This window comes from Vipera berus (genome assembly GCF_964194415.1).
Source record: "Vipera berus genome assembly, chromosome: 2".
NCBI classification, from domain to species: Eukaryota; Metazoa; Chordata; class Lepidosauria; order Squamata; family Viperidae; genus Vipera; species Vipera berus.
Genome location: NC_138203.1, coordinates 177,245,583 through 177,317,671, shown reverse-complemented (window position 1 = coordinate 177,317,671; position 72,089 = coordinate 177,245,583). Strand labels below are relative to the sequence as shown.

The window sequence follows — 72,089 nt, the reverse complement described above, 5'->3', positions numbered from 1 at the left end:
AGAGATGAGCACCGGCCCCTAGAGTCGGAAACGACTAGCACGAATGTGTGGGGGAACCTTTACCTTTACCTTTTTAGCCTCTTTCAACTATGATTGAAACAAAGATTTGAAAAAGGAAAGTGCCTGATATATTGTATCTAAACATGCTCTTCCACAAAAGCTGAGAATTGACCAACATTATGATCCTTTTGGTGTCTTTTGTTTCAGGATTTGGTACAAATGATACGAAGAAATTGAGGGAGCTGCGACGGTTCACACTGTCCACCTTGCGAGATTTTGGGATGGGGAAGAAAAGAATGTCTGAGAGGGTGCAGGAGGAAGCCCTTTGTCTGGTGGAGGAAATAGCTGCCAAAAAAGGTCCTCTAAAGAAACTGAGACCTATTCTCCAACACAAGAATCATGTCAGGATGACTATTATCTTTTAAAACATGAAACTGTTTGTTGTATTATGTGAAGTTACAGGAAAATTCTAAACTGAAACTCAAGTCCTCTCTGCTTTACATAAAATAAAGAAAAACTTACATACACACACACAGACACACGTGTATGTGTGTGTGTGTGTGTGTGTGTGTGTGTAAACTAAATGAGGTAAGGAAAATATGAATAAGAATCAACTGCATGAGTGATGGAGATCTGTGCGGTGACATGGATTTGAATTATGGCTATTGTAGGAGATGACCAGGCTGGCCCCAAGGGAGGGATCAAACAAATAATCAGTCATGAGTCCCTTCGTGCCCATAAGAGATCTATGCCCAGCCTACCTTGAATCCTTCTACTCTTATCTCCTGATAATTTCCTTTGACCATTAGTAGTTCGGATTCTTGTAGAGAGCTTAAGCTTACAATAAATCTTTATACCCATTTGAAATGCCTGGATCATTTGAACATGATTATATATCAGGCAAATTCAACAGCCAGCAAAAGAAGTTATGGATGAATGAAATAGATAATCTAAGGCTAGAAAGGAAATATGGATAACATCTTGCTTTTATAGGTATGACGAGAGAATAGGCAGTTTGCATGAGGGTGGAGATCTGAAAGCCACTGTGGATCTGGACTGAATCGTCATAAATAGCATTCCTCTAAGATTTGTGCCTCTTTTGAATATAATCATTAATGGACAAATCTCTGGAATCAGAAGGGAAAAGAAATGGAAAGAAAAGAATAGGATTATTTTTTAATAAAGAAAGAATATAGAGAGAAAAATGAAATTAGAAGAGACAGTCGGGAGAGTTAAAACTGGAAGTAGAAACTTCTAAGGGAAGGGACAGGGAGGAAAAAACCCCCACCATGAACAGAAAATGGCAGAGAAAGGAGTGAGAGAACAATTATTGACAGAAGACAGCAAGATTTTGAAGAAACTCTAGTGGTAATAAGGTTTATGTTTTCATTTAATTATGTATAGGCTCTTCTATTTAATATTATTTATTAAAAAATACCAATAAAATCTTTGAATATCTTTTTTGACCCAAATCATTTTTTGTTGCAGTTCTGTGGTGAGAATTGTGGAAGGGAAGATCCCATTCTTTGATCCCTCCCATAAATGTCTGTGGCCTTTGTTGCAGGGCAGCCATTTGACCCAAGAAGAAATTTTGCAAGTGCTATTTCTAATGTGATCTGTGCAGTTGTCTTTGGCAATCGATTTGATTACAAAGATCAAATCTTCATAGAGAATCAACAAATTGTGGAGTCTCACTTAAGAATTCCGACTGGTTTCCTAGGACTGGTATGTTTTTCCTCTCTGATGCTCTTCCTACCATAAACACTCATTTTTATTTATTTTTATTTTATTTATTTTATTGGATTTATATACTGCCCTTTCCCGAAGGACTCAGGGCAGTTTACAGGGTACTTAAAACATTGATACAAAAATTAAAAAGAATTAAAAAGAATTAAATTTAATCCCTGAAAAAATATAAAAACCCCAATTAAAAACTCTCAGCCTGGGCCGGAGAGCTCGAAGAGCCAGGTCTTCAGGTCCCAGCGAAATGAACGAAGGTCGGGGGCGGTCCTAAGCTCCGCGGGCAGCTGGTTCCAGAGGGCAGGCGCACCCACAGAGAAGGCCCTCCCCCTGGGTGTTACCCGCCGTCAATCTTTAACCGGCGGCACCCTGAGAAGGCCCTCACTGTGGGAGCGCACTGGACGAAAGGAACTTGATGCCCGCAGCAGGTGTACTAGTGGATCTTTCACATCCCAAATAAGGAACGTGAAAATTACTGTAGATGTGATGAGCTACTAAGCTGGAGAAGTCAAATGTATACATCCAGCAAGACTGAGCCATCAAAATATAAATTGGTTTTCAGCAAACCTTCTTTTCTGGCTGGGCTTATTTCCCATGGGATCATTTCATTCTCTTATAACTGCTTTGGTCTCTGACCTGCTTATTTCTAGGACTTGCCCATTTCTTAACTAGTCAGGGAGGGTCAAACATGGAATTTCACTGGAGGGGTTGATTCCGCCTAATTGTAATGTTTCACTTAATTTTTTCATCTCTTGACTGAAAAGTTAACTTTAGTTCTCAAGCGTATTTCCATTACAATAGCATTACCCCCCAAGCCATTAGGTTTGTGATATAAGAGGAATATCAATATTATGATCAAACTGAAAGGTATATTATTATAATATTTTTAAAATTACAATGTTACATATTTAACTATAAATAATATTAGCAGTACTAATCATCATATCAAATTATGCACAGGCGCCTCTCTTCTAATCATGGTATTTTTAGACATTTCCTCTATTCTTATGTCCTTCTTTCCTCCCTGCTTCAAGAACTATCACCATTTTCATCATTATTCCTTCGTGGAATAGCTGGGGTGAGGCTAGAAAAATGGTGGGCAAGTCCCTTGACAGAATATATCCTGTGTGGAAATCAGCCTAGGTGAGGAAAGATCTGGGGAAAAGACTTTTCAAAAATACTCCTTTTTAATCAATTTATTATAAATAAAAATTCCTACCATGCAGTAGTTCCCAAGACACTGTATTTACTCAACACTAAAATTAAAGATAGCTTACTGAAATTCTTGTGGAACTTGTCTTCTTGGTTTTGGCACCTAGCTGAGCTTTGATAATTAGCAATGTCCAAGTAAAAGCTACTCTCTGAATATTTGGGGCATTAAGCCTTCACCATTATGGTCCAAAAACATATATTGATTAATGTCAACTCTGCGCAGGTGTACAATTCTTTTCCAAATACAATGGGATACTTTTTTGGACGACATGTCAAGTCTTTTGGTGAGACTGAAAAAGTCTGTGATTATATCCGTGAGAAGGTGGAATTTCACAAGGAGACACTGGATCCCCAGAACCCACGTGACTATATTGATTGCTTCCTTCATAGAATGGAAAAAGTAGGCATAGATACCATTTCTGCATAACTGTCTGAATATCTCCAATATGTATCTAAGATGAAACTAGTTCACCTCGTATGAAAGAATATGAAAATATTTATTCCCCCTTCTTTAATTTCTTACTTTAATTTGCCATTTGTTAACATGTACTCCTATGCACAACATAATTAAAATAAATAAGTATAGACATTTGCTTTACATGCTAATTTACATATCTTATACACTCTTAATAGGTGATATAAAGATAATCATTCATCTTCCAGAAGCAATTTCTATTAGAATTAGTCTCTCAGATATAACATTCAAGCTTCTATGCTCAGATCTAATCCTGTTTTCCCACCATACAGCTTAACAGTTGCTTTTGTCCAGCTCTAAATAACAACCTTAGTCAAAGGTTGACACTTTAATTCTGGTAATTTCTTGTGGTAAATATTTGATAGGTACATCAGACAGACAAGTTGTTTCCTCTTTGCATCAAATGGTGATTGCATAAATGCTTTACAATTGAAAAATTCTCCTATGTATTCTAAAGTTAGTCAGGTCTAATTAAGTTTCCTTTAACTGAGAGACACTATGAAGAGTTTCATGAATTACTTTAAATCAACCCCATTTTCATCCTTCTGTTTTCCTTTCTATTTTCTTTTCAGGAGCAGAACTCATCTGAGGGAATCTACACTCTTGAAGATCTTGTGATTACTGTGCTTGGTCTCTTTACTGCTGGGACAATAACCACAAGCCATGCTTTGCTCTCCAGCCTCCTAGCAATGGCTAAATTGCCACACATTCAAGGTACAGAAATAACCACAAATATATAAAGATGTCAACTCTTTAGGGCAGGGCTCTTCAAAGTTGGCCCATTTATGACTTGTAGACTTCAACTCCCAGAATTCCTCAGCCAGGCATGCTGGCTGAGGAATGGAATTGAAGTCCACAAGTCATAAAAGGGCCATGTTTGAAGACCCCTGCTTTAGGGCTTCCAGTATTAATCCTGGAAAAAATAAAGTAAGGATGCTGTTGAGTAAAGTAAACTCATTGCAGCTGCATTTCTGCAGTTTTCCTGGGAAGTTTTGGGAAGTGTTTGCCAAGATCTTCTTACAGAATGTTTTGGTTTTTTTATTTCCCAGCTAAACTAACAAGCCCTTGGAACACCTGGGCTTCCATCAAATCTTGAGATTACATGAAGAGAATTCTAGTAAAATAATATCCACTAGATCAAGGGTCCCCAATGCTGACTCCTTGGACTAGTATTGTTGGGAACCAGGCCGTGCAAGCAGGGTGTGAGTGCTTGAGGCTTCACTTGAGCAAGTGTGGGAGTTAAGCTACACATGCAGAACCAAACCCTCCCTCCTGCTGTCCCTACTGCTGTTGGTCCATGGAGCCAGAGAGGTTGGGGACCACTGCATTAGATCATGAAGAGGCAAGATGTGACTGAATGCTTTAACAACAGCAGTCTTTTCCCTCATACAGCCTTAAGGAGGATCAATTAATTAACTGAGTACTTACTTTATAGAGTCCTAGTATGAATGATTAATTTAATATCATATAGTTTTTCTTAAGGATCATTTTTGTATCAGTATAAATCCACATCCTTTTAACTCAAGATAGCATCCTTAACATTTGAACCATACTGCTATAAGCTGTGACAATATATTAATCTTAATCTACAATACCCCCGTAAAATATATTGACAGCTATATCCTGAAGCATTCCTTCTTTGGAAATGAACCTTGAGGTTTTTGAAGGAATAAATTGTTTGTACTCTGCTGGCACATAATATTCATTCTCATCATCATTTTTACCATTCTCTATCCACTGCAGGATGAAGTTCAAGTTTATTACAGTCAAACACCCATACAGTCCTGCCAATTGGGCCCACAAAACTTGCTGATGTTGTTGATCCGTCTTGTTTTAGGTCTCTTTCATGGACACTTTTTATCAAGCAGGATCCATTCTGTGACTGCCTTGGTCCACCTGCCATCAGTTCTTTTTGCTATGTGACTGGCCCATTTCCATTTCAATTCTTTTACTCTTCTTGATGATATCATATACTTTTGTTTGTTCTCTAATCCACATGCAGGTCTTTCTATCTTGTCTTATAATGCTGAGCATGTATCTTTCCATGGCTCCTTGCACCACTTGTAGCTTTTGTATCAATTGTGAGGTTAGTGTTCATGTTTCACTAGCGTATGTTAGAGCAGGTAGTACATATTGATCAAAAACTGTTCTCTTCAGGCATAGGTGGAGGTTGTTCTTGAAAATTATACTTAGCTTGCTGAATGCCTACCAACCACATTTAACATGTCGATCAATTTCCTTTATTGTATCACTGTCCATTGACATCCATTGGCCAAGGTATATGCAATGGTCTACTATATCTAGTTCTTCATCAGATGTGTATGTGTATGTGTGTGTGTGTGTGTGTGTGTGTGTGTGTGTGTGTGTGTGTGTGTATCCAAATGCTTCTCCTGCTTTGTGCAGCTCTCATATGTCTCTTTGTAGCTCTTCTGGATCTTGTGAGAAGAGAACAATATCATTTGCAAATCTTAAGTGATTTAAATAAGCACCACTGATTTTTATTCCATTTTTTGCCCAGTCTAGTTTGCAAAATACTTCTTAAAGGCAGGCTGAGACAAGAATAGGGATTTTGTATCGCCTTGTCCTACACCTTGTTCTATGTTGATTTCCACTTTAAGATCGTTAAGACAAATTGTTGCCATTGTTTTTCATATATCGATTGTAGTAATTTATGTAAGAGGTATCTATGCCTTGGTTGAGCAATGCCCTAATTATTGACTTCTGGAATTCTGAGTTGCAGTCAATGAAATTGTAATCAATGAAAGCCATGCACAGAGGCATGGTGTATTTGTTGTACCTTTCATTGACTTGATGATCAACTTGGATGTGATCCATTGTGCTGTAACCACTTCTGAATCCTGCATGCTGCACATCACTTAATGTGCTCAATATTCTTTTTGCTATTATCTTGGTGAAAACCTTGTCAATGAGTGAAAGAAGGCTTATTGGGCAAGTTCTTTAAATCATCTTGGGCCCTTTTCCTGTGTATAAGAATCACTTCAGCATTTTTCCATGCATAGGTTATTTTTTCTTTTCTGAGGCATCTCAAGTATAGTTTTGCTAGTATTTTGTGTAAACTGTGATCACCAGTTTATCACAATACAATAAAAGGTTGTCAATCTCATCTCAATATGTTTTTTCTCACAGCTAAGGTGCAACAAGAGATTGATGAGGTAGTGGGTACAAATCACACTCCAAGCATGGAAGACCGGTTGAAGATGCCTTTCACAAATGCTGTGATCTATGAGGTTCAACGTATTCAGACTGGGAGCCTTGAAAGTCTTCCACGGGCAACAACTTGTGATGTAAAATTCCATGGTTAGAACATTCCCAAGGTGTGGCAATAATAATTACTGGTAAAGATATTCTGCAGAAGAAGAAAAAATAGGTGGCTGTATATAGTCAAAGATCCTTCATATTCAAGACAGTTTGAATAAGTATGTATTAATATGCATTATTTATGGCATTGTGAATAGCCTAGAGTCACCTTGGATACTGACATGGGAAGTATACAAATTTAATAAATTAATTAATTAAACCAAATCTCTCTCCCTTTATTCCATTTCAGAATGTTTTCAGATTGCTCCCTGCTGGGCTATTTTATTTGACACAAGTGAGGCTCTTTATTCTCTGGATGAAGTAGCACCAATTAATGTCATTTTTTTGTTTACCGCCTTATTCTAGAACATGGCTGTTGTCCCAGTCCTCTGCTCAGTACACTGTGATCTTCTCCATTGGGAGACTCCAGAGAAGTTCAACCCAGATCATTTTTTGAATGAAAAGGGCCAGTTCAGGAAAAGAGATGCTTTCATGCCATTCTCAGCAGGTATAGTCCTCTGGGACAGATAGTATTACCAATTCATATGCTTGCCTGATCCATGTTATCCTTTGATCAGCTTTGAATAAGCTTTGTTTTCTTGTTTGCTATTTCAGGGATGAGGGCTTGTCCAGGAGAGGCTCTGGCTAGGACGGAGTTCTTCCTGTTCTTCACCACTTTGCTCCAGAAGTTCACCTTCTATTTGGTTGAGGACTCCAAAGACACAGATGTAATGTCTTCTTTTAAGGACTTCCAAAATAAGAATCAATACCCCCTCATACGAGCTGTTAAACGTTCAGTGGACACTTGTGTTCAATAATTAAGACGAGGAAAGAAGCCAAGATCACGATGAGTGACAACTCCTTTCTGTCTCTTTTTCTTTCTTTTTCTTTCTCTTTCTTCTTTCTTTCTTTCTTTCTTTCTTTCTTTCTTTCTTTCTTTCTTTCTTTCTTTCTTTCTTTCTTTCTTTCTTTCTTCCTTCCTTCCTTCCTTCCTTCCTTCCTTCCTTCCTTCCTTCCTTCCTTCCTTCCTTCCTTCCTTTCTTTCTTTCTTTCTTTCTTTCTTTCTTTCTTTCTTTCTTTCTTTCTTTCTCTTTCTCCCCCCCCCCATTTTCATCTTCCCCCTCCCCTTCTTTCCTGGCACTTATTGTATCCTATAAATTGTTCCTACAGATTAGATTTGCTGATCTATATTAATAAATAAATAAAGCTTATGAGACCCTGGACTCCAGCTATTGCTGCTGATTGCCAAGTCAGTCTGCAATATATCTGTCTTCGTCCAAAATTTGAGTGTGGATGTGGCAACAGAGTTGGCTGGCCTTAGGGGAGGGGAAAAAAGGCTGGCCGGTATCATCTGTAAATTGTTGAGGGTTTGGAGGCCTGTGGTGCAAACTGGATGTGAGGTTCTTGGTGTTGTGATTCAGGGTCAGCCTGTGGGTTCGGCAGTTGGGTCGGATGACTCAGAGGAGGAGGAGGGGGGTGTTGAAGAGCTTGCTGATGATGGCTTTGAGGCTCCGCAGAGCCCTCAGCCAGGCCCCTCCCACCTGGTCATGATGGAGACCCAGCTGTGTGAGCCTGACAGCGTGGATGAAGATGACCCACAGCTGGCCCTGTTCAAGAACGCCCAACGCAGGAGGCAGTCAATCAGGAGTAAACAGAGGAAGGCAATGGGGCACCTCGGAAGGAGGCAGAGAGAGGCCACGCCATGAACTGTATTTAAGGGGAATGTGTGGGAGGGCTGGTTTGCTGAAGGCAACCGCTTGGATAGTTCCTGTTTCATAGCTCCTGTTTCATGGTTGGTGTCTTGTCTTGCTCTGTTTTATGTTAATAAATTTGGCAGGCTTTATTCCAGCCTCTTGCCGTTTGTAAAGGGGTTGTCCCTGCTTTTGCTGCAGGGCCGGTAGCAGGCTGGTACAGAACACTTGGTTAAATTTGGGCTGTAGGGAACAATTGTGATTGCTGCTTGTATATTTTCTGTTGTCCAGCATCAGGGCTTTTTTTCTCATAGAACGCTCAGAACGGCGTTCCGGAACCGTGTTTTTTTTTTGCAAACCCCCCCCCAAAACCCTCCCTTTATTATTGGCTTTCAAAAGCCTATTGGAGGGGTAAATCTTGGCTCTTTTTTATGACTCGTGGACTTCAGCTCCTAGAAATTCTGAGCCAGCCATGCTGAGGGGAAAGAGAGAGGTTTCCAAGATGAGCCATGCTGGCTCAGGAATTCTGGGAGTTGAAGTCCTTGAATCATAAAAGAGCCAAGGTTGCCTACCCTGCACTAGAGGATGACATTAAAATTATTTACAAGGTTACTTCTTTAGGAACTAAACTTTTAGAATCTAAAACAGTTAATTCAAAAAAGCCAACAGGAAAGACCCTCACATTTTTCATCTGCTTCTGTCTTTTGGAAGGTAAAATTAGATAACAAAATAATCTATTTCTTATGTTAACATCTCTGCAATGAAATCAATAAAGGTAAAAGGAAAGAAATGAGAAACATTTGTCTCAATGTAATATGTCTAATGTAGCTGATGCTAGAAAAAATAGTATCTTTTGTACACTCTTGAAAACTATTTTGAATCTATAACCATCTATTACAACTAAACCACTTTAAATTAAACAATTCTTAAGAATGAAATATTCTTAATTTGAACTTTACTTTTACTGTTTGGACTGTTGTGTGTTTTGAAAGATTATTTAGAATCTAGTTATGTTGCGCTTCAGTCTTTAAATAATTAACCTAGTATATACATAACAATATATGATGTTTTCCATGGTGAGCTTAACATCAATAACAACATTTATTAAAAAGGGTAAAACAATTTCTGGTGGTATTATCTGTACATTAAAATTTTGTTTAGTCACAAGTAAGTAAGTAAGATATTATTTGCAAATAGGATGGCAATAAACAATTTAGGCTGCATTTACATTAGGGCTTTTCAACCTTTTCAGAAATTGTACCACTTTTAGGACATGACAATATTCAAGCACCACCAGTGCTTAACAAGGTGTCAAAAACTTGACTAAAAAAAGGGGGGGGGGTATTTTGGCTTTCATTGGTTAGATTCATTTATTGTTATAGAAATGGCTAGTTTATAATATTATAGAAAAGCAAAAGGTTGAGGTTCAATGTTAATGCTTCCTTCTACTGCTGTAACAGAGGAAGTCAGAAGTCAGTGCCTTTTCTTTTTCCCTTCTCCCCCTCACTTTTCCCTTTTTCTCTCACCCTTCGCTCGCAAAAGCCCCCCATTCACTCACACTTTGCTCACAAAAGCCTCCAGTCGCTCTCACTCACTCCTCCATCTCTTTCAAAGGCACCTCATTCAGTCTCTCCCCCACTCACTCCATCTCTTTCAAAGGCCTCTTGCTCGCTCACTCACTTACTGCCCCATCGCTTCCAAATGCCATTTGCTCATTCACTCACTCACTTACTGCCCCATCACTTCCAAACGCTTCCAAATGCCACTTGCTGGCTCACTCACTTACTGCATTTGGAAGCAATGGGGCAGTAAGTGAATGAGTGCCGGTGCCGGAGGCCATCAATTGTTTGGTGCCAGAGACCACTGCCATGAGGAACAGAGCTCTGGGTCAGGGTTCGGAGCAGCTCTGGGTGGGGGCTCAGCACGGGCCATGGCATGGCAACTGCGGGGAATCCCCACAGAGGCTGTGGGGAGGGGAATCCCCACGGCATGTGGCTCCGAGCTGCAGGGGTGGGGGTGCAAAGGACGGGCGGTGACGCCATAGCAAGACACCGGCATCACTCCCAGTGACAGCACCTCTGAGTTCCAGCACTTTTTTTTTTTAGAAAAAAAGCACTGTCCAGCATCATACCTGCTTGAGGAGCTGAATATGTTGTTGTGCTGACAATAGAGACCTGAGGCTGTTGTTACTTTGAGATTTCAACTTCACTTCTGGTAGCCTTGAGTCTAAGGTAGTAGAGGAGTTTATGTCAACCATGGACATCTCCCAAATCGCTTACACCCAATGCATATCAGGGACCACACTTTAGTTTTTGTTTTTGCAGTAGCAGCATACCTAGTTTTGGAGAACATCATTATTAGTCCATTGCCATGATGAAATCATTCTCTGGATGTTTTCTGGTTTGCTGGTGTCACCTGACTTCATGGGGAGGTAAGGCCTGTTAGACCAAGCCACCCAAGATTCCTGATAGATCTTGCTGGGTTCAGAGCAGCTTGGGTTTTTCATTTAGGAATTAGTGGGCCATCTGGCTGAGGCCTTAGTTGCAGCTTGGAATGCACAATGGCTATGCCCCTTCTATGGTGTGAGTGCGTTCATATACAGTGCTCATCAAATATATGCAGAAGTAAATAAAAGTCAAACACAATATTAAATTACCCCAGTAACAACAACAACAACAACAACAACAACAACAACAACAACAACAACAACAACAATAATAATAATAATAATAATAATAATAATAATAATAATAATAATATTTAGGTTCCATAAAATTCTGGCTTCACAAAGGTTCCTCCCCAAGCTGGCCACTTTGACTGAACTGAAGCAGTATGGGTTGCGAGATGCCACCACAATACAGTACCAGAGTTTAGCAGAACAGCCTAAGGGCATATTCTGTTGCCCATGACAGCAGGCAGGTAGATCTTTCTTGGCCCTGCAGTTGTAGCCAATCAGCTTCAGTGAAAGTCATGGCAGGTATTACCCCAGAGCTTTTGCTCCCTTCAAAAAATGTTTAATTATTTTATTTTTTATTTGGGGCCAGACAGGATCCATGATAGTTGTCAACTTTATAACAAATTTTCAAATTTTCATTGTTCTGATATTTCTCTCTCAAAATTATATGTCTGATTTAAAAACTGCAAAACATTATTTTGCTATCAAATTATTAAAAGTATCATGCATTTTAGCTGAAAAGCTTTTAGATATTTTTTAAAAATTTGAATGAAAAGATCTTCCCTGATTAAAATGTAAATATATCAAATTCCAGGCAATTTTGAATGAAAACAGAAAAACTCAGTTTTTTATCACTGAACTTTTTGATCTTTACAAAGTAAATAAAAGAGTTTGAAACAAAAGTAGCAGTTTTAGTAAAGAAGATATTCCTGCAGTAATTGCTGCAGTCTTGCCCCATCATGTTTGGTATAACTGTTTCCAAAGAGAATCATAATTAGTTTCACAACATTCATATACTTTGTAATCTATGCATCTAAATAAGGAAATCTTATATCTAATGAGGAAGGGACACGGTGGCTCACGGTGGGTTAGGACGCTGAACTTGTCGATCAGAAGGTCGGCAGTTTGGCGGGTCGTCATTTTAATATTTCACATTAGTCCCTTTGTTCACTGTATGTTTTGATTTTAAAAATTAGAGCTTTTTAAAATTTGGAATGTGGATTGCCTTTTTCGACTTGGTTGGCTGCTGGGTTGTTTTCCAGGTTTGCTTGGTAAGAATGTTGACTGGTTTTTCTTCCAAGGCTTGGCATATTTCAGTGGGTATGCCAACAGTTTTTGTAGCCATCTTAGTTGGTAATGATCGTAGGTGCTGATCTAATTTCATCTTCTGCTACTTGACATTCTTTTAAGTAGAGAATGTCTTTTCTAAAGTATCTTGGATGTTGACATCTCCACTGTATAGCTTTCAATATACTCTTTCCACCTTCTTTTTTCTTTTCAATCAGTTACTTTCTATCCATTGGCATCCTTAAAATACTAATTTGAGGTTGGAATATTCTTCAGAAATCTTTTGTATGACTTCCCTTGCTTTTCCATTTCTATTTCTTTCCTTGATGTCTTTACAGATGTTTCAGTAATTCTGCTTCTTGTCTCTTCTGACAGTTTTCTGAAATCCAATAGAGCAGAATGTATGTAGCTCAGGGTTGAGCTGTGGAGTTCTTGGCACTCTCTAATTCTGGTTTTTGGTTGCAGATGTTTCATTATACAACTAGAAAACATTATCAATGCAAGTGCTCCCTGTTTACACACAGTATGGCTCCGTATTTATACAGTATTTTCTGAGACAGGTTTTGTTATCCCTTTGAGATAGTCCACAGGAAAAAAACAAAAACCATGAGCATTAATGCTACCTTTATTGTAACAGAATCTTGCAAATCTGAAAGCCTCCCTTCCTCAAACTTCCCTTTCCAGAGAACTAGGGATGGTCCCGTCTCAGATGCTGTCCATGCCCTCATTTCTTCTATTGGCTGACATATCTTTTGGCTGACCATTGTCTAGGCTGCAGCACTCCTTCCTGTCTCATAGATCATTACAGTTTGATTGCACTTGTAAATGTGGTGGAGCTGGGATGGAAGTGGTGCATTCATTCTTGTTTCTCAGTGGCTTTTGATATTGTCAACCAGAATATCCTTCTGAGCCAGCTCCATGGGGGGGGGGCTTAGGCATCATTTTACTGTGAATGTCTTCCTTTCTACAGCAATGCTTCCAGGTCACCCTCCTTTATTGGATGCCCCTCCTTTCAATATCTACATAAAACCATTAGATTAAATAATTCTCATTCTGTACTAATGAGACTCAGTATCATCAGTATACTGATGATATGTAATTTTATCTTTCAACCCTGGGTTCACAGTTCATAGCTACTGCTCAATGAGCAAATGGCAACAAAGGTTCAGGAAGGCCTTTGCACAGCTTCTTCAGGTGTAACTACATTACAGACCAATCATTCTGTAGTAATGTCACAGATTACCACTATTGGAATGTGGTCTACATGGGGCTATTGTTGAAGAACTCCTGGAAGCTTCAAATAATACAGAATGGAGTGGCATGGTGGGGAAAATGGTTATAATATCCAAATTCAATGATGGGAATAGATGTGGATGAAAGTACAGTATTAAAATTTACATTATATTATAACCTTAAGGAGAATTTTTACAAATGTTTCATTGGGTTTCTTTGTCACTGGAAAGTTTTTCTAAAATACTTCATACAGCAAATTTTAACTTTTTTCATGCTTGGTAGACATGTAAAAAAGCTAAAAGAGTTTGGATCCTAATATTTATATTAATTCAGAAAATTTTAAAGATGAATACACAATTGAAGCCAGAGGTGTTTCTTGTGGACTGATTGACAAAAAAAACCCCTGAAAAAAATGGAACTTTGTTTCTACATATAACAACCGCAGCAAGACTTTTATATATACAACAATGGAAAGATCTGACATTGCCCACAATGGAGTACTATCTGGTGAAGATGATGGATCTTGCAGAGATGTCTAAACTGACAGCCTTCACTAATTAAGTTTAAAACCACTGGAAGCCACTTTAGGATATTTTTCATGAAACAAAAAAATGAAATTATGATATGTGAATTTGATGGCTAGAAAAAATAGTACATGATAGCAAAATTGAAGGTATATTATAATTGTAGAGTAAGAATTTAATGTAAATTTGTATCTATAACTCTTGTAAAGCAAAATCAGAAGTTATTTATATTTCTTTTTTTCTTTTTGCTGTAATTTTGGCTTTGATATTTTCTACTTTTTTCTTTGTCCTAAATATTACTTTCTGTAAGTTTTTATCTTTCTTGTTTAAAAATCTAATCAAGAGTGACATCACAAATCCTGTTGATTCACACCTTTGATGGATTTTTTTCCTCAGTTCAGTAAAAACTATGGTCCAGTTTATACTATCTGGCTAGGGCCAAAGCCAATGGTTGTGATTTGTGGAATTGAGGCAGTGAAAGATGTCTTAGTAACTCATAGTGAAGAATTTGGTGGACGACCTCCAGTACCTATCCTTGATCAAGTAACCAAGGGCTATGGTGAGTTCACAGATTATTTTCACTTTGATTTGAGTTGTAGTTTCCAATTTCTAGAGAAAATATAAAAACATTAACTTTTCCAGGAAAATGATGGTGGCCAATGTTTGTTTCAAGAAATAATAATAATAAAAAAAGAAATTGCTAAATCTCTTACAAGTATTTGAAAACCTGTTCAGTCAATACTCTAGTTATAAGACAGAGTATCAAAAGAAGAAACAGTAGGGCACTGAAATCGCTTGTCCTATATTCAGCAGGTTGGCATGATGGTCCAATAAATATAGTGGTCAGTTAGGTGATCAGGGGGAAATTGTAACCTCTGTCCAATATTCTCTGATGAACAACAGATTTCAGAACAACCATCTCTTCAGTCATGTTTTAGCCAAATTTAAATTAAAACTAGCCCATATCTAAAATTTAAAAATGAAGAACTTTCAATCAGAAACACCTAGCAAAATAAGATAAGATAACCTTTATTGTCATTTTTTTACTGTGGGCATAACGACACAAATAAAAAATGAAATTTAGTTGCCCGCTCTCATAGTGGAACACATACATGACACACACCTAACCATACTATATACACATATGTATAGACCCACACCCTTACATATACATAACAAATAAATATTAAATACTGTCCATCTTGAATATACAATGGAAGGAGGAAGCTTGAGAGTTCACAAGGTTAATGCTGTATGGAATGAAACTATGGCTGAATTTGGATGTTCTGCTGCGGATACCATGAAGCCTCCTACCAAAAGGTAACAAGGAAAACAGGTCGTGAAGAAAATGTGTAGTGTCCCAGATAATCTTATGGACCCTTCTCAAGCAACGCTTCTGTGCTATGTCCTGGATGGAAGGGAGGGAACTGCCAATTATCTTTTTGGCCATCCTCACCACTCTCTGCACTGCCTTCCTGTCTGAAGCAGTGATGCTTCCAAACCAGACTGTGATGCTGTATTACAGGATGCTCTCGATTATCCCCCTGTAGAAAGTGGTCAGAACAGGGGAAGGAAGATAAGCTTTTCTCATGTGATGCAGAAAATGTATTGTAGACAATATTTCAAAGTGCCATATACAAAGCTAACTATATTTGTCTCTAGAAGAAATTTCATAGACATTAACTATCAAATTTCAGCTAGTGCCTTCACAGAATTTATTTCCAATCAGTTTAAATGGTAAGTGTTAAATACTGGTTTCGTTGCTTCAATGACAAGACAAGGCGAGTGAGTTCAGCAAAGATATGGCTTACTACTGGTACTGGGTATGCATGCTATTTGAGTGCATGGTTAATTGTGCATTTATAATCTGCACAGATTCTGACCTCCCCATTGGCTTTTAGTAGTGTTACGATTGGGGTGTCCCACTCACCCCCATCTACTGGCTGCAGTAAACCCTGTTCAACAAGTTTATCTAGTTCAGCGTCTATCTTGTGTTTAAGAGCAAATGGAACCCTACGAGGTTTAATCCTGACTGGAACTACATTTGGATCTAGTTTAAATACTATTGGCGGGCCTGTGTATGTCCCGAGCTGAATCAAACACATCTGCGAATTCCTCACAAACTGTCGCTAGACTTGCGACTTGTGTCTGGTTGATCCCAGTTACTTGGATGCCTAGTGCATCAAACCAATCGAGTCCGATCAGCCTCGTTCGCTGACTCCCTACTACAACAACATCGAGGTGCCCTTAAAGCCCCTTAAATTTAACGGCTAGTGTGGCCTCACCCTTGACTGCGACTCTGGCATTCTGAAAATCAGTTAGTACAATATCAGAAGGCCTCAGCTTGGCCCATCTCTTACTGTGACTACAAACAAAATTAAATTTTTCAAGGGAAATAATAGAAACAGTGGGGCCCGTGTCCAGCTCCATCTTGCAGGGGACCTCTTGCAGCTCCACCTGAAGTCTATATTTTGGCTTAATCAGGAAGTGAGCCCCGGTACGGCAAATGCTTCTGCAGTTGGAGCAAAACCCCACACTATACTGTCCCGGGGCCCCGGTAGCTCTCCTGGTCAGATCTTCTGATTGGCAATTCGATGGATGGTTCCTCTGGTGACCTATGCAGACGGACGCAATGTGGCCCATCTTTCCGCAGGCCCGGCATGTGGCCATCCGGAACCTACAGTCCAAGCATTGGTGGTGGTCGCCACAACCTGGGCATCTAAGAAAAGGATCTGCCTTGTAAGTGGCCTTATGTTGCTTGTCACTGTGATGCTGCTGGTTGTGGTTTCTGTGTAGCTTGTCGACTTCTGTGTCATCTTCGGGGTCTTCTGTGTATTCGGCATCCTTGCAGTGGACAGCTTCTTCACGTTGTGCAATTTTGGTGGGCCACATGGCTTGTACGGCCCCGCCGGTGGATTTGTCCACCATGACTTCCTTCAGTGCATCTGGGAACAACAGTCTCTTTGGCAAAGAGCTTTTGCTGTAGCTCTCGGTTGTGGAGACCGCAGACAAGCCAGTCTTGTAGCCTCTCCTCAATGTTGGAGAACTAGCACAGGCGTGCGGCCTGCCTCAAGGCTGTGATAAAGTCGTACACGGTTTCACCTGGTTGCTGGACTCTTTGCTCAAATGCATAGCACCAAGTGATTACCGACAGCTTGGGCTGGAAGTGGTCTCCGAGCTTCTTCTTCAAGTCCGCGAATGATACAGACTCCAATGGCGGTGCAAACCGGTTCTCTGCTATGTCAAACGTTGCTGGGCTGTACACACAGAGGAGCATGGCAGCCTTCAGTCCGTCCTCGGTGACCTGGTTCGCTCGAAGGTAGTTCTTGACCCTGGACAGCTACGAGGACCACCCTTCTGGCTGAGTTATGTTGAATTCTTCCAGCTTTCCGACCTTGGCCATTTCTGCTGGTCTTCATGGTTGGTGCTCGGCGTCTTCGAATCCTGCTCCTCCGTTGCCCAGGGACTGGTCCTCTGGGCGCATGGTCGCTAGCGTGGCTGTGCTAGCCGACCATAGGGGGGTGGAATTGCTTTTCCCGCCAGGTGTACGCTGCCTCTCCTCTAGTGACTTTTCAGCTCAGTTGGAGGAGCAGGATCCCACCCTTGTCACCAGTGTTAAATACTGGGTTCGTTGCTTCAATGACGAGGAGAGTGAGTTTAGCAAAGATAATTGTTTATTGCTTGCAGGATCTGAACTGAGAAACAGGGCTGCGAATGCAGCAATTTATACCATGGCCTCTAGGTGGCGGTCAATAGGTTTAAAGCAACCTATTGCCGCCCTAGAGGCAACCAATGGTGGCGCTGGAGACGGGTTGTCTGAGGACCTGGGAGCCATTAGCCAGCTTCCCTGCTTAATCAACCTTCCAGCAATTAACCCACGTGGTGTTCCCTTAACAAGACAAAGCCCAATACAAGAAAGAAAGAAAGAAAGAAAGAAAGAAAGAAAGAAAGAAAGAAAGAAAGAAAGAAAGAAAGATACTTTACCATTTTTAGAGTATATTTCAATACCAAAGTTGCAACATTGTGTAATACTGAAGCTCTCAAAACTTTAAATCTTTCAAAAGGCTACAAAACACTTTGAAGCCATGAGATATTATTGGCTGGTTGGTGTCAGGACCCCCTTTTCAGGTGCCCTACCATTCTGCTGGAGGTGGGAGCAGGCGTCTCTTTCGGGGAAGCATTCTTTGCATACTTTCACTTGCTGTAACGCTATAGCTGCTTGGGAATTAGGGAGGAGAAGCGTCTTCGGAGATGGAACAGACCTCTTCCCAGCCGGTTCCAGCCTGATTCGAAGGTCGCTGTACACCAAAGTTGAACTGTTATCTACTGTATACTGAACTTCAGTGTTCTCAAAACAACCTTGTGGCACTTCATTGGCTGCTGGTGGACTGGTCAGGGGGGTTGGATTTCAATGTGGGAAGAATAGTGTTGCTTTGTGTGGGAATTTTAGATTCCATTTGGCTCTACTGCAACCACTACCTCTCAGTAAAAGTTCTTTTGATTAACCAGATGGTGTCAGGAGCCGTACTTTCCTGAGGGAAAGGTACTTACAGTTGGAATGTTCAATTTGCTAATCTGCAAATCTACTTTGAGGGGATAAATTAATTGAAAACACATTGAACTGAAGCACTCTTTCAAAGCTGGGCATAGCCTTACAAGTTAGACTTAATTTTTTAAAGCTAAAAGTTTGGAAGTATGTGATGCAGTCAGGTGACCTTTTCAAAACTTTATCCAGTAATCCAATTGTCATCAAGTTCCAAAACTGAAGATGTCAAATTACAGGAAATAGTGAAGCAATGGAGAATAACAAGATTTTTTCCAAGTATGTGCGTGGGAAGCAAGGTGAATAGAAATCTTGAAAAAAAATGAAAGCTCTTCTATCTTTTCAAAATGTTCGTATACTTTGCAACTTTACCTAAGATATAATCTAAATAAGAAGAATCTAAACTCAGAAATAAATTGAGTTTCTTCCCCTTTTGCCAAACTATCAATTACTTCTGAAAGAAGAAATGTAAATTTATTTGAGAAGGGGAGATGCCTTTGGGATGGGGGGAGACAATTGGGCAAGTTTATTTATTTATTTTATTCATTTTATTTATTTTATTACATTTATATACTGCCCTTTCCCGAAGGACTCAGGGCGGTTTACAGGGTGATTAAAAACAAAAATACAAAAGTTAAAAACAATTAAAAAATTATATCCGTCCCTGAACAAATAACCCCAGTTAAAATTAAAATTAAAATTAAAATTCTCAGCCTGGGCCAGAGAGCTCGAAGAGCCAGGTCTTCAGGTCCCAGCGGAATGAACGGAGGTCGGGGGCAGTCCTAAGCTCCACTGGCAGCTGGTTCCAAAGGGCAGGCGCACCCACTGAGAAGGCCCTATCCCTGGGTGTCTTATGCTGGCAATCTCTTACCGGTGGCACCCTGAGAAGACCCTCCCTGTGGGAGCGCACTGGACGAAGGAAGCTTGATGCCGGCAGCAGGTGTTCCCTCAGATATCCCGGACCCAAGCCATTTAGGGCTTTATAGGTCATCACCAGCACCTTGAATTTCACCCGGAGGGCAACCGGGAGCCAATGCAGCTCACGGAGTAGAGGTGTTACATGGGAGTATCGGGAAACCCCCATCACAACTCGTGCGGCCGCATTCTGCACCAGCTGAAGCCTCCGAGTGGTCCTCAAGGGCAGCCCCATGTAGAGAGCGTTGCAGTAGTCTAAACGGGAGGTCACAAGCGCGTGGGTGACTGTGTGTAGGGCATCTCGGTCCAGATAGGGTCGCAACTGGCGCACCAGGCGAACCTGGGCAAAAGCCCCCCTGGTCACGGCTCCTATATGGTCTTCAAAATTGAGTCATGAATCCAGGAGGATGCCCAAGTTGCGAGCCCTATCAACGGGGGGGTAACACCTCAAGTTGCTTTTTTATTCTGTAAAAAATGCTGCATTGTCTGTTCTGCCAACTTCTATCCTTCCAGGGCTTATTAGCAAACATGAGAAATTGAAGATTGTGCGTCGCTTTACTATTTCCACTCTACGGAACTTTGGAATGGGAAAAAAGTTAATGTCTAAGCGGATATCGGAAGAGGCTCACTATTTGGTAGAGAAGATAGCAAGCTTTGAAGGTGATATGTTGCAGGAGATGTTATTTTTATATTTATTAATTTATACAACTATATGCCATCTTTATATGTGCAACACAAGGCAGTGTACAATGTGTTCTTGCCTCCACTTCACCACAACAACTCTATGAGATAGTTTATTTATAAGTTCAAAAACAAATACTTGGTTTTTGTTGAATTAATATTATAATTCATCGCAATTGAAAAGTGGCCTGAAACCTACCTGCATGGTTCATTCTGTGCCTTGAATCCAAACTTCTAGAGTCAGCTCACTAGGCTGAAAAATGATCTATCTGCACTTTCATTGTCTTTCAGAGATGAAAAGATTATGACCATAATATGATTTAGTAGAATCAAGCTGCACAATGGGAACTTTTCCTGGCAGACGTTATTTGAACCACGAAGTTCCATAAGTGTTAAACTCCCAACAGAATGTAGTGCAGGTAGCCCTTGATCCCCTATATGACTTTAACGGAGCTTGCCCATTATGGTCATATGTTGTGATGATCATAAAACGGACCAGTAACAAGGCCAACCTGATTTTACAACCATTTTTGTGGTGATGAAGTGAATGCAGTGATGATTGTTTGCTGTGGCAGTTTTGCCAACAACTGGAGGTAATTTCCAGTTGTTGGCAAAGCCATTATAAAACACAGTCAAGGGACATTACAAATGGCCATTTATGTAGCCATGTTGCTGAGTGCTTGAAGTACAGTGATATAATGGTGTGTGGGGGGGAGGCAACTTCAAATAGTCACTAGGTGACTAGTTGTTAGTTAAAGGTTACCTGTATAAAGAAAATTTATGAAGTCATTACAGAAAAAGATTTGGAAATGCAAAACTTGGTCAAATTGGGAATCGATTCTCTTATGAAGATAAAAAGTTCACCGAACTATTGGAAATCTTGGAGGCATTCATAGATTTATTTCTGAGCATTCCTGGAGTGGTAAGTCAACTTTATGTGCTTCTACAATAAGATTTTCTCTGTTCAGTTCCCTTCAACCTAAAAAAAAACTTTTTGAAGTGGCCTCTCTACTACTTCTACTTCTAAAAGGTGAGTTTGTGAGAATCACATGGCATCTCTTGATCAAGTGACTGTTCCTCTTTCTCTTGGTTAGTTCAGATGTTGCTACTTAGGAGTGATTATTTCCAGAGTTATCAAAGATGTAAACAGCTTCAGCCCTGCTTCTTCCCAGCTAAATATTCTAACTACTGCCCATTTCACAGAGGCATAGATAAATAAGTGCTTTTTAAGTATCCCATAACAGATCAGCTTTCATTCTATTACTTAGCATAGTAGCAACTGAGGAAATATAATCAAAGAGAAAAAAATCATAACTAAATAAACTTGGTGTCTATGAGTTTATATTTTATATGTATTTGGTCTGAAGGCATTGCAGAATAAAATGAAAATGTCTCTATTTGATCTTGCATGCAGTTTTTTAAAAAATAGAAATAAGAGGGCACTTTATAAGAGAACTAGTTTTTCTATGCACCCCTGAGTGAAAGCAAAAGGTGTAAATTGGCAATGCCTAACTTTTGCTATCACCATGTTTCAGGTATACAGTGCTTTGCCAAATATCATGAACTTCCTTCCTGGACCTCATAATAAAGTCTTCTCTGATTGTAAAAAGGTTTGTAACTTCATTAGGAATGAAGTGGATGCTCACAAGAACACCCTGGATCCAGACAATCCTCGAGATTTTATTGACTCCTTCCTCCTTAAATTAGAAAAGGTACTGTTATGTATGTAGTGATGCCAGGCTGATGTAGACACCATACACCAGGTGGCATCAGTCAGCTGGCCTGATTGGTCAACCTGTCCGGCGGGAAAGATACAACACCAGCTTGGGTGTTACCTGGCCAGCGGGAAAACAGAGCAACCGGGTTGGCTGATTTCAGGGGCATCAGTAGCATAAAAGGGGTTGGGCTAGGCCTTTTTCCATCTTGTAATCAATAAACAACATCACGTATGATGCTGGCTCGTTACTGTTGCCATGTTGTTTATTACTGGCTTAGAATTGGACCCTGATGAAGACTTTTCCTTCAACAATTAGAACATCAATGTAAACAGAAATTTGAAGACAGTTCTCCTGCTTTGAAAATGGTTAATAAAAAGGACTCGTGTGTGAGAGACTAATTGTGGATTATTTACATGAAAAACTAAAAGGTGGGAAAAAACCATAATGATAATTTTATTAGATATAAAAATAAAGGTGCTTATTCTTAAAAGCATCCAGATACATAATAGATGTCTAGAGGAAAGCTGAAGCAGAACATTTATCATAGATAACGTAAAGCCATAACATATTAATATTTGACTTTTATTGGTAGGAGTTTTAAATGTGACCCATTGTTTTCTGAATGATGTCAGAGATGAAAAACTGGCATTCTAGTGATGGATGGATTTCTGGTTGAATTTTACTTGTGCCCTCCCCTACCAAACACAACTTTTCATAAACTGATACTAGATAGGCTGCTTAGAGTTGAGTTTTTAAGTTAGAATACACCTGTGTGAGCATATTTTACAATCTGTTTCAAAATGATATAAATGTCAAATTTGCGACGTCACGTAACGTCGCACGATGTATCAGAGCTTTTTCCCCATTGCCAGCAATGGGGTGGGCACGGTTTCGTTGTGACGCGTCCAGCCCACGGGCCGGCAGTTTGACACCCCTGGAGATGTCAGATCAAAAGTGATGGTCAACATGTGGGAGAGAGAGCAGATCCCCAGTTAATTACTGGCATATTTAAGAGGAAGAAAGGGAAGCAAAAGACAAACTGAGTTAAAATATTGAGAGGCTGATTGTGGGAAAGAAAGCAGGAAGCAAGAAAAGTGTGGATTAAGAACTTGGAAAGAAAGACACTACTACAGCAAGCTCAGTACTATAAACTGTTGGGATGTAGCATGACCTGTTTCTCAGTACCTGATCAAAACTGTGTCAGTTCCAAGAAGGAAGCCTGTCTCTCATTCAGCCAATACTTGCTGCCAGCCAGATTCTCCAAAGGAAAACATCCTTAATTTAACAAAGGATACTCTTAAATGGCCTTGACTTTTCTAATTCATATAATTTTAATGGCTGTATCTTGAATCATTGGCACTATCAAACTAAGTTTGAGACAATTCTGTTTTGTTTCCGATTTGCCCTGGAGGAGACATGAAATTAATCTGACAAAGGGAGAAAAAAATGACTGCCTTCCATTCATTTATAAAAAATGAATCAATGAATATTACTGACTTTCTAAGACTTCTCCAGCTAGGATTTCAGGATTTCCAAGATAACATTAATCCCAGTTATCTAACATCCAGCTTTTTAGATTGTCAACATCTAACTGATATTTAACAGATAATAAATATTTAACAGATAATCTGACGGTGTTAAATTCTGAAGCTGATCGTTAATTCCATTTCCTGCTTTCTATTAAATCCTTGATGCGCTTTGTCTAATGGAATTTACATGGTACGCTTACTGCAAAAGTTTCCACTCAGGCACATTTTACGAGAATTACGGTAGCAACTGGGTCTCCTAGGCGTTTTAAAAAAAAACACGTTCCAACAACAGAAACTACCCGCGATTTCTATCAACAGTCTTGACCTGTTGCCGCTAGGCATCGTGTTAGAGTTAGGCAAGGGAGATTAAGAGGCTAGTTGCATTTTACTAGTTGCTCCAACTATTGACTTCCTTTGTGAATCAGAGATTGCTGTCATGAAGACCCCGTCAGTTGCGGAGGTTGAGCCAGAATATAAATTAAAATATACCCCAGAGCTAAGATGCGAGAAGCCAACAGACTTGGTTCCGGTTTGCTATAGCTGCAAATCCTGCATCCTGTCCTGGAAGATTTTTTCCACCCGGGAGTGGTTTGTGCGTGCCAGCCAGGTAACTCAGAGGACGTTCGTGGTGGGGATCATCAACCGATTCGAAAGTCACGACCTCCTGAAATACTCCTGGAACTTCCTACAGGCTATCGATACCAAGGATTTTACCTATTCCCGTTCCTGCGTCAGCTCCATCTTCAGAGCTTCTTCTGCTCTGGATCGGGCTATGGATCCACAGAAACTGGCGCAATCCATGGCGGATCTTTGGCAATGGTTCTTAGGCGCCTCTTTCTGGATCAAAGCAAACTACACACTTCTTTTGCTGCAAATGTGCGACCCGCAGTTGCTGCTGACGGCTGCTACTTTGATTCGTATCCTCTTAACTGAACACGAGATTGCCACGTCTGAAAACACGGGAGAAGGTAAATTTCACTACCTGCCAGAACTGCAGGAGCTATTTTGGGTATCCACCGAGGGGGGGGGGAAGGGGGCGAAATGGCCAATGTTTTACCTGTTGATCTTCCACCATCAAGTCTAGTAGTTAAAGCAGCAGGCTAAAAAAAACTGGGAGACTGAGTTCTAATCCTGCTTTAGGCTGCAGCTGCAAGCCTAAGGGGATGACTGTGTCAGCCACTTTCTCTGGGCTCACCTCACCTAGTCGTTGTTGTAGGGAAAATAGGAGAAGGAAAGAGTATTAGGTACGGTATGTTTGCTGCCTTGAACTACTTATAAAAATAATAAAGATGGTATTAAAATCTAATAAAATAACAAAGTTAACCCAAGGCGTTATCCCATTTTCATCACTGACAATATCCAATGATCATCAGTTAGCAGGCAGCATTGCAATGTATAATACTTATAATACAATCATATATCTGCTATTCAGGGAAAAATACACTGAGCTGAAAAGGAATGTTTCCATGGTAAGTAAGTATTTACTGTATATATAATGTGATTGCAGCATAAATTGATATTCAAAAAATAAATTATAGTATGGATTGTAGTTACCTGTAATAATTTATGTTCTTAATTTTTGCAGCACCACACTCCCACCAGACTCCTCATGATAGATTGCAAAGCATAAAACACAACATAAAAATTAAAATAAAATTGAGTGCGATCAAGTTATTTTTTTTTTACTCCTAGCGACCACATAGATGTATGTGGTCAGGATCTATCCCAAACCTGTTCTTTCAAGTTTTCCAACGATACACTCCTGGAACTGAGTCCATCCACCTTGTTGCTATTTCTCCTCTCTTTTTCCTTCCATTTTCCCTAACGTTACAGCCTTTTATTCTGTGTTATGATGATTTATCAAAATTATACTAATACTAGGATCTCTTATTGATAACTTCTAACCCTTACAAGCTCTCCAGAACTTCATTTTTGTCACCTTCCTAACCTGGATTTCCTGGAGGGAGGCTGTTCATATGTTGTCTACTTACAAGTTTTAAAAATAATGTTCAATATTGTTTACACATTTACATTTAGAAGAGAATATTTGCAGCTCAGGTTGAACTGTGGGGTCCTTGGCGCTCTCTGAGGTTGCTGTCGGGTAATGAAATGTCTACAAGAAAACAGCCAAGTTCAGAGAGTGTCAAGGACCCACAATAAAACACATTTGTTGTATGTTACCCAGAGTGACTTGTTTTGTGAGACAAACAGCTATATAATTTTTTAAAAAATAAATGAATAAATAAAACATATTTTCACGATTTTATTTCCTTATTTTGTATATGTTTTATGTTCAGCATTCCTTAAGGTATACACCAAATATAACTTTTTTCTCAGAATATGCATTCTGTCATGTCACTGTTCCAAACATATGTATTCTTGTGTATATAATTTTTGAGCCCAGAAATATTGTGAGATCAAGGGTAGTAAACTAAACAAATTACTTTGTTGAAACTCCTGTGAGGGGAACTTGTGCCAGACTGTTCTGTGGTGAGCTCAACCTTATTTCTATTTTCTGCCAAATGTCCAATCATAACTAGAAGCCTTTATCTGGCTGTTCCCAAGAGAATTCAACTAGTCTAGGAGATTCTTGTAAATAAGTTAGCAACAATAAAAAAGCAATTCTTTACGATGTCACACTCATTCCTTGCACCTGACATGCTGTCTGGGACTGAAACTTGGGGTCTGGAATATCTGAAGGATATCAGATTATTTTTTCCTATTCAAGTGCTGTAAAGCAATATAGCATGGTATATAAGTCTAAGCGCTATGCTTTTACTAAGTGCCCCAATCTCAGTGGGAGAGCTGAAGAACAAGAAGTTGGTTTCTCTTGTCTCACCTGGAATCATATTTGTGAAATTGTTCTGCTTTCATTTTCATTTAGTTCTTGCTCAATTATTTTCATCTTTCAATCTGACAGAAGAAGAATATGTAAAGCGGAGCAAATCTGACATGCGTCCTCTTGCCCCCATGAAATCTGCTGCACTTTCCCAAATGGCTGAAAACCAGTTAGCAAGCAATGCAATTGGTATGGTTTGATTTTTATGTATAATATATACAATATGTAATGTAAGCCACTTTTAATATGCAGGTTTCTTCATGTCATCACATTTATATGGATAACAACACTATTATTTTCATTGAATGCCCAGTGCAGTATGGTCAATCTATGCCCACATCTGGATTTGTTCTATTTGTCAGCATGAGTTTTCCATAAGGAAATAGAAATTTTATTTTGGATTAGATTGAAGACTTGTATATAACTTGGTCCCACAATGGCTAATTACTGCACGTGTACAAGTGAAGCCTGTGCAGAGGAAATGAATTATGTAGCGTATTTCTCCCCGCACACATACCTCTTACGTTCCCTTAACATAGATTTGACATATAATGATAATAAGCATTAGCAAGTGAAGCGATAAATACTATGGATCTGGATAGTTTATGAGTGACTTGTGTGGCTAGGACGTTAGCTTGACAAGCAGCAAGCTTGTGTTTGAGACCCCAGTGCTGCCATGGAACGGGGTGAGCTCCTGTCCTTTGCTCCAGCTCCTTCAGAGACATGAAAAAAAAACCAATTAGCGTGCACCAGCAATGATGATTTCACCGGCTAACCCTTTCAACTCAGAAGTGCCTTAGTACTTCTGACACAAGTGCAATATGATAGCTTATTGCAATGTTTTTCAAACTTGGCAATTTAAGATGTGTGGACTGGCTGAGGGCTAGAAGGTTGGCTGGGGAATTCTGGAGTAGAAGTCCCTGCATCTTAAAGTTGTCAAGACTGAAAAAAATGCTGGTTTATTGGCAGAAGGCTAACAGGACACTAGCTTACTTGCCTCCTCAACCTCTCTTCTAAGAGGGGTAGGCCTATGTCACTTTACTGCACCTGGTTAACAATGTGGGATCCAGTAGTCCATCTATGAATCACTCAGGTTTTGCATTTGGGTTCATTAATGTCTTATTGCCCTTGCACATTATAGCTTGTACCTTGTTTTGTTTTTGTTTTTTTCCTTTTTACTCTTACCACAGGTAGTATCCGTGTACAAAAGATTTGGTCCAAACAGTCAGATAGTATCTTCAGAAAAGCATTGTGTGACCTGGAAAGTGAGACTAATTATTTTGCAACACTGACTTTGCACCCAACCACTGCACCTGCTTTTCCTCAGCAGTCCCCCAACAAATTCAGAGATTTCATCCGGTATCTGCCTGTCCACTTATCAAAATCCATTTTGAGTAAGGATCTTTTATCTCCTCAACCTTTCTAGGGCTTCTCTTCAATAGATTGTGGCTCTTCAATGGGATGCTTTGCTTTTAGGAGCCCATTCAATCAACTCAGCTTCCTAGCTGACTGCAACAGTGCTAAATAGTTCTAAATGCTCCATGTTCCTCAGAAGTTAACAAGTATGCAAGTAGATAAACAAAGCAATCAAAGGGGGCAAGGAGAGGGAAAAGCAGGGAGTGAACTGTCCAGTATTTCTCCCAGATCCAGAGATCTAAAAGGGCTATATTGACAACACAGGAGAAATTAACAGGCTAAAGATACGAGAGATAGGAAGAATGTTTGGCAAGATAAAAATAATCTAGGTTACATGGAGGTTTGGGAAATATTTACAGGATCTGCCCAGCTATTCAGCTGGTTTTAAAGTACCTCTTTGATGGAAGCCCTAAAATACTCTAGAATCAAGAATCATCACTGCTGAGTCTGAGAAACTGTGAAAACTGTTCAGGCTTTTATGAGTGATGGTTAATTTTATTGGTTGCATTTAGTGTTTTAAAACTGTTGATGGCAGATGGAATCAGTCTTCAATTTAGAATCTGAAGTCTCTTGTGTTTATTTCAGTTTTGATTTTGTTATTATTGTTCTAAAGTCTCAGAGATTCCAAAAAAACTCATTTTGCTGCTTGCTTAATAAGCCAATTCCTTTGTTAACAACCTTTGAGAAACCTGGGAGGATTCTGCCTATACTGTAATCAAACCATTTTTAATGTATTGCAACTAGGGAACAAACTGGGCATCTCAATTGCTACCCTGCTTTTCTGCTGACCTGACGGGGCCCATAACTGATGGGGGAAAAAAGAAAAAGAAATAATAGTTTTGGTCAAAATCAATATGCTTTTCTTTTGAATTTTCCAGGAATGTTGGACCTGAAAACCTTAGCACGATGTGCCTCTGTAAGTCCACATTGGAACTTTTTGGTCAAACAACTTAAGTGTGACGTAATAGCAAATTATGCCCTCCGAAGTCAGATTTCATTTTTTCAGGTATGTGTAGTAGATTAATTTCCCCTTATCCAAGCATTGACATGCATGGAGAAAATTCCTTCCTCATTAAAGAGCAGGACGTTTTAGCTTTCAGGGTTCAGAGAGCTTCCTTTCCACTTAGCATTATTGTCCTCTTCTTCTTCCTCCTAGCTGCACCTGAGAAGGCAACTTTTAAGCTTGACAGCTGACCAGCTTAACTCTGGAAGAACATTCCCATGGAACACATCTGCCTGACTTAATAGGTTTATATTTAACAAATGTTCAATGACTTGCTATTCATGTGAACATTATACCCATTCCCAATGAAATATTTACCTTGCATTGTAGGAACTTTATAAACACTCAGCTCAATTCAGTCGGCCCGACTCTGCCCCGAATTAAGGGAGTACAGGGTCATAAAGGATTTATAATGATTCTATTCTCTAGTATGGGTGTTTCCTTCCTCCAATTAACAATGGAAATTGTGACTGCAAGGGTGGTTTTACCAGTAGTCACAGTGAAACAACTGGCTCGGGCAACAACCAGCTCGCTCTCCTCTAATTTTATTAATAAATTAATTAAATTTATGTGCTGCCCATCTTGTCCAGAGATGACTCTGGGTGGCTTACAAACATTAAAACTACAACACTGTCATGGTTCCAATAGATGAGACCAGTAAAAGCAGAACTCCAAGGCAAGAGATTTCCTTAAAGAACCTATTTATTGGCTACAGAGTATCAGCACTATCAGAAGTGAAACCAAGTCTGGAGTTCCCTCTCAAGGGTTACAATGTTACAAAGTTGAACTTCCCACCCCAGCACCTTGTAATTAACTACATTCCCCAATAGAATACTTTAGTGGGCTTTCTAACGGCTCAGCCCACCAAAAGTCAGGCAGCGATGACCTTGGTTCCCATGGGACAAATTATAACATTAAAACTACCCCTCCCAGTACTGTGGCAACCAAAAACGAAGCAAAAATGGCTTCAGCTAAGATTGTTGCAATGTTGGCAAACACATTAAAATAATAAAGAAAAAATAGCAATAGCACTTCGACTTATATGCCACTTTATAGTGCTTTACAGCCCTCTCTAAGCAGTTTACAGAATTAGCATATTGCTCCCAGTTATCTGGGTCCTCGTTTTACCGATCTCGGAAGAATAGAAGGTTGAATCAACCTTGAGACAGTCAGAACCGAACTGCAGGCAGTTGGCAGTATTAGCCTGCAATATTGCATTCTAACCACTGCACCAACATGACTCATAAAAAAGAGTAATAAACCTTGTTTAAAAATGGGGAAGAGGGAAAACACAAAATACATGGAGAGAGGTGGGGTTTTTCCTAATCCAATAACCACCTCCCAATTGGAGCTCTGGGCCAGTTGGCAGAGCCAAGTGTTCAGGCCCTTACGGAAGGTCAAAAGTGAGGGTATGGATCTTACATCACAGGGCATGATGTTACAAAGAGCAAGAGCCAAGGAACAAAAGGCTCTCTTACTATCAGTATGCTCCCTTCAAGTGCGGCACAAGGTTCTGTTTTAGTGCCAGTCATCTGCCATTATTTCAACTGAATATGCCCATCTCTCTTAACAGTAAATGCGATGTGGAAAACTTAATGAGGCCACAATTGCATCTTACTTGTCAACTGCTTGTTTTCTTGCTCTGAATTAGATGGATTGTTTCAAAACAATGTCAGTGCCAAAATCTCCCTGCACTATTAAATACTGTAGATGGAGCAAAGCCATCTCTAAATCTGATTTTAACTTTCCACAAACAGATGTGTACTGTATTTTTGTAGTGTTTTGGACTTACTTTTTCAGGGACATCTTTATTTAAGAAACTGTATCCTGTGCGGTATTATGAATTTGCAATTTTGCTATCTGTTGCAGGCCTTGTGTCCTAAAGGAGCAATTTCCACCTTTGCCAGAATAGTAAAGGTTGCTATTCCTCGCATAACATCAAATGGTGATATAATCCTAACCAAAACTAAGAAGCAACTCAAGGTAGATTGGAAATGTTTTTCCTTCTTGGAATTCCATGGACTGGTTGATGGGGAATTCCAGGACTTTACATAGTTAATATGTATGGGTGGGAGAGCCTAGTTGACTGTGCCTGGGCTTGGGAGTTAAGCATAGATTAATTTAATTTTTACTTGCATGATAAACCACCAAGGAATTCTAGGGCTGCAGATTAGATCAGAAAACCAAAAGATATCCTGGAAGATTTTAGTGGCAAATTACTTCTCCAGAAATCATGAATGAGTACAGCAATGTTACTCTCAAAGGATTTTGATGATAATTTCTCACTGCTATGTGGCAGATAGAAACTATTGAACATAGAAAGGTGGAGCTTTGCTGTCTTCAACTGTACTGTTTCTAAAAGGAGAAATGTCAGTGTATAATTATGGGAATATGTGTGTGTGTGTGTGTATTTGTTAGGTTGCTAAGGAGAAGATTTGCAGTTAGGGTACTTCTGCTAGCTTAAGTAGGAAGTCACATACTTCCATGTATGCTATTTGCTTTCCCTTTCTCATTATCACTGTCACTGTTTGCTTTGCTTGAAGGATTATGACCAGCAACAAAGTACAAGTCAAAGTGAAATCATTGAATGCATGCAGAAAGCATACCATGGCCAGGAGATAGACACTGTCAAATTAGAGGAAAGGAATGTTTTCTGTAGTGCCTACAATGTTCGTATTCTAATAAACAGGTATGTGTCTATGTCAGAATATATTTATCCTCATCCAATTCTCATTCATCTTGTCACAGCACAGGTTCTGGACAAGTAAATGGGAGAACAGAACAGAGGAACTCTATTAGGTGACTTGCCAAGGGAGTAAACATTCTAATTATTGACATCTGCCTGCCGCCTACATAAGAGACTTGCTTTGCCTCTGTTCTCCCTGCTGGAAACAACATATGGCTCCTCTATAACTCCCATGTAGGAATTCTACTCTTGGACTTTAAATTCTTGGACTAGCTGCCAACCTTGGCCTGGCTCTTGAAAAGGTGAGGGTAAAAGGTTTTCCCTGTCCAGTTGTGTCTGACTCTAGGGAGTGTTGCTTATCTCTGTTTCTTAGCCAAGAGAGCCAACATTGTCTGAAGACATTTCCCTGGTTATGTGGCCAACATGACTGTACACCAAGCCACACAGAACGCTGTTACCTTCCCACTGAAGTGGTATCTATTTATCTACTCACATTTGCACTTTTGAACTGCTAGGTTTGCAGTTGTTGGGGCAAGTAATGGGAGCTCGCCCTGTTGCCTAGTGCTCGAGTCTCGAACCCAGCCTGTCAGCTTGCTAGCTGACAAACTCAGCATCGAACCATTGAGCCATCATGCCCTTTGAAACCTGAACTAACTTGCACATTCCTCTTTGAAAACAAAATTGCTTTGCTTAATATTGCTTGCTACATTGTTAACTCTGCTGCCTGAAAGTAAAACTGATAAATGCCCAAGAAACCAGGTGTGCGTATGTGGCTGAAACCTGAAGTAGGATACATCTCACCAACTCACCCATAAGAATTGTTCAAAAATATAACTCCACAGCACATGAAACCTTTTGCACTCGAACTATCCTTCCAAGTTCTTGGAAGCATCTTTGTCTGGGAACAGTAAGTTTTGGTTATTTTGGAATCCACCGCCGGAAACAAGGAAAGGGGAATGTAGAGACTATGTCTGTTAAAACAAATCAGGTTCCTAATTTAATTTTTCTTCTTCAGTCTGGATTCCAACAGAGTGATTCACAGCACTTCTGGAAGGCTATTGGCCTTTGGTTCTTTAGATCGAAAAATCCACTTTCTAGATATAGAGAAGATTAAAACTATCCCTCCTGTCTTATTTGGGCATGCTGGCAGTATCAAAGCCTTGTATCTCAATGAAGACAGAGGATTCCTCCTGAGCGGCAGCTATGATCTCAGTATCAGGTGAGTGCTTTGGTTTTAATGCCCTTTCTTTACCCAAGGCAGTTTAATCTGCCTTTTTCATGAGTTAAGTTTCCATTTTGGGGGGTGGGTGGGGGTTGAATGGTGATGCAGCAACAATGAGGGCCAGCTTGTTTTATTTTAGTTTTATTCTAGCTTTTTTCTGTTCTTGCTTGTATGGTGTTTGTTTATCATTCTCTTGAACTCTTTTTTAGACTGTGGAACATCAGAAAAAGGATCTGTGTGAAGATTTTTCTGGGCCATAAAGGGAATATCACTTGCTTGGATGTGTGCAAGACCAGATTTGTGTCTGGATCCAAAGACTGCACAGTAAAATGTGAACATCAGTTTTAATCCCTCTTAGATAAGTGGGGGGAAAAAAATCAATGACTGCAGATAAAATGTTAAAAGTTGGTAAAGTAAGAAAATTAGTAAGCTGTATGATAAAATAAGACTCACCTGATAGTGGGCCAATCATGATTTTTTCCCAACATAAAACAGAAGCGTGTTCTCAATCCAAGGGCTACATTAGGCTTGACGTACCACGCTGAGAACCTATGAAGATTCTCAGTCATTCAGGTCATAGTTATCCCAAAGCTGCTTTTCCACGAGGCAACTGGACTATGTCAAAAGCGAAATGTCTTCAAAGAAAAACAAGAAAGTCCAGTTGCCCCATGAAAAAACATCTTTGGGCATGCTGAGAACCAGACTCAGAAAAATATGTCTTACCCAACATTTAAAAAGAAAACTCTACAGCTCCTCTTCTGTTCTCTTCTCTCCTCTTTTTTTTTTGTATCCTGCCTTTATTATTTTTACAAGTAACTTAAGGCGGGGAAGATATCCAACTACCTTCCTCTGTTTTCCATCTTTTTTTCCTTTACTTAAAAAAAAAGCTGAACAAAGTGGAAGAGAAATAAGACATGAGAATAGGTGGGACCAAAGTCTTGCTTTCCCTTCTGTTTTTGAGGAGTGGGTGGGCAGTTAAGGGGTACTTATACCTTAAGCTGTAGAAATATAAACTACCTGGAAGGGAGCTGGGTGGAGAATGTTTTATGGATGCCTTCTGCTGAAAGAAATTATTTCACTCCTTAGCACTTCTCCAAGTCCCCAAGTATGAAAGTGTTTGAAAGGCCTGTCCTTTTTAAGTGATTGCAAATGGTTTGCTGGCCAGAGGGGGTGTTGGAAATCAAGATTATACTTGAAACTAGCATTTGGTTTTGCAAATATTTCAGTTTCTCAGCTATTTTTTTAAATTAACAATTCGGTTAGGGGAGGAAGCCTTGTTGTTCCCCAGGAAAAGATCCAGAATCACAAGGGTACCACTTTAGGATAAGCCAGAGGTAGGTACCACAGGTAAGCCATAAGTCAGAATTTGCAAACTATAATGGCTTAGCACAATGGTTCTCAACCTTTTCTTCACCAAAGACCCCTTTTAAATACCTTTTGTGGCCATGGACCACCAAGAATTAACACAACTTTTAAATCATAACATTCCTTCAAGCATTCACGGACCCCCTGTGATGACGTCATGGCCCACCCAGGGGTCCGCGGACCATAGGAAGAGAACCACTGACTTAGGACAAAGGGTGAATCAGTCTCAGTCTATGACTTTCCATGCTTATTTCTTATGTTAAGAATTAGGAAAGTGCCACAATAGTTTGAATAACATCTTGCTATTTTCCTGCTCCTTTCCACACCCAGCCCTTCATACAGCTGCATCTTGGAATGGCTATTTTTGGCCATATCATCCATTCTACTTCCTATGGCAAAGTATTTGTTATTTTCTGTTAATATTATTTATATGTTCTTGTGTAAACAGGTTTCTCTTGTGTCCAGCTAGATTCCAATCTTGTTAGGATTCAACTCTTTGAGCTTGTTGCTGAAAATAATGGAGTCATTCTGGATTGAAAAATGAGGCATATATTGGTTTACATATTTGGACATCATATTCTGAACCACTCACCGAGTATAAGGAATGTAGCAGTGCATTTTTCAAAAAGACAAAATAAAATTTAACTGACTATAGATAAATCATACCACTCTGCTAAATGTGTTGTTCAGCCTTTTCTGATGTACAGTATACCTCCCAGACAAGTCTCATTGATGTTTTTCTATCTTGGACTGAGCTGCATTAAATGCATTGAAACTGACTTCTGAGTAAACAGGATGAGCAACATGCTAAGAAATTACTACATCTTCTTGTGTTTCTTACAGTATGGGACATGAAAACCGGGCGATGTGTTAAAACTTTTACACACAAAGGTTATATTTGGGCTGCTAAAATGAATGAGATTCATATTGTGAGTTCCTGTGAAAAGGGCCTCGTGAAAATTTGGCATGCTGAGTCATATGTACTAATCAAGGTATGAGTCTTCCAAAAGAGTCTGGCCCAATTTCTTTCACATTTAAATTCAGGTAATCAACCAGCAGTGCAATTGTACCCACAAGCTGACAGGAGTACCAGAAGAAACAGATCTTGAAATATATTTCAGTGCAAATTCCCCTTAGGCATCATGCCATAAATTAGAACTGCCAAGAAGAGATTGGTCTCAGCCCTGAGTCAATTCTCCACTAGTAATTTAAATCATGTTCAGTCCCCTTTAAAGTGGTATAAAGTCTGTTTTCATTACTGTTATTTATCACAAAGCTGGCTGGATAGATCTATAACATGCTATAAATCAGTAATTTGGAAATAATCTTGGGATCCTATTCGTAGAGTTTTTGATAATCTAGGAATTCTTCTTAGGTAAAAAAAGTTTTCAAAGAGAAAACAAAAGTTTTCTCAAAGAGAAATCAAAAGTATTAATTTACTTTCTCTATTTTTTCTTTCGCAAAGTCAGTAGTTAATATGCCTACCCATAGGGCTCATTGTTCTTTAGTAATGCTTGTTCTTCTTAAACCTAATACATTTTATGTGGAACATCCACTGCTGTGGAAATAAGCATGTATAACTCACTTCGTGAGACATCTGCTGGGGATATTTTTTATTAACTCTGTAACTGAAATACTATTATGATGGGAAAGAGATACCTATGGTCATTGTTATACAACATTAGTATTTATACAAGTGTACACTGGTATTTATACCAGTTATACACTGATTGATACTCTCTTATTCCAGTTTAAGGGTTTGTTAGTGGACCTTACATCTAACATCTTTTTATTTTATACAAGGAATATCTGATAAAACATTTTACACACAATAATTAGTAATCATTCAAAGCCTTAGAAATGCTTCTTATACAGTATACTTCTGTGCAGGAAAAAACCTCAATACTACTTTGGTTATTTTATAATCCAATAATGAGGCTAGCCTTAGTGATATTTGGGAGTGGGGAGGTTACCAAAAGAAATCTATGGAAGCCTTTCATGCTTTTAGCTTTACAGTATTATTTATTGGAAAAGTAAACAGCTACAATCAAAGAATGCCTGAAAGTATATTAAAAGCGCACAAAGAGAAGCCTCATCCTTCCCCCCTTCCTCCTCCTCCTTTTACAGGTTTTAGAAGGTCACCGAGGTCCTGTAAAATGTTTGTCATTTGATGAGTGGCATCTTGTAACAGGAAGCAATGATGGATATATTTTGGCCTGGAGCATGCTGGGAAAACACAAGCGATGTCTAATGGCTTTCAAACACCCCAAGTAAGTATTTTTTTTAATATAAAATACATTTTGTATTTTAAGCCTTACCAATCACTCGATTAAAGAACCATTTTGTTCTTTGAAACCACTGGGGGAAATATTTTGAAACCATAAAAGAGGCAGATAAATCTTGAAATCACTGAGCAAGATAGTCTTCTGTCAAGAAGGAAATTATTTTCATTCTGGCTGAATGAGAGATGCAGTCAGATGAAAAAAACAGGAACAGGCTCAGAAGTTGCCTCATTTATATAATTCAGAAGCCATGTGATTCAAGGATTAGGCCAATCCGGACTCTGAATATGGTTCTGATGGAAGAAGAGGCCTGTAATCCAGGAGTATTAAATGGAGGTCACCGCCAGTAAATCTGTATTACAATATAAATATATTGTACCTAAGAGACCATTGACTAGAATCTTCCTGCCTTTCACTTTCACACTTGAACAGTTCATATAACATTGATAATTAATTGGTCTCTAAACAGGAAGGAGATAATTCTTTTATCATCACTTTGCTTCAGCAAAATGGTCTAATAATTTCTTCTCTGCATCCCACTTCTTTGCTACTCTGATTTATTGCTCTTTTTGTTGTTAGCATTTAAATTTGTAATTCAGGCATCACCCTATTTAACCCACATAATATACATTGAATGCTTTCATTTAAGAGATTCAGTTTGTTTTGGTATTTATTTTTTCACTTTTTGTTGTTGTTAGTTGTGAAGTCGTGTCCGACCCATTGCGACCCTATGGACAACGTTCCTCCAGGCCTTCCTGTCCTCTACCATCTTCTGGAGTCCATTTAAGCTCACGCCTACTGCTTCAGTGACTCCTTCCAGCCACCTCATTCTCTGTTGTCCCCTTCTTCTAGTGCCCTCAATCTTTCCCAGCATTAGGCTCTTCTCCAGTGAGTCCTTCCTTCTCATTAGGTGGCCAAAGTATTTGAGTTTTAGCTTCAGGATCTGGCCTTCTAAAGAGCAGTCAGGGTTGATCTCCTCTAGGACTGACCGGTTTGATCGCCTTGCAGTCCAAGGGATTCGCAGGAGTCTTCTCCAGCACCATAGTTCAAAGGCTTCAATTCTTTGGCGCTCAGCCTTTCTTATGGTTCAACTTTCACTGCCATACATTGCAACTGGGAAGACCATAGCCTTGACTATACACACTTTTGTTGACAGGGTGATGTCTCTGCTTTTTAGTGTGCTGTCTAGATTTGCCATGGCTTTCCTCCCAAGGAGCAAGCGTCTTTTAATTTCTTGGCTACAGTCCCCATCTGCATTGATCTTGGAGCCCAGGAAAATAAAATCTGTCACTACCTCCATTTCTTCCCCATCTATTTGCCAGGAATTGAGAGGGCCAGATGCCATGATCTTGGTTTTCTTAATGTTTAGTTTCAACCCAAGTTTTGCACTCTCCTTCTTCACTCGCAACAAGAGGCTCTTTAGTTCCTCTTCACTATCTGCCATTAGAGTGGTATCATCTGCATATCTTAGGTTGTTGATGTTTCTTCCGGCAATCTTAATTCCAACTTTTGATTCATCTAGCCCTGCCTTTCTCATGATGTGCTCTGCATATAAGTTAAATAGGCAAGGCGACAGTATACAGCCTTGCCGGACTCCTTTCCCAATTTTGAACCAATCAGTGGTTCCGTGTCCAGTTCTCACTGTTGCTTCTTGGCCCGCATATAGGTTTCTCTTTAGACATTCCAAATTTTTCTTTAGCAATTGCTTTCTTAGTACAGTAGTCCAATCATTTTTCTTCTTAGAATGATTTGTGAGGACAAGCAACTATGAATATTTTTTTAATTTCAAAATACTGAGTTTGGACAGCTACTGGAGGATTATTCATAAAAGAAGCAAGGATGAACCTGAAAAATCAGAATTGGACTCCAGACAGACTCTGAGCAAGCCAGAATTATAGATAGCATCTAAACGGATATGTATGTGTTAGCTGTTCACATGTGTACAGAGTAAGGTAGATGATGCTAACAGAGATATGCAGGTTTTGTTGCCTAGGCAAAAGATACTAAAACATTTTTTTTAAGTCCAGAACATCTAATAACATTTGGAAGTAGCTCACATAGACCCTTATCTCAGTGAATTAGGGAATTAGCACAATCAGACTTGGAAGATTCTGTTATTGTGGCCAATCTCAAAGTAGCTTTAGCCATTCTGTGGCATTAATTTTATGGTCTATCTAGTGAGGCTGACATCAGTCTTGCAAGTCTGATTGCGTTGTATATCTCTTTTTCCTTCAGCAAATTAGGAAGCCATTTCAGAATATAATCTGAAATTTTGCGTCCATTTTATCATAGAGTTTCTTCTGTCTCTGTTGCACATCTAAGTAAAAAATTTTATACTCAACTTTGGATGAAAAGTTAATCCTATCCTTATACTGATGTTCTAGATGGCATTAATACTGAAGGATTTTCTTTCCTTTTTTTCTTTCAATACTTTAGGCTTTTTAAATAATTGTTGATAATTTTAAATATGTTAAATAAACTTTACTGCATTGACATTTGCTTTAAAATAATACAATATATCAACTTTACTAAAAAGATAAGCATTTGTTTTTAATTGCTGATCTTGTTTATAGGGAGGTTCTGTCTCTGGCATTTGTTTATCTCAGAGTCATCAGTGGCTGTGCTGATGGGAAGATACGCATTTTTAACTTCTTTTCTGGAATCTGTCTGAGGGTTATGAGAGCAAACAGCAGAGGTGACCCAGTGGTGGGCTTCTGTATTTTAGAAAACAGGTATGTTATAAGTTCTTATTTCCTAATCCAGTAATAATAATGGCAATGAAAGAAGAGATATATGGAAATTGTATGAATACAACCTGCCCTGAGCAACATAGTCTTGAGGTAATTCTAATTAAACTTGGTGAGTGTTACTTCTGAGGCACATATTTTTCAACTCTGACTATTAATGATGCATTGACCCTCCATGTACACTTTCAAACAAACTAACTAAAGAAAACAAATCAATGTAACTTAACCTGGAGCCTTTGAGGAATCTCATTTATTGCTTCCAGAGTTCAATCTTGTCATGTAAAATTGAAGGACAATTTGGGTTTTTCTGCTTCCACAATACTTTTTACAGAATTTCAAAAGTAGCTAAACATTGTTCCCGTTTAATAGCTGTTATTTCCAAAGAAAACAATTGTAGATTTCTGAATTCTTGAATCCTGCATTCATTGTATTGTTTTTCTCTATTGTTTTCTCTTGACTGTTTTTTCTTTGAGGGAAAGGGGGGGAATCATAATGTATTCCAAACTAAATTAAAAATACAACTCTTCCTCTAACAGAATTGACAAGGTGCATACTTTAGATAGCTGCCACGACAGTGCAGTAATATTATACTAATTATTAATATGAATAGGCCATCCAATTTCATTTGAAGCCTCTCTCTTACCTTTACAGATCACAAATACATATTTAGATCTCATGTGCACATTATGAAAAATGTAGCTATGGGGAAAGATATTTAGGACCAGTTTAACTACAGGTCTTCAAATTTTCCTGGTTTCAGATCTTTGGGAGGTGATTTTCCATCCCACAAAAAGCTGAAGTATTGTATATTTGGTGGGGAGAAGTTTATAGGTTCTTTCAGGTTTTGGAATTCCAAGATTAGAACAACACAAGGATATCCTTTGTCACCATTGGTCTTTGTTTTAACTCTTGGAGTATTGATTAGAGACATAAGACAGGATGAGATAATTGCTGGAGAGCAGATAAAGCATATAAATTATGGCATTTGGTGATAATTTTGGAAGACCCTTTGGAAAGAATAGCAATATTAATGAAAAAATTAAACAATTTTGTTGTGATAGTAGGATTTTAAAGTTAATAATGAGAAAATGATGATGCTAACAAAAAGGATGAAAGAGCAAAAACAATGATAACAAGAGATAGAGATTTTCAGATTGAGAAAAAAAATAAAATGAATTATATGTTATTTCAAACTAATTATACTAAGGTTTCAAGAAGGAATTCAAGAAGGGTATGTTAAGATAGGGAAAATCACAAGATTGTCATTGTGATAAAAATGAATGTATTGCCTAGAATGATGTTCTTGTATCAAACAATATCATTTTTGTCAACTGCTGTTCCATTTAAGCAATGGCAAAAAGATATAGCTAGATTCATATGGGAAGAAATAAAAGAAGACATTCAGGATGTGAAGGGAGTGAGGAGAACTGGGACTGCCTAATCTAAAATTGCTCTCTGCACCCTGCTGTTTGGTTTGAATAAAATAATGAATGTTACTGAGAAATAAGAGAATTTTAAAACTAAAAGAGCATAACCTGAGATATGGATAGCATGATTTTTGATAATATGATAAAGGTAAGGTTAATGTATATTTTAAAAATCATTACACTTTTTGAGGATATGGAATAGATACAAACAGTGGTGGGATTCAAATATGTGAACAACCAGTTCTCTGTGTGGATGCCACTTCCAGAAGTCCATTCTGCGCCTGGGCAACAAAAAATTAGCTACCGGTTCTGCCAAAGTGGTGCGAACTGGCTGAATCCCACCGCTGGATACAAACCCAGGCTGTGCCTGAAAATGCCTTTTGTGAATTTATTTATTTATTTATTTATTTAGTTGCATTTGTATACCGCCCTTTCCCTGAGGACTCAGGGCGGTTTACAGGGAATTAAAAAAAATCCAACATACAAAAGTTAAAACCATATTAAAAAATATTAAATTGACCCTGTACACGATTAAAACCCCAATTAAAAAATTCTCCTCAGCCTGGGCCCGAGAGCTCAAAGAGCCAGGTCTTCAGGCCCCGGCGGAATGATCGGAGGAATAGCAAAAAGAAATGGATAACATACTGAGAGTTATTAAAACAAGAACATGGAGAATATAAAATGTAGTCAAAAGAGCAACTGACCACAGAGGGATTTAATTTCCAATAGTTTTCAACTTTAAAGAGAAAAATTTAAAGTAGACAAAAGGACATTAGGAACTGAACAATTTAAGACAGAATTTGAAACTGAATTATGTGAAAATGATGAACATTATACATTGAATTGCTAAAATATATAAGTGTTTACTGAAATTTGAAACAGAAGAACAAATTAAAGTGTATGATAAAATGGGCTAAGTACTTCTATTATAATATACAGATGGATCAATAGGAAACAATATGGTTGAAAGGACTGAAATTCACTTTTTATTACAATTTAAAAGAGAATGTAAAATGATATCTTGGTACATGACATCAGAAAAACTTTTTAGAACATATAAACATATAACATATTGGAAATATGGTAAAGGTGAATGGACATTTTACATTGGTCAAAGGATTTGTAAAAAAGAAAAAACTGGATTAAAATATAGACAATGATACAAAGAATTTAAATATTAATACTGAACCAAAAAATAAATATCAATACATTTACAGTCGCTATAAAGAAAATTAACTATTTCTTTATATCTCCTTTTTCTTTTTTGTTTTCTTCTTTTCTCTTTTATTTCTTACTCTTTTAAAAAAATTGTATTGTTTTTAATCTGTAAAAATGTCTTCAATAAAAATTAATTTAAAAAAAGATTTCCCTAATTAGAGTATTAACTGATCATAATCTTTTTTTTTTGAGACAAGTCTGAAATCTACCAAGGTGATATGTTTTATTTGTTACTGCTATTGTATTAAAGTGACTCACATGGCAGTCTGGTTTTATATACTCATTTTTATAGCTGCCTTATAAAACAATTTATGAAAAAGTGAGCTATAAATTAATCCCTATTTAATTCCTATAGAAATTGCAGCAGATGGAAAGCTTAGCCCTTTCTTCCAACTGTTTTCCTTGTAAAATCATCCAAAGCTATTAGTACTTCAAGAAAAGTATTGGGAATGTCCTTGACAAAACAGCTTTTGAGGAATATTTTTCATTTAGATTGTGACAAGGAAGAAAAAAAAAAGACCTTCCCTTAATTTTGCAGTGACCAACCTCCCCTTCCAATGATTGTTATTATTGTTGACCTTCTAATTTTAAATACTAGATTTTGGAGGCCCTAATTGCAAGGAAGAGCAGTTGTGTTAGCGACCTGAAGACACTTCATTGAAAATCATTTTCTTGACTCGGTGGACAGATTTCATCATGTTTTCCCACTCACCCAATTTCTTCCCTAGATTACTGATCAATGCAGAAGGAAGTGTAGTCTTGTTCCAGTTTGAAGAAGTAGAATGGGATCATAATCAGCCTTCTGATAGAATACCTAATCAAACACTCACGGACAAATTTCATGACATACCAACCCAAATAAAGCCTTCTCCATTTTCAAAATCTGTGCGGGAGAAACGAGCCAGAAAGAAAAATTGGAAGCTATACACAGAAGTTGATGACACAGTGCTTTCCTATTACATTTCCCAGCATGGCACAAGATTATCCAAAGGTGTTCCAGGTATGTACGTGTTTGCATGCATATGCATGTATCTACTCTATATCAGATTGGCAAGAAGAATCCCTTCTGCCAACAATTTTGTCAGGATGAGTAGAGGGTGATGAAGGGCTTGGTCAACAGGTAGTTTTTTCTTCAGATCAAAAAGATAAACTGCACTTAGAAGGAAATGAAAGGGTGATACGATTGCTCTGACTCTTCTTCCATCTTACGTTAAAGTGAAAAATACACTCGGTTCATTACATATTTATTTTATTTTTATTTATTTTTATTACATTTATACCCCGCCCTTCTCCGAAGACTCAGGGCGGCTTACAAGCTTAGCAGTAGCCTTCATTCTCTGTATATGCCTGCTTGTTAGTGCTTTCACACACACCCCAAGCGGCATTATTACAAAGTCAGCTTAATAATAAGGTGATGCAGTTGTGCATATTTTGGGACAATTGCTAGGTCTGCAAAAGTAAACAGAGTTGTTCTAAGTTTTATACGGCTTCACAGTGCTTTACAGCTCTTTCTAAGCGCTTTACAGAGTCAGCCTATTGCCCCCAACAATCTGGGTCCTCATTTACCATCTTGTTGTGACTCAGGGCCAGCCTGTGGGTCCGACAGCCGGGTCCGATGTATCGGAGGACTCAGATGTGGGGGAGGAGGGAAACGAACCGGCTGATGATGATTTGGAGGCTTTGCAGAGTCCTCAGCCGGGGACCTCTTCTCAGCTGTGTGAGCCCGAGAGTGCGGAGGATGATGACCCACAGCTGGCCCTGTTCAAGGACGCCCGACGCAGGAGGCAGACGAGCAGGGACAAACAAAGAAAGACTATGGGACTCCTCGGGAGGAGGCACAGGGAGACCACGCCCTGAGCTCTCTATAAAAGAAGTGTTTGGGGAGGGGCTGGTTGCTGAAAGCAACTTTTCCGCTTGAGAAGACAAGCTCTTGTGTTTTTGTTAACTGCGTAATTAAATCTTGGCAGAAGCCTTTTAGCCTTGGACGCTTTCCAGACTCTTCTCTTAATTAGGGGTTGCGAGACGAGGGCTGGTTCAGAACAGTTTGCTTTCAGCCACCCACCCCTTAATACTACGATGGAGCAGCTTCTTGCCGAGAATGCCCAGCTCAACCAGCAACTCACCTTGCTGGCCACTCAGGTGGCACAACTGCAGGCTCAGGTACATGCTGCCCCCCCACCCAGGAGGAAATGTCAGTTAGCTATGCCGGATAAATTTGCTGGTAAACCAGAACTGTTTCCTGCCTTCCTGGGACAATGCCAGCTTTATATCAGCGTGAGAGCAGCTGATTTCCCCACTGACCGAGATAAGGTGGGATTCGTGTTGAGCCTTCTGTCGGGAGATGCAGCTCGTTGGGGCACGCCTCTGTTGGCACAGCCTAGCCCTTTGTTGGATAACTTTGGGGGGTTTTGTGACCATATGCGCCTCATGTACGAGGACCCGATTAAGGCGCAGACCGCCACCCGACGTCTGAAAGCTTTGAGGCAGGGTCAGCGCCCCCTACAGGCCTATATCAGCGATTTCCGGCTGCTTAGCCAGGATTCCGCCTGGAATGAGGCTGCGCTCGTGGATGCCTTTCAGGATGGCTTGTCAGAGGAGATGTTGGATGAGCTGGCCCGCGTGGACATTCCCTCAGATCTGAATGGGCTGATCCATCTTTGTCTGCGGATCGATGCCCGGCTGCAGCAGCGTAAGAGTCGCCGTGCCACCCCACAGACCCCTGCCGCCCCTGTTGTGCGTGAGCCCCCAGTCCAGAGGGAGGAGCCAATGGAGCTGGGTGCCGCCAGGTCCCGTCTATCGGTGACGGAAATGGACAGACGACGATCGGAGGGGTTGTGTTTTTACTGTGGGGACCCTGGACATTTGGCTGCTTCTTGCCCAAAGAAGCGTCAGCGGGCGTCAGTGACCAAGCCTGCTCCGAGAAAGTCCCCTGCTTTGCTATCGGGAAACGGCCCGAGCCCGATCTAGACGGTGTGAAAGATCGGGCGACCCACAACGATCACGCCGAGCGACGCCGTTCCGACGGTGCCTGTGAACCTCCACGGCATTTGATTTTGGAGGCACGACTGATCCTTCCTGGCAAGCCAGAGGGGATTCCGGTCCATGCCTTAATTGACTCTGGGGCTACCACTAACTTTATGGATTCGGCCTTTGTGGCCAAATGGGCTGTTCCCCAGTGTCCGGTGGATCCGCCCATGCTTGTGGAGACCATCGATGGTCGAGTGCTCCTGTCCGGGCCTATCACGGCCGCCACGCAACCCGTGTGTATGGCCATCAGTACCCATGTGGAGGCCATTCAGTTTTACATCACTTCGGATCTGCACTTCCCCGTGGTCTTGGGACTGGCGTGGCTCCGGGCGCATGATCCACAGATCTATTGGTCTCAGAACTTGGTCACCTTCCCAAGTTTGCAGTGCGTGGACCACACCCGCCATATCTGTGCCGGCCAGGTGGAGGGTTCCTCAGGGGTTTCCTTGCCTCCCGTACTGTCCGACTTTGCTGACGTGTTCAGCGAGTCAGAGGCAGACCAATTACCCCCGCACAGGCCCTACGACTGCTCCATTGACCTAGTCCCTGATGCGCCTCTCCCAGTGGGGCGTTTGTACTCCATGTCGGAGCCCGAGTTGGCCGCATTGCGGGACTTCCTGACAAAGAACTTGGCTCGTGGATTCATCCGGCCCTCGTCCTCGCCAGTGTCTGCGCCCGTGCTCTTCGTCAAAAAGAAGTCGGGCGAGTTACGGCTTTGCTGTGACTACCGGAAACTCAACGCTATCACGGTGCGTAACCGCTACCCGCTGCCCCTCATCCCCGAGCTCTTGGACCGACTCCGGGAGGCTAAGATCTTCACGAAACTGGACCTGCGTGGAGCTTACAACCTCGTCAGGGTTCGGCCGGGTGATGAGTGGAAGACAGCGTTTGGTACTCGCTATGGACATTTCGAGTACACGGTGATGCCGTTTGGCCTGACCAACGCCCCCGCTGTGTTTCAGCATTTTATGAATGACATCTTTCGGGATCTGTTGGACCAGTTTGTTGTGATTTACCTGGACGACATCCTGATTTACTCCCCGTCGCGTGAAGCGCATCATCAGCATCTCCGTCAGGTCCTGCAGCGCCTCCGGAAACATCGGCTGTTTGCCAAGTTGGAGAAGTGCCAGTTCTACCAGGTGACCATTGATTTCTTGGGCCACCGCATTTCTCCCGAGGGCATCGCCATGGATCCAAGTAAAGTTGAGTCGTTGCAGAGTTGGCAACCCCCGCGTCGCGTGAAGGATGTTCAGCGACTTCTTGGATTTGCCAACTACTATCGGACATTCATCCCTGGCTTTGCTGCCTTGACAGCCCCCCTCACCCGGCTCCTGCAGAAGAAGACTCGGTTCCAGTGGAACGCCCCCGAACAACAGGCGTTCCAAGCTTTGAAGGACGCCTTCATGAAGGAGCCCATCTTGAAGCATCCTGACCCGCAACGGCCGTTTGTCGTGGAGGCGGACGCCTCCGACATTGCCATTGGGGCCGTGTTACTCCAGGCAGCGACGCCCAACGGTACCCTTTTCCCTTGCGCGTATCACTCTCGGAAATTGAATCCCTCGGAGCGCAACTATACCATCTGGGAGAAGGAGCTGCTGGCCATCAAGGCGGCGTTCGAGGCTTGGAGGCATCATCTGGAGGGGGCGCGGCATCAAATCGAGGTCCGGACGGACCACAAGAATCTGGAAAGCCTGCAGACCGCTCGGAATTTGAACCAACGCCAGATCCGGTGGTCCCTCTTCTTTGCGAGGTTTGACTTCCGGGTGCGGTACATACCAAGCGGGCACAACCAGAGAGCGGATGCTCTGTCCAGGAAGCCCGAGTACACCCGAGTGGAAGACAAGCTTCCGCCCAGGACAGTGATCCCCGTCGAGTCTTTTGCTGCGGTACGGGAGCCGGTGGATATACGGGCTCGGATCCGGGAGGCGCAGCAGCAGGAGGCGTGGGTGGCTCAGCGGAAGGAAGAGGTGGGGCCAGATTCGCCTTGGTCGGTCACGGATGGACTCCTGTATTATCGTGACCGGCTCTACGTTCCAGGAGGGCCACTCAGGGGACTCGTCCTCAGCCAATGTCATGATAACCCGGCTGCGGGGCATTTTGGCCTGTTCAAGACTCTGAACCTGGTCTCCCGTACTTTCTGGTGGCCCCGAGTCCGACACGATGTCCAGTCTTATGTCACCTCCTGCGTCCCATGCAGGCAGGCCAAGTCAGCGACAGGGGCCCCGCCTGGTTTACTGCAGCCTTTGCCAACGCCCAAGAGACCCTGGGGGGCTGTGTCCATGGACTTTCTGACGGATCTACCCCCATCCTCCGGCTTCACGACAGTGTTTGTGGTGGTGGACATGTTGACCAAGATGGCGCACTTCATCCCCTGTCGCGGCTTACCGTCAGCTCGCGCCACTAGTCGCATGTTCATCCAACAGGTGTTTCGGCTGCACGGCCTCCCCGATAGGGTCGTCTCCGATAGGGGGGCCCAGTTTACAGCCCGCTTCTGGCAGGAGTTGATGCGGGCGTTGGACATTAAGGTTTGCCTCTCGTCCGCGCATCATCCTCAGACCGACGGGGGTACCGAGAAGGTCATCGGCATCTTAGAGCAGTATCTGCGCTGCTATGTTAACCTGCAGCAGGACAACTGGGTGGACTATTTGGCCATAGCCGAGTTTGCCTTTAATAACTCGCAACACACCTCCACGCAGATGACACCGTTCTTGGCCAACGTGGGTTATCACCCCAGGTTCTTCCCTCTTTCTCCCGTGGACTCACCGGAGCCGGCAGCGAACGAATTCATGGCGGAGTTACAGGCGATCCATCGGTTGGTGCGACGGCAGCTGGAGAAGGCCAAGGCCGACTACAAGAGGTTCGCCGATCGGTCGAGAAGGGATACGCCTCCACTATCGGTGGGGGATCGGGTCTGGCTGTCCACCAGGAACCTACCATCCACTCGGCCGGCGAGGAAGCTGGACCACCGTTACCTTGGACCGTTCCCAGTCGAGGCCGTCATCAACCCGGTCGCCTATCGTTTAACTCTGCCACGTTCCCTGCGCGTGCACCCCGTCTTCCATCGGTCCTTGTTGGTCCCCGAACAACCGGCCTGTCCACTTCGCCAAGCGGAACCTCCCCCATCAGGAACTCGTGATGGAGGCAGCACCCCCGAGTACGAGGTCGCCAGCATCAGGGATTCCCGCTGGCTGAAAGGTCGCTTCCAGTACCTGATCGAGTGGAAAGGGTACGGGCCGGAGGACTTCACATGGGAAGACGCGACTGCCGTTCATGCCCCTGCGTTGGTGACTGCTTTTCACGAACAGTTCCCATCCCGACCGCATCCGGATCGGCAGACCCGAGGGAAGGGCCCTGCGGTGCGGGATAGTGTTGTGACTCAGGGCCAGCCTGTGGGTCCGACAGCCGGGTCCGATGTATCGGAGGACTCAGATGTGGGGGAGGAGGGAAACGAACCGGCTGATGATGATTTGGAGGCTTTGCAGAGTCCTCAGCCGGGGACCTCTTCTCAGCTGTGTGAGCCCGAGAGTGCGGAGGATGATGACCCACAGCTGGCCCTGTTCAAGGACGCCCGACGCAGGAGGCAGACGAGCAGGGACAAACAAAGAAAGACTATGGGACTCCTCGGGAGGAGGCACAGGGAGACCACGCCCTGAGCTCTCTATAAAAGAAGTGTTTGGGGAGGGGCTGGTTGCTGAAAGCAACTTTTCCGCTTGAGAAGACAAGCTCTTGTGTTTTTGTTAACTGCGTAATTAAATCTTGGCAGAAGCCTTTTAGCCTTGGACGCTTTCCAGACTCTTCTCTTAATTAGGGGTTGCGAGACGAGGGCTGGTTCAGAACACATCTTTGGAAGGATGGAAGGCTGAGTCAACTTTGAGCTGGTAAGACTCAAACTGCCAAACTACCGGCAGCCAGCAGTCAGCAGAATTAGCCTGCAGTACTGCATTCTAATCACTATGCCACCCTGGATCTGTACTTAATGTACTCTATAACGCCTCATTACTTATACTAAGTATTATACCTGTTTAATTCTCATGGAAATATTTCAGTAAGTTTTAAGAGATTACAGTGGAATTATAAGAGGGACTAGAAATGCCTCCAGACAGTTTCTTAGGGCTATCAATCAAACTATTGTATAGATATTTTATTTTACTATATTGTAATATATATTTTAATGGAGGGAAAAACTCCATAAACAAGGTAAGATAAAATAGATTCCAAGCTAAAGATATGAAACCTATGTTTTGTCTTCTATAAAATTCTGCAGTGAAACAGGATAACTGTATGATAAAAGTTTCATCTGCGAACACCATGAATTATCTTTTCACATTTCTTTCAAGACTGAAAAGATCTGGTATGCTTTTCTCCCAAATTATTTAATATTTTTTTAAAAATTTGCCATATTGAGGATCTTTATGCACACAAATGTAACTTAGATATATAGTCTCATTGCTCTACAAAATCACCCTGTGGAATTAACCCTCTAACCTAATGAGGCCATATTTAATTAGAATTATTCCACAGCATTCTGTTGTATCACATTTTTGGACTGCTAACCATGTGATTCTCTTCTAGCCCTCCTTTATGAAATAGTGAAGACTCCTTTACCCCGGAAGAGGGAGGGTAAGACAGCCATGATCCTGAATCCATACCAAAAGCACAGACTCTCTGTACTTGCTCATCAAACCTTAAAGGAAGAGGGGTCCTCAACAATAATCAAAGTTACTTCTGGTAAAGAATTTTTGAGTATTATTTTTAAAAGTAATAACAGTTACTAATATCTACCTTTAGGCTACCAATTAGTACTGTAAAAGAATAAGCTGCGGCATTTTTAATTTATAGGCAGAACTAAAGAAAGTTTTTAAAAAATGGGTAAACTGTCATGATATCCCAATTTCTTACCAAGGTGGGATATTCTAAAAAATGGGAAAATTAGCCTGAAGTCTGCACAGACTTATTTGATTTTCCCAAATCAAAGGCAACTAGAAAAGACGACTATTCTGCTCTGTATATTTTTATTCCATAAGCTAGGATTTCTGAGTGTGCAAAGCCAAAGTGATTAATTATTCAGCTAATGATGGAAAATACTCTTAAAGAAGCAGGGGTATTAAGCATCGTGTCCTGTCTTGCAAGTGAAAATTGGAGGCGTTTATCAAACCCCTTTAGGATAACCTTTTCACCCCATATCTTCCTATAACCAGATTGTTTCCTTTTTGAATTCTTCCCCTTAAAATGAAAAAAAAAATGTTGGCTAAAAGATTTGGAAGATAATTTTATTCCTCCCTTCACCCCATTCACCTAGCCCTTCTGCTGTAGCCTCACCTTCCTATCCATCTCTGTGCCTATTCTTTCTCTCCATTCACCTCCATGTAGATGTGCGCTGTCCCCATTCATTGCCAAAAGAACCATTCAGTCCAAATGGATATTCAAGTCTTCCCTGCACCCAGCATCTTATAATTTATTTATTTATTTAATTGATTTTATATACCACCCTATTCCCGAAGGACTCAGGGCGGTTTACAGGGCGAATTAAAACAATACAAATAAATACAATTAAAATAGAATTAAATTAAGACTAGCCCAAATTAAAACAAATTAAAATTTAAAATTAAATTAAAAACCCCCTCAGTCCAGGCCAGAAAGATCAAATAACCAAGTTTTCAGGTCCCGGCGAAACGAGCGAAGGTCTGGGGCAGTAGAATGGGAATGAAGAGAAAACTTTTAGAAGTATAAATAAAATGATAGGGGTTTGAGCTATGTGCCAAACAAATCTTTTTATTACTTACCAACCTTTGCAGCACTATGAATATAAGAAATTCAGTATTCTTATTTACAACGCTAAAGAGAGAATTTGGCACAAGATGTACACATTGCATTTAAAATTGAATATAGATACACTTTAAAAAATGACAAAAGAAACCAAGAGTCCTGTTGAATTTCTGCCTGGTTGTCACAAGGCTTAAAGCTTTCTAGCTTTACCAAAAATGAAAATCTGACTGAGGCCTAGAGTAATGTACAAGGACAATTTGGAAATAAAATTCTGTTTGCTTATCAATGATAGACACTCGCAGATAAAGAATTTTTATTATACATATTAGAAAACTACAATGTTACATTACTTTTCGACATAATCACCATTCAAATTGAGGCATTTGTCATAACATCTTAAAAGGTTTGAAATTCCTTAGTTGTAGTAGCTCGGTGCCAAATCTGGGCTATGGGGTGGGTGGGTGATCAAAAACATCCCAACAGAACTGCTTCAAAGGTTCTTGGATGTTTCTAGCAGTGTGCGGGCAAGCATTATTGTGAACTAACACCACACCGGAAGTGGCACCATAAAAAATCCCACCAAATGTGAAGATGCCAAAGGAGTACTGCTAGTGAAATTCATGGAGTGTGGTTTGGTGATCAGTTACAAAAACATTACGAAAACTCAGACATGCCATCCATAACAAGTATTGGGGCATGCTTGGAAGTGCTGGCCTATGGTGCACTTGCACTGTTCCCCAAGACACACAGGCTTTGGGGCATGGTGCAAGTTTTCTTTTTCAGATGCAGTAGTGGTGTTAGGACTGAAGTCAAAGCCCAGGCCCTGACTTCAGGCCTAGCCTTTGTGCTACTGTCAAGTGTCATTGATCAAGGTAGCCTAGATGGAGGGGAGATACGGAATTGCTTCTCTTTTGTTTTGGCGTGGGATGTGACACATCAGTAGAATCAAGTCAGGCATTTTCCAGATTTTTGACACGCGAAGCTCAAAAGATTTGCCATCACTGATCTAATTTATGCTCAGTTGGAAATAAGCTTCACCATATTCAATAAGCTTACGATAGGTAAGTGCTCATTGAATGCAATTATGATTTGCAAACTATTACCCTCCCCAAAATAGATATTTGGGGAAACTGTTAGGAGAATTAGGGAAGCATTGGGACATTGGAGTGTCATTCAGTGCATCATATTCCTTGCATCTCCTGTTCCATAAATAACAGAATTGTTTGCTTACTGTATATAATTCTGTAGCCATGCACTGCTTTGGCAAGTATCAGCCCAAGTACAGCACTCAATAAACCCTGGGACAGGATGAATTATGACTTGATCCCTGATCGTGGATCCCTGTCGTATGATTGTGATTGGGTTTTATTTTTTTTCTTCCTGCCATTAGCTATGGTGGTTGATGGTTTCTATGTTTATTTTTATTGTCAAGTATCAGATGTTTTAAAAACATAATCCTCTGTGATTAAGATGACACATTATTAATAAATCAAACAGTTCCCTGGGGTTTTCAATAAAGCTTCTGATTTTTTAAGTACCTTTTTATGTCAGTTTTTGAAGACCAGGTTGGGGGCCTTCTGCTGAGTTGACCCTGCTTTCTGTCCTCAAGTTCTGTTCTGATGTAGATTTTTAGATTTAGATTTTATTAGATTTATATACCGCCCTTTCCCGAAGGACTCAGGGCGGTTTACAGGGCATTTTAAAATCATATCAATATAAAATACAAAGTTAAAAGAGAATTAAAAGATTAAATTATCCCTGAAAATAAAACCCCAGTTAAAATTCTCAGCCTGGGTCAGAGAGCTCAAAGAGCCAAGTCTTCAGGTCCCGGCGGAATGAGCGTAGGTCAGGGGCAGTCCTGAGCAGTCCTGTAGGTAGGTAGTATTTTAGGCTTTAAACTCCTCTCTTTTCTTTTTCAAAACAGATGAGGAATTAGTACCAGAAGCTCCAGCCCCTTCCTCATTTGCCCAGAATACCAAGGCTTTGTTAAATCACATAAAGAAGAGGCATCCTATTGGTCCCATATCTAAGGATCAGATACTCCTCACTGTCAGTACAGTACACCATGCCTACCAACATGATGATGTCAGTGCCAATATGGCATACAACATGAACATTAATGATGCTTGCGAACCTGTTCAGCCCAAGAAAGAACTGCCCGGATCATCTCTATCTACTCAAAGTTCAAAGTACAAGGCAATAGATCTAGGAACCCAAGTGAAACAACTAAAGGTTGCTGGCGGCACTTTAGGTATGGAAAGGATTTCCTCACCTTATGAAACTAAAATACTACAGCTCAACACAAAGAATTCTTTGCTTGGGGGTACTGTGAAATCCTTCATTCCTCCCCCCTCTATCACACGTTCCAAGTCTTGCAGCAGTTTGTCAAGAAAAAAAGCTTATTTTAAGATCTCATCTCCAGCTGCTGCTGAGAGTAATATCATTGGTGGCTTTACAAGTTCAGTTGAATCCATCAAAATACCACGAATGAAGATTGCCCAACCTGATACAAATGTAACTTCACGGCGCAGAAAATGTTTCCATGCCCTTAATGCAAATCCTTATCGTTATAATTCTGGGTTCCAACTTCTGACTACACAACAAATGAAAGAATATGAAGAAGCTAAGATTGCAGAGTATCAAGCAACCAAGACAAAAGTTATTGCAAATAGAGAAAAAGTGTGTAAAAATGCTTGGGTGAGGAAAATTAAAGGCCTTCCTATAGATGACTTTACTAAGGAGGGCAGAACTGCTGCTCCTGAACTTGGAGATAATGTTTTCATTTGAGACTAACTTTTTTAATACAATTGACAAACCCTGAAAAACAAATGCAAAATTTTGGCCCAGTTACTCTTGATTTCCTCTGCTGATACTTTGCCCTATTTCCCTCTTTTGGGAGACTGTGACAAACTGTACTATATTGATTAGATCTGTTTTAAAAAATGGGGACTCTTGAGTTTCACTCGCTTTCCCAAAATAATTCGTTTGCAACATTTGTATTTTAAAGTTCCTGTTGTGTTCACGCAGGCTTATTTAAAAGATTGATAATACCTTTGTAAATTTTGCTTCAGAAATTATATGTGTGCATTCTTGAGGTGTCTTACTTAGCTGATATCTTAATGTAACTGTTTCACTGTGTAGTTATAAAAGATCAAAATTATATCTTTACAAAATATTTTTAAGAACTTGAAATTAGTATTGTTTTGTACTGTACTTTCTTATAGAGTAAGTCTTTGGTTTACATACTTTGTTCTTAGCTGCAAAACAGAACAGAGATAAAATCAAATGCTTTTATTTATAATTTGCATAAATGACACAGCAGGGCAGAAGTACTAGACAGTGCTAGACAGAAAATTTAAGTTAGCGACCCTTCTCCTCACAAATAAAAAGCTCCTTGGGAGCAACTGAATCACCCTTCCAGCAATACCTTTTTGTTAGCAGATACCTGAGGGGTGAGGGAAGCTGTTATAAGATAACAGGAGCATCTGTAGGTTCTTGCTACATTTGTCAAAGCTCTGCCCCTTTGAGGCATGCATGCAATCAAAAATTAGGCATACATTCAAAAATTGAGTAGGACTTGGGACACAGTCAAAAACTGGGTAGGACTTGGGACACAACATTGCAGCGCACTGTACATCACTGTGAGCTGATCAGAAGGAAAAACAATGGCCACAAAAATATCATTTTAAAAAAAATGGATGGTATTAAAGCTAAAGTATTAGTCTGCACTGGAGAGATCCAGGTTCTCATTTACGGTACATTTTTTCAGGTCACCCAACCTCACAGACTAGATAGGGCAGTGGGGAAGGGAGATGAAAATGCTATGTATATCATTTTGAAAAAGGTAAGATGGAAACATATTTTAGCATGGGTGCTTTCTACCGTCATCTGCCCCCAAATATTGCAGAGGCTTTTGGCAGGAAAGATTAAATTTCAGCTTAACTGCATCAGGTCAGCCATCACTATAGCCTATCCGTCTGTTCCTTGCATGTAATTTGGATACATTCCTCAAAACTATGGAAAACTTAAAATAACAATTCAAATTCAAACATTTTGCCTGCAAATCATGCTTCAAAATGTTAAAATCATGTGTTTTGGAAGAATGAAGCAAACTATTTGAGAGCAGCCATGGACAGAAAAATATAATAGGAAAGAGTTAAATATTTTGGAACCATATAGTTATTAATAGTAAATATTTAAAGGCAACTTTATTTTCTCATGATTCACAAGTATGCAGTGGATAGCACACACAAAAACATTGATTTGTAAGCATTATAATGGATATCTTATATATATAAAAACTTATTTTGTCAGTAGGTTGTATTAGCAGATGGGTCTTATGCACTTCCACATACTTGGAGCACTGATAGTTAGAAAAAAGCAAGCTCAAGTATTTAACATTCACTATTGTATTGTTATGACAAAACGATTTTTATTTTGCATCACTATTCAGATCTTTCACAGAGACATCCATTTTTCAGTTTTCTTCACAGAATGGGAGCTACAAATATGGAGCAAGATTATGGGTTGTTACATCTGTCAGTGTCCTTGAAGATCCTAGAGGCCATCCATCCAGTACTCTAAAAATATAGCCAGATTGATTTTATCAGAGCCCTCGTCCCACATTGTTAAATCATGCTCAGGCTTTCATTGATGCTTTGCAATAAAAAAAAAGCTGAGGGAGACCTGGAAAGTTTCTAAGTCTGTATACTTAGTTGTATTTAAAATACTGATGAAATATAGTCTTGGCATGCTACTACAAATCCTATACATCTGCAGGAAAGGGAGAGAGGTTAGTTTAAGAAGAAAAAGTTGCTGCCAATTGGAAAATGACCAGCCAGGAGACTGTACATAGCTTCATAGTGAAATGGAAACAATCTCTATTGTAATGTTTAGGGAGCAACCCGTTTCCAAAAATCTTGCCAGGAAAATTGCAGGGACCTGTCCAGGCAGTTGCCAGGAGTGAAGACAGACTCAAGGGCACACTTTCCTCAAAAAACTGCAACTTTAGGATGAATCCAGAAATAAATGGGCTCAGCTGCCAGTCTGCAATACAGGTGCAAAGCTAATTATGGAGTGATGCAAAGCCTTGATAAGTAAGTGCCCTTAATTTTCATGCTGCTCTTCAATATGCATAATTGCTGGTTCCTTCGGATACATAGAAGCCAAGATCCCAGCCTAACCTTGGGATGGGCGGCATCCCTGGAAAAATCTGAAAAAAAAAACCTGCTCCTGAGAAAATCCTGTGCAGTGTCTCTTTGCTGTGCGGATTATTCATCTCTATGAACTAATTTTTCGGGAGATAGTACAACAGTCTTGAGAGTTGACCCAAAAGCTGCACAACACATAATCTATATTAAAGCTAAACATTGTCCCGGCAGCCCCAATTCTTAAGGCTTAAGAGCTAAAAGAATAGAATTAAATTGCAACATGTTTCATTTTGAGTGCCAAGTTACACTTTCCCCATCTTATCCATTTTAAAAATCTGACTTTCTCCAGAGAGTCATAATGGGATGTCCTATGATGCGGTGTTTCTCAATCTTAGCAACAGCCGGCATGGTATTCTGACAGTTTTAGTCCAAACATCTTAAAATTAATAAAGTTGAGAAACATGGCTTAGAGAAGTCTCTCTTACTTTACTTGGGATGGAGATAATCTAATCGTAAACTGAGATGAGCGCTCTTGACCGCTCTATATTTTCCTATATCTCTCAGTCAACGTTGACGGCTTTCCATTGGAATTGGAATTGGACGCATATCTTGGCGTCCGTCGCATGTTGATGACGTAGACGGCTTTGCTTGGGGAGTCGGTTGTGACGTGGCAGAAGGCGGAAGCGATGTTGCGGCAGGTGGGCGCTAAGGGGCAATTATTTCCTCGCTGGGGTCAGGGGGCTGAAGGGACTTTTTAATAATGGAGAGGGAGGTGAGCTGGAAGAGGACCTGGTGGAGGACTTTCAAGCCAAGGTCGTGGCTGCGGAAAATGAGTCCATCCAGATGAAGCCCATCCCAAGCTACACAAGTTGTAGCTGCTTTGTTAGAAGAGGGGAAGACCAGCTTGGTTCTTGCTCTCGGCTTTCTTCCTTCTCCTGTGATGTTTGAGCTATGCCCGCAAAGCATTTCTTTCTGCCCCTGTCCCCGAGCTGTTAAATGTTTTTGCGTATAGCTTTTAATTTGGGGCTGTGTGGAGGAGTTGCATTTCTAAGGCTCCCAGGCGATTAAAATGTGGGCATAATTGGAGTGGAATTGTGTAATGTCGAAGTAAAATTCTCTGATGAACTCTAGCAAAAAGTTAAGATTAGGACTACTAGGGTGTGAAAATCCGACGTCGGGAAGATAGCAGCATATAGCGAACTCTGTAACGATTGTTGTTGCTTACTGGTCATCTGCATTTTTAGCTCTAATATTGTAAGGCGCCCTAACGCACGAATAGCAGGTTGGCTGCAGTATTACGTTATGCTTAGAGTAGTTTCATTTAGTAGCTATGCAACTAGGTATATTTTCCACTCGTGATTTATAATATCTTCTAGAGTCATCCCACAATCATTCTGAAAAATCAGTTATGAGCATGAGTCTATTTTCCCCCCAAATTGGGTTGATGGCCCTAAACTTTAGGGCCTAAAGGTTTATAATTTATTAATGAAGAAATGGACTTAATATTTAAGTTATACCCTCCCTTCACTCACAAGCTCAAAGCAATGAACTTGGAATTCACTTCTAATTTCTCTGCAGCAACCACCCTGGGATGCTAACTGAGGTTAGAGATTCTCAGAAAGAAATACTGATGTGCAGTAAAGGGATACAAGTATCCTATTGTTATCTTCTTAAATATATCTGACAGCTCCAAATGTAAAAGTTTACTAACATCAGAGCATTATGAACAATGATATCGGAGAATGTTTTCAGAATTCTGTTATTTGGTTTTCATTAGAGATACAGTTTTAGCTTTAAACAATGCCCTGATTTTATCCTTAATTTTAGGTTATTCTTAGTTCAGGTTTTAAGTCTTTTTAGTTTATTAATAATGGTATGTTAAAATGCTATATACACATTCATAGAAAATCATCAAAATTGATGTTTTCTTTGTGATGCTGTTTTTTGATCACTTATTTTATGCTTGCTTTGAAATAATTATATTGATTGATTGAAGGCTAAGAAAACGATAACAAATCCAATAACCAGAGTTTATTTTTTGCCCCAATCTTACCAATGATAATGCTTACAGTAAATTCATAAACATGTTCAGTTAATGTTTGTTCAACCTATGTACAAAGTAGACTATGATTATCCACTTTTTAGCTGCCAAGTTATATAAAGTAAATAAGTGTGTAAATGGTTGCAGTGATGGTGAGACAAGGAGTGTGATCTCCCCATACACCTTTAAAATGATTTTTAAGGAAAAGATAGTATGTAGAAATAAGGCCCAAATGCTGCACTGAAGAACTATTGCTATTTAGTAAACAGAGTATTAGACAAACAAATATTCTGAGGGCGACAGTGTAATACAGATTTTGGCATCCTTGGTATTGGCTTCAAATAGCAAATAATTAAACATGTCCCCCAATATAGTTATTTAGCCATCTGCTTTTTAAAATTGTATGATGTCAGTTTCAAGAATGTACACTTTCCTGAAAACTTGCTTTAGAAATCTTGTTGAAGGGCCCCTGAAATATTTTCTAGTTTAATGTAGAATAACTACTCTTATTAAAAGAAACATTTTTGTTTAATCTGTTGCATTCCTTTTTATATTGACATTAACTAAACAAGAAATAGACCCACATTTTGCTATATAGTTTTAAAATAAAAAACTTAGATTATGTTGCTATGATTTTAATCAGAATTTAAAATAATAGTTTCAAGTGAAATTATATATTACTGTATCAAAATACTGGTTCCTCATTTCTATGTAATTTTCTAAGTTTCATCCGGAAGCACCACAGAATCTGGCATTTTCACCAGAATGGTGGTGATGCTGATAAAAGCTTTATCTTGATTTTTTAAATATTTTTTTATTATATTTATATACCGCCCTTCTCCCAAAGGACTCAGGGTGGTGAACAGGGAACATATAAATAGAGAATACAAAAATTAAAAAGGATTAAATAATAGCCCAGATAAAGACAATAACAATATAAAAAACCCATTAAAAAACCTAACATCCCCCATCAGGCCAGGCCAGCTTGTTCAAATAAATGGGTCTTCAGACCGCGTCGGAAGGAGCGAAGGTCCATAAAGCCGGAGTGCCCACAGAGAAGGCCCTGCCCCTGGGGGCCACCAACCGACATTCTCTGACTGGAGGCACCCTGAGGAGGCCCTCTCTGTGGGAACGCACAGGGCGGAAGGAAGTTGACGCCGGCAGCAGGTGGTCCCTGAGGTACTCCGGACCCATGCCATGTAGGGACTTAAAAACCATTACCAGAACTTTGAATCTCACTCGGAAGACAACTGGCAACCAATGCAGCTCACAGAGCAAAGGTGTAACATGGGAGTACCGGGAAACTCCCAAGACAACTCTCGCGGCTGCATTCTGTATAAGTCAAGCCTGTAAACATACCTAATACTTCTTATTTTTCTCATATAATAACTCTGTGAGGATCATAGTGGCATTCCACCTCACATCATATGTGCAAAGGGGATGGAGCTTGCATCAGAATGTTTGTTTAATCATCTTCCCCTTTTCCTCACCTCCAGGCACCTATAGTTTTATCACATTGGCATAGGTTGGAGTTTTTTGTTGAATTGTTGCATAAGGTATATATTTAAAAAAACCCATGTTTTAAATCTGTATTTATCTTTCTAGGATAGTAATGATGAGACAGAAGATGTTTCGCTTTTTGATGGAGAAGTTGAAATGTCCAGAAAGTCCAGGAAATCAAAAATAAAGTAAGTCTGGAAGTAAGAGGTTGCTATGTCTTAACAGGCTTTTGGGGCTATGGTTGGAAAAAAAAATTCTAACATGACTTAATTCTTCTAAGAAACATTTGCAAATATAGTTTGATTTAGTAACCGTGATGGTGGAATCCTGTGTAGGTGTAGAGGTTGAAAATATTTTCATAGATTCTGCTTTTGTGGTCATATTTAGGGAAAGACTTACATAAAATGAACTGCAGTATTTACTTATCTCTTTACCCTCAGCAGATATTTGCAAGAAAATGATGTGGAGAATGGTCATTCAAGTTAAAGAATTTGTTTGATTTATATTGTAATAATAATAATAATAATAATAATAATAATAATAATAATAATAATAATAATAATAATAATAATAATAATAATAGTAATAGTAATAATAATAATAATAATAATAATAATAATAGTAATAGTAATAATAATAATAATAATAGTTTTCATCCTACAATAATACCTTTAATACTATTAAACAACTTCTGCCTAACTCAGATCCTTGGGAAGCACTCAGTAGATGGACAAAAATGCCAAATCCACTCTAAACACTTAACTGACTTTGTGACCAATCATAATATAGTTATGCTAATAAGAACATTGTTGCCTTTATGAAATTGGAATAATGGCATACATTCTAAAGCTTGATTTGGCCAGATTAAACACTGAAATCAATAACCAAATTATTTTCTTCCTATGTCTTTTACAGACACCCTATAGCTTCCTTTTTCCACTTGTTCTTTCGGGTCAGTGCAATAATTGTCTACTTACTTTGTGAACTGCTCAGCAACAGCTATATTGCTTGTATGGTGACAATCATCTTACTTCTATCGTGTGACTTTTGGGCAGTGAAGGTAAGTCATTTTGTAATATGTTGATACTTGAAAATGCTTGTTATCAGAGAAATTGGTAGTGCAGGGAACAGTACTGTTAATCAAAATTAGAATACTAATTTTGATTTTATTTCGCTTGCTTTTTTCTCTGCTCCTCAAGTAGAGAGATCAAAGTAATGAGCTGGAGGGAGGTGTTTTTTGGTGCTTTGAGCTATTTTACTAAAGTTATATCAGAACATGTGTAGAATGTGATTTCCATCTTAACATATAATGAAGTTTGCATTTGCATTCAAATATAACAAAGTGGTTATTTCTATGCTTTATTCTGTTGATAAACATTTCACCATGCCTGTATATACATGCTACTTTTTTTATTTTAATTAACATTTTGATTGGAACCTTACTTTGTCAGAGTTCTGTTTATGTGATGTTTCTGCCACCAAAGTAGACAGCAGTTTTTTAAATATTTATTCTCCTAACCTTTATAGAAACATAAGAAGTTACTACAGAGTTTTTGACCTGGGAGGATGGAGATCCTCTGGAAAATATGTGTGGTTCTTTTGCATTCATGGAAGTCAGATTGCAGCCAAAAACATAAAAAGAAGAAAAAGCAAAAACTTTTCATTGTGGAAGGATGTTGTGCACATTTATATATTAAATTCAGAGTCAAATTAACAGAGCACGATTATGTGTTATGTGAACAAGGACTTAAGAGGGTAGAGTATATGTTCCAATTGGAAAACAGTGTTAGATTTGCCTCTTGGCTTGCTTAGGACTCATCATTATTACAGATACTGAACCAAAAAAAAAAACCTCTTGTACAGACCAGTTGTCCTCCTTGGTCATGCTGTCATTGTTGTAACTTATTTTAGATAGCGTGTCAAAGTGAGATAGGAATATTCAAATTGTTTAAAATGTATAATTGGACTTTTATGCCTGACAAAACGTTACAAATATGTTTGGATGTTTGAAAAAACACTTCCATCATGTAATTGATTTATATCTTGTTATAAACATTCCAGAGTTATTTGGGCAAGAAGACACATGGCAAACTATTATTCTTGCGTTTGAAATAACCAGAATGCATATAACCTATATTCATGATAGTAGTCTAAGAGGACTTTGTAACAACGTGTCTCCATGTCCCTAGTGAAATTATAACTTGCTTGCCAAGCAGCTATTTGCAGTAAACTTAATAGGATTTCTAAGAATGTAGCCAGGGGGCATACTAGGGCAAGCTGAGCAATTGATAGCTCACTTAGAACTGTGACTCTAATAGCTGCCTGTAGTTCTACTGTTGAACAGCACAACAGGAATGAGATTTTTGTTTCATTTAAGTTTTGTGCATAAAACAGTGAAGGCATTTGAGGGACCTTATTTAGTAAAATGTATGATTGCTGTCTTTCATGCTGTCTTTAACTCTCTCCAGAATGTCACAGGGAGGTTGATGGTTGGCCTCCGATGGTGGAACCAGGTTGATGATGATGGCAAAAGTCACTGGGTGTTTGAAGCCAGGAAGGTAACTATCTCCCCTGTTGTTGAGGGAATGACTGTGAATGGTGTACTCTACAGCTTAGAGCACTTTTAATTCCAGAATTGGATACAAGGTCACTACACACAAATCACAGCACAATTATTGAAGGTAGTATTTGTAATATAACGTGCTTTACCCTCTGATTTAGAGACTAGGCCAAAAAAAGATGCACAGTATATGTTTATTTGCAAGTGAGATAAATGATATTAAACAATTGAACTTGTTTTAAAGAATTATGATTGAATGAGCTAAGATCAAACTATCAAAGCATACAAACAATGCATTTTAGAGTTCCTGTAATTACTTTAAAGAACCAAACACAAGCAACAGTTTTTAGGCACGCTGAAAATCTTTTTTCAACCTTATGTCGTAAAAATATTTAGATACATCAGGCCAATGCAAATGAGTTTGAGGGTAGGGTAAGGTCTCAGTTTATAAATCTTTCAGGCTTGAACAGGAATATGAAGATAGTCTTGTAGAAGAGTACCCAACAGTCATCACACACACAAAAAATCTTAGCTAGGAAATACAGATAGGGGTGAGGAAGAAACTCAAAATTACTTCACTTTGACTATAACAGGGACAGAGAAACTCTGTCAGCCTTTCCAGGATTCTGTCACTACATCCTACGATGTTGTCTGTTTCCTGACTAACTAACTACAATTAGTTTTCAAACATTTGATCCCCTTCCGTCTCCATAACATGAAAACTTGCATAAGCAATATTTACTGTTCTTTACAGATAGTTTTCACTTTACAACCATTCGTTTCAGCAACTGAAGTTACAGAGATGCTGAACGACTGGTATTTACACCCAGTTCCCGAAGTTATGGTTACATGATCAGAATTCAGGTACTTGGCAATAGCTGCCTGCATTTATGACTTCAGGGGCACTTGAATTCCCCTTGCCTATCTCCCCGCATCTCTGCCCCTTTGAAAGTCCTGCATAACGAAACTTACTGGCAGAAGCAGCAGTGTTGAGGTTGAAGTGGTGGCTTGGGGCCTTGGGAAGTGAGGGCCAGTCAGCACCACCAATGGGCCCAGTGCCACCTCAAGCACCAAACTGGCCAGATGCCTCTGCCACATTCAGCTGATCTTTGGCATCATCCACTGCTGGTGAAGCCTTCCCTGTGTGAGGCAGCTGGTTATGAGACCTTTTCCCAAGGCTGTTCATGCCATTCTCCAAATCATGAGCAGCCTTGGGAGAAAGGCCTGCTGCAGCCAGCAGCTGCCTTACATAGAGCCAGACCAGGCATGTGGTATGGGCAGTTAAGAGTAAGACAGTGAAGGCCAGCTGGGCATGGCAGGGCCAGCAGAGCACAGGTTGACCGGGATAGCTGAGGCTTTGTAAAGTGGTGCTGCATTGGTCAGGAAGGGCTCTCTCTCTTGATACCCCTTTTTGATAAAAGGATACTTCATTCTGTTTCCACTCTGAAATCCAAAGACGTAAAGCTTTTTATTGCACAATATCTTTAAAGAATAATTAGATTCTGCTGTTTCAGAAACTGTATTATATCATCACTGACATTTTTCAGTCTTTAACTAAAGTAACCTTTTTATAATGTTGCTTTATGCTTTATTAAAAAAAATACAGTGTAAATAAAATACTACTATCGTTCATTTTTAGGCATCTGCCCAGGGGAGGAAAGTTATTTCAGAAGCAGAATCCAGAATCTTCTGGTTAGGATTAATCACATGTCCTTTACTCTGGGTGATTTTTGCCTTCAGTGCCCTATTTTCTTTCAAAGTTAAGTGGCTGGTGAGTGAAATGTTCATTTGTTCCTGCTAGGCTCATTCTTGGGGCACAGTGAGGCTTTGGTTCTCTCACATATCTTCCTCTCCTTTTATAGGCAGTGGTAATTATGGGTGTGGTATTGCAAGGAGCTAATCTTTATGGCTATATTCGGTGCAAAGTGGGTAGCAGGAAGAACCTGACTAGCGCAGCAACTTTCTACTTGGGAAGGCAGTTCCTGCGGCAGGTATGTCAGATTTTATTTTCTGCTCTCCAAGCATTTGCCTTGGTGCTTACCTAATTTTGCATTTCCTGATTTTGCTACTTTTTGTAGGCCTAGAGATTTAAAGAATTCAGGATCCAACACTAGCCTGTTCAGGTTCTGTTACAGCTAGGATGGGTACTTCTTTCAGTTGGATGTATTACAGCTCTTCCTTGGCCTGTTGAGGAAAGATGTCACATATGCTTTCAGAGTGCTCTTGCCTGTAATTTGAATACATATGACTGATCTTTGAGAAATTTGACTTTGAGGGTCTGAAGCTTGGACCAGCGGTCTCCGCCTTTTCTGGTTTGGCAGATCGGTGGAGGGTGGAGAGAAGATGGTTCCGTGTGAGTGGCAGACAAGCGCATGCGCAGCTTCATTTGCACAAGCGGCAGATATGGCTGCTCTGTGTGCAAGTGGAGTAGTGCATGCGCTTGTCGCTGCTTCCACGGCCCAGTTCTAAATGGATTGAAGCCCAATAGTGGGCCACAACCTGGGTGTTGGGAACCTCTGGCTTAAAGGATCCTCATGACTTTAATAATCTTATTTGCTCCATTTAACCATCTTCAGAGACACTGTGTAGGGTAGGCAGTATTGTTTCCTTGAAAAAACTCTACAGGTGCTTTGATAACAGCCTTTTCTAGGCAAAGGTCCAGTCATTGTGTCTGCCCACATAAAGTGGTACGGAGAATATTTTTTCAAGAATCAGGGCAAGTGCACCCTACAAGATGATTTTTCAGAGTTTTAACTATGGTCATTATAGTCCTGATCTAATGCTATTTATTTTTCTTTTACAGACCACGCCCAAGGAGGACCAAGCAGTATCTTGAGGTTCATGAAGAAACACTACCTACCATTTTCAGTCCTTATGGAGAATGGGGGGGGGGAAACCCTATTTCTTGGCCTCTGTACAGGAAATTTATAATCTGTGTATGGATTTTTGTAATTAAATATGTCTCAAGTGTTAATTCTTATCATTTCTTACAACTTAGATTTTACAAAGCTCTTCTTGACTCAACTGACTGCTAGACTCTTTAATTAATTAAATGATTAATTCTCCACTTAGAATTAGGTTAAAAAAAATAGTGATGATATCTGTGACTGTTTATAACGTTGCATTCCTGAAATAGCCGGAACTGTCCTCAAGAACTTTGCAATCAAATATTGTGCTGTTTCAAAACCAGCTTGTTCAAGAAGTCTGATGATAAGGGCTTGAGCAATCTTTTCTCATGTGAGAACTGTGGAATGTAACCTTTAATGCATGACTTAATGTCTACATTGTGAGATGAAGTATTTTTAAGCAGGTTTTTAGATCTTAAGGGAAATAGAAAATAACAACAATTGGATAATTTCAGCTAAAGGTCAGGAGGAAGCGGAAGAGCTAAGGGTTCCAGTTTCACAATCGGAATAGAAAAACGCTGGTGCCTGTTGATTGGGAAAAATTAACTTTCCTGTTTTGTTTGGTTTTGATCTGAACCTTCTTGAATATTTAGATTTCCCGAGAAACAAGGACAAGTTCCCTTTAGCTTACTATCGGAGTAAAAGCGAATTCTCAGGCACAACTATGGTAGCCTACAAGGATGTAGATCTCAATTCACATAGCATCCTATAGAGAGAGGAGGAATTTGAGTGTGCCCCTTTGTGCCACTTACAGATTATTGATATTATAGAAAGACTGTTCTGAAATTGCTAGAGCCATGAACTCATAATAAACCCAAACAAGCAACTTCAGAACTGGTGAAATAAGACATTGAGCTATTTTTAAACTAGGTGGCTCATGTAAAATCAGCCCAGGTAATCCACTGGAATAATATAATATAATCCACTACTGGGCTGTGGCCTATTTGGAATTGGGCTATGCGAGTGGTGGGCCGGTATGCGCACATAAGGATGCAGCTTGAGTTGTGCAAGCAGCAGGCCAGCGGGTGTACACAAATTCATGCAGCTCAACTTGCACAAGTCCCCTCCCCAGCTGGACTGTCAAGCCACGAAGGTTGGGGACCACTGATTTAGCCCATCTTTTAATATTTATTTGCAAATGTAAGCAATGCTTCAGTGAATTTAGGCTCTACTAAGAATGTGGTAGATTTCTGCAAACTTTCCTGCTTTGAATAGAGTGAGTTCTATGTACAGGGCCTACCTTGTCATGGTATGGTACTGGTAATTGGGCTGTTTTTCAAAATCAGAATTAAAATTTATTCAGTTAATGCTGATTACTGTATGGACATCCAATTCTTCATTTCAAACATGATCAATTTGTATATTTCTCAAGATGCTTAAACAGGAGTTAGAGCTATATTACAGTTACTGTTCAGATAGTTTATAAGATAAACTTAAGAAAGAAGTATTGATTATAAAGAAACTTAATATAAGCCTAATGGTGGTTTATTGTTCATTTTAAAAGGAAAAGTGGTTGGCAAGTTTCTACATGAATGCTGATTGTTAATGTTCATATTTGGATACAAAAAGTAAAGATTCTTGGAATACAGAAACAATGTATTTAAAATCTCTGCTTTGCATTGTGCATGTTTGTGGAGCTTTCAAATTAACCTGTTTTACAAAGAAATATATTTTTTTAAAGCTGTGAAATTCTGAATGGGTTTGATTTAGTGTGCCAATATCATGTGTCTTGGGTGATACACTGTAGTGAGTTTAATGTTGATTAACAAGCGTATGTCTTGAATCTAGTTTTGAGCTTTGTCAGTTTCCATTTTTCACAACTGTATTACGTGGGAAGCAGCTGCATTCATTTCAGAGATGTTCATCGTGCATTATTAATATTACTAATCAACTTGAGCTTTATCTTCTTAGCTGGACACTGCAGTCATCCAATTGAGTACTTTCTTGTTGGTTGCTGGCATTCCTTAGTGATGTATTAGGAAGCCTTGGTTACCTAAACAGTGGACGCTGGCATAAATGACTTAAGACTGCATATTCATTTTTCATTAATTGTTTTCTAATAATTTTATTATTACCTGAAATGAGTCACAAAAGATTGAATATCATGAAAACAATATTCATACCACTGCAAATGTAATGATATTTTCTAGGAAATCTTTTCGCCCAAGTAACTGACAGACAGAGTAAGTTACTGTTGTGCCTACGTGGGTGAAACACATCACCTTTGAGATGTTTTGTTTCTGCTTATACTGTATCAACAGTATTCAAGTTTTAAAATAACAATATACACAAGCTGCTATTCTTGAGAATCTCCCAGTTTTGCAGGTTTTTTGCTGTTCGTATTTCCTTTCTTCTCACTCATCAATTTTTCTGGTCTTTGCATTTCTAAAGTTTAATATAATTTCTTTTTAAAATTCTTATTCTTCTATACAATACCATCTAATAAAATCAAGGAAGTTTTCATTGCTGGATCTTCCCCAGCAATAATTTTTACATAGCACATTGAATTACTGGCAATTTCCCCAATGGTTGTAAGAAGTGAAGGACCATGCTGAAATAGAGAGATGGGTGCTAGATAAATTTAATAAACCATCATTCTACATTCCAAATTTGACCATTAGAGGCCAAACAAATGTCCATCGAAAGCTGATCAGATTTCAAGCAAACCTGGGTTTAGAGAGCAGACTGCCTCTGACATAATAAAGACATATCTATCAGCCACTGGTAACCTTATTCTGTATAAATCTATCCAGTTGCTTAACCTTCCAGCTGTATTATATGCTAGTATATTGCATAGATGTTTGTGGAATGCTTTTTTCTGTCATGATTCTTCCACAATTTAGATTTATGGAATGAATCAATGTTTATATTAAAGAGAAAAAAAAAACCCTGAAGGTCTGCACGTCTAAATTTACAGTTATTATGACTTCCTCACAGCTAACCTGGTTTATCTCCAAAATCTAAGCTGAATGAGATCTGATTTTTACTTGCAAGGGAGACACCACCACCGGGAAATAATAAAGATGTGAGCTACACTGGGATGTCAACAATAACAACAAACAATATTTTGAATTTCTGCTTCCATTTGTTGCTAGGACATCTATGTGGACATACTGTATCCATGAAGTAACTGAGTCAAGTTTGAGTTGAATTACTACCTCCTGCTTTACCTTTTTTTTCTATGTAAAAAGCCTTGAACATTGTCACCTTCCTTTCCTCTTAAGTAAACTGTTCCAGTCCCACAATCATTTTCTGTACCTTCACCATTTCTGCAATAATCCTTTTAGCAGAGAGAGTCTGGGGTTTTGCACACAATATTGCAAAGATAATTGCACCTGGAAAGTATATAAAGGCATTGCAAAATGAGCAGTTTTGTTTAAAGTCCCTTTCTTACTTGTAAATTAGAAGGCAAAGCTGTGCTTCTTTTGAGCTGTAATTGTTGCCTGGCTATAATTCTTACTTTTGGAAATTTTTCAAGATTAGTATGCGTTTGTGTTTCCTGTACGTAGACTATTGCCTTCCCTGGTGGTTTACCACACTTTCTACTAATTATGAGTATCATTTTTCATTCTGGCTGTTTCTAGATGGACATCTTAATGTGCATTGTATGTTTTTCTCAGTGCAGTTATTTCATGAAGCATCTAGATAGCCTTATTCTTCTCTCAACATCCCCAAACGCCCTCTTCTTTCTGTTCTGGGATAATCTTTTCATATGGAAAGCCCTGAAACAGAAGCATGTATGTCCAAAATGATAGTCGTGCCATAAATCTCTTTTTATAAGATACTGGGTGGGGTTAGGAAATTAATGTCAGGAGTGCTACTGTGATCGTTTGCCCGATCTCCTCTCTGAGAATTCAGGTTCTTTTCAGTATGTGTGCAAATGTTTCAAATTTTAAATCATTTAGGAAATAAGGTTTGTAGCTGTTTTGTTCACTTTCAGAAACATTTCTTTTGTATGCATAAAGGTGAGATAGCTGTCTAGAAATGAGCATTTAAAAATGCTTTATATAAGGCCAGCTATCAAATGGAATGGCTGTGTTGAGACGCCGCTCTGAATGAGCGTGCCGATCTCACAGCTTTTTCTCTGTTCCTGGTGGGTTTTTTAAAAGCCCCAGTTCTTTCGGAGGCAGATCAGAAGCGGAGGCGCCCAGCTGAGCAGTTCAGGACGGCAGTCCAAGCTGCAGAAAGAAGGAAAGCCTAGGAGAGAGCCAGGTGAAGGAGAAGGCCCATTATGGTGGCTGTGAAGAAATGACAGCTGTCAGAAATAGCAGTGAGTCAGCGGGACAGCAATTCAACTAACCTGGCGGAGGAAACACTCAGCGAGCTCTTGTAAGTGTTGTAAGTGTTCTGGATTGCAAAATCTCTCCGGAGAATTTCAAAGGAGAAGAAAAGAGGAGAGGCCCCAGAGTGAAAGGGGAAATCACCTTTCCTGTCAGATAGCAGCGAAAAGGAGACGGGGAAAAAGAGATCTGACTTTAAAGCAACAGACTCAGGCTGTAAGGACTGGTGACCAAGGGTGGTTTCTTTTTCTGGCTCTTGCAGTAAAGCCAAGAAGAAGTTTAATAAAAAAAACAAACTAAACTTGAAGAGTGACAGTCCGGACTGAGCTGAGAGAGCGGACATCTTGAATAAGAACTAATGACCAATTAGCATTAAATGAGGGAACAGTGATGCTCATAACTTAAGAAGTGAACTATTTGTTTCAAAAAGTTTCTAAAACAAAAGGGATAAATGGTAATTGTCTTGAGAATTTAGACCAATAAGAATTAACTGAACATAAACTATTGTATGATTGAATTGGAGGAGACTAGGAACAAAAAGTTGAATGCTCAAGGAGGGTGAGAAAATTTATTTGTCTCCTTGTTGAATATAATAATATTTATAACTGAATTGACTGTGAAACCTGGTCTTTATTGTTAAAGAACTGAATATTGGTTATAATATTGAGGTAATGTAATGGTTATATTATTGTTACATGTTTCTATATAGAAAAGTTAGGATTGTATGGAATATAAACACTTGAAATTGATTAATATTGATTATTGTGTTTTAGAAGTGTTAGCGTAATAGGTGTAATAGGTTTGATATTGTATTAGCAACAAAATATAGCATTGTTAGATATAAGGCACTAGTGATTATAACCTTGGAAGAATAATAAATTCTCCAAGTGTGGAGGGAAAGTCAAAGATCGTGTATAAGTGGGAGGGTTGGTTGACGTCATTTAGAAAGATGACAAGCATCCCAAATCTAATAAGAGTTGGGACTGGAAGAAGGCAGAAGACCCAAGCCTCACAAGCGGAATTAAGCCCAGCAGGGCAAAGATCCATAGAAGAGATGATGCCGCGGGAGAGAGCAGGCTCACTTAAAGACCTACAAGCATTATTACAATATATGCAAGAGGTTATGCTGAGAAATCATGAGGATTTAAAAAAAGAAATAGGTGAAATAAGGAATGATGCTGGAGAACTTAAAGAGAAGATGGGAGCAATGGACGGAAAATTTGAATGTTTCCAACAGCAAATATTGAAAAATGAACAGAAATTATTAGAAATGGAGGATAGAATGAATGAGGAAAGAAGAGTAGATGAAATGAATGAAAAACTTGCAAGCAAATAAAGAGTTAGAAAAAACCATCATACTACTTGAAACTGAGAAAGCAGACCATTATTTATGTTTCCAAAATGTGAAAGAAGAGAAGGGGGAGGACCTCCCAGAAATGATGATGGACTTGCTAGCAAGGGCCCTAGGGACAGGGAAAGAAGAGATGGCAAATGAGATTGATGAGATATATAGAATCCACACAAATTACGCCAGAAGAAATAACTTACCCAAGGAGGTACATATCAGATTTGTGAAGAAGTCAATTAGGGATGATATTTTGCACAGAACAAGGGACGACCCAATAGAATACAGAGGTAAACAACTAACTGTCCTCAAACAAGTCCCTAGGAGGGTAAGAGACTTGAGAAGGCCCTACCAACATATTACATCAAAATTAATAAGACAAAACATTAATTTTAGGTGGCTGATGCTGGAAGGGATTGTGGTGACCTGGCAAGAAAAAAGATACAGGTTAGATTCGATTGATAAAGCAGAAGAGTTTTTCCAGCAGCATCTAGGCAATGAAGATGAGCTAGAAGAAAAAGAGTTAAGAGAAGGGAACAATACAGAGAGATATAATAGAAAGACACGGGAATCACAAGGCAAAGAACAGGAAATGGAGAGAAGAGAAAAAATGAGAATGAACTATGACAATAATGATGAGAGTAGACACAAAGAACTCAAGGAAGATAGACCAACAAGGGCAACAAGATCAAAACAGAGGCAGTAATGTAGAAATATTAATAGTATTATCATTAAATGTGAATGGACTAAACTCCCCAGCTAAGAGAAATATAATTTGAATAAGCTCAGTAAGAAAAACTTAGATATAACAATTCTACAAGAAACACATATAAAGACTCGAGATCAGGATATATTAAACTACCCTAAGTTAGGAATCAAATTTGTATCACTTTCACAGCAGGAGGAATTGTGATATTTGTTAAAGAAAGAATCCCAGCAAGATAAATCTATCGAGATGAGGAAGGTAGAATACTGATTATTGAAATTTCCTTGAATAAAAAAAAGGTCGCCCTGGTAGGAATTTACACCCCAAATGAAAAACAAAGACAATTTTATAAGAAACTGCATAAGGTTGTTGCTGATATGGAATATGAGAACATTTGTATAATTGGCTATTTTAATGCAATTATAGACAGAATTAGATTATAAGACTGAGGAAGTAAGGAAATGAACCAGGAGAATATTACCTGGTACTTTTTTTAAAATGGTGGAAGAATTAAATATTCAAGATAGTTGGAGGGAGAGAAAATTGAATGAAAAGTAATTTACTTACTATTCTAAAAAAGGCAATCCTAAACCAAACAGAATTTAAGCATAAGATGGAGGAACAAATGTGGACATTCTTCCAGACAAATAAGAAAGAGGAGACTAGCACTCAAAATTTATGGGATACGGCCAAGGCAGTTATGAGAGGAGCTGCAATTGTGTACATGGCCAATGAATATAAAAAGAAAAGGCAATATCGAAAAGTTTAGAGGAAGAACACAAAAAATTAGAATTAGAACTACAAAAAACCCCACAATGTAGAGATTTAAAACAACAGCTAGATTTAAATAAGCATAAATTGAATATTATAGAAAAGGGAGAAATGGCACAAAAAATAAAAAGCATTAGACAATTTTTTTCAACAGACAAATAAACCTGGCTGGCCTATAGATTGAAAAAACAAAAAGATAATAGATGGATTAGTAAATTATGTAATCAAGCAGGGGAGATAGTACATCAAAATGAAGGAAAAAAATGGGTGACGTATGAATTCTATAAAAATCTTTATAAAGAGGATGAAATGATCACTGAGGAAAGAATATCACAATATCTTATGAAAGCAGACTTACCGAAGGTTTCAGAAGAATTTCAAAATATACTAAATAAAGATATAACAGTCCAGGAAATTATAGAAGCCATTAAAAAACAAAAAAGTAATAAACACCTGGCCCTGATGGATTACCATCCGAAATATATAAAAACCTCCAAGAACTTTTTGTCCC

General features: G+C 39.6%; 3 protein-coding genes across 4 annotated transcripts in view; all 3 read left to right on the top strand.

Moving 5' to 3' along the window:
* Positions 1-7,952, top strand: part of LOC308664462 (cytochrome P450 2B4-like) — a gene marked incomplete at its 5' end in the record, with an annotated part of 29,725 nt that extends 21,773 nt beyond the window's left edge. The window contains 8 exon segments of the mRNA XM_081321703.1: positions 208-357; positions 1,565-1,725; positions 3,176-3,352; positions 4,000-4,141; positions 6,575-6,747; positions 6,751-6,762; positions 7,112-7,253; positions 7,361-7,952. Coding sequence (XP_081177829.1) covers positions 208-357; positions 1,565-1,725; positions 3,176-3,352; positions 4,000-4,141; positions 6,575-6,747; positions 6,751-6,762; positions 7,112-7,253; positions 7,361-7,563 — 1,160 coding nt within the window. The 3' untranslated portion in view covers positions 7,564-7,952.
* Positions 7,953-23,757: 15,805 nt separating this feature from the next.
* On the top strand, positions 23,758-53,424 carry FBXW10B (F-box and WD repeat domain containing 10B; the record flags this gene model as incomplete). Its single annotated transcript, XM_081319648.1, has 14 exons — positions 23,758-24,289; positions 26,242-26,349; positions 27,351-27,554; positions 28,455-28,582; positions 30,449-30,562; positions 31,123-31,268; positions 32,281-32,484; positions 32,697-32,818; positions 34,696-34,844; positions 35,980-36,122; positions 38,708-38,866; positions 42,255-42,526; positions 49,126-49,281; positions 52,244-53,424. 14 exons carry the CDS (start codon positions 23,758-23,760, stop codon positions 53,104-53,106), a joined length of 3,300 nt encoding a protein of 1,099 aa, XP_081175774.1. The 3' UTR covers positions 53,107-53,424.
* Positions 53,425-56,110: 2,686 nt separating this feature from the next.
* On the top strand, positions 56,111-64,544 carry LOC308663320 (Golgi apparatus membrane protein TVP23 homolog B-like). 2 transcript variants are annotated; one of them, XM_081319643.1, is made up of 7 exons: positions 56,111-56,167; positions 59,116-59,198; positions 59,926-60,070; positions 61,479-61,568; positions 63,210-63,341; positions 63,433-63,561; positions 64,374-64,544. In XM_081319643.1, exons 1-7 carry the CDS (start codon positions 56,156-56,158, stop codon positions 64,404-64,406), a joined length of 624 nt encoding a protein of 207 aa, XP_081175769.1. In that variant the 5' UTR covers positions 56,111-56,155; the 3' UTR covers positions 64,407-64,544. The 2 variants fall into 2 exon arrangements, with proteins under 2 accessions (XP_081175769.1, XP_081175770.1); XM_081319644.1 differs by lacking the exon at positions 56,111-56,167 and adding an exon at positions 56,189-56,241.
* Positions 64,545-72,089: the final 7,545 nt, after the last annotated feature.

Coding starts and splice junctions, on each gene's coding strand:
- LOC308663320 (XM_081319643.1), top strand. Junction 61,569..63,209: donor GGGTGTTTGAAGCCAGGAAG/GTAACTATCTCC, acceptor GTTCATTTTTAG/GCATCTGCCCAGGGGAGGAA. Junction 63,562..64,373: donor GAAGGCAGTTCCTGCGGCAG/GTATGTCAGATT, acceptor TTTCTTTTACAG/ACCACGCCCAAGGAGGACCA.